The sequence below is a fragment of the Spea bombifrons genome, chromosome 2 (genome assembly GCF_027358695.1).
Source record: "Spea bombifrons isolate aSpeBom1 chromosome 2, aSpeBom1.2.pri, whole genome shotgun sequence".
Taxonomy (NCBI): Eukaryota; Metazoa; Chordata; class Amphibia; order Anura; family Pelobatidae; genus Spea; species Spea bombifrons.
This window is the reverse complement of record NC_071088.1, coordinates 33,728,232-33,800,320: the sequence shown is the minus strand read 5'-3', so window position 1 is coordinate 33,800,320 and position 72,089 is coordinate 33,728,232. Positions and strand designations below refer to the sequence as shown.

Here is a 72,089-nt window from a genome sequence, read left to right as displayed (position 1 = left end):
TTATTTTGTCGATTAATCGATTAATCGGATAAAAAAAATACATTATTTTAAATTGAAGAAAAATTGCAATAAAAAACGTACAATTTACACTTTCATCACTTTATTGCAATGGCCTCTCTCTATTCACCTTCTTATTTTACTGACATAATAATAAATGCTACAAGAACCCAAACACAGTGTTTCTCAAACTAGGTTTTAATACAAAGTTATTAGTAAATATTAATTCATATGTTAACTATTTTTCATATTTAATAAAAACTGAGAAAAAAGCCTTGTTTAAATTTTTTTATTTACCAAACTGCCCCCAGTTATGCACATCTGACCCCCAGCTTGCCACTCTGCCCCCATATATGCCTTATACCTCTTATATGCCAGATTCCACTGTGCCCCCTGATATGCCACTGTGCCCCTGATATGCCTTATACTCCTTATATGCCAGTGATATGCAACTGAGCCCCCTGATATACCTTTTGCCCCAGATGTGTTTTATGCCCCCCTGAAATGCCTAATATCGATATGTCTTATACCCCCTATATGCCACCCTCCCCCCTCCCATACTCCACTCTGCCTCCTGTGAACCTCCGTTTCTGACAAGACACTAGGGAGCCGGGTAGAGAGGCAGAGTGGCGTATGAGAGGGGGAGGAGCCAGAGTGGTGTATTGGAGGGTGGCTCCCATACACCCCTCTGACTCCTCCCCACTCCCATACACCGCTCTGCCTCTCTACCCGGCACCGTTACTGACAGGCACTTTCCCTGCAGCTTCATAGAAGCCACAGTGTAAGTGAAGGGCAGTAACGGAGGATGATTCTCTGTCAGCCGGTGGGGGTCTGCATCGCACAGACAGACTCCGTTACTCATCTTCACTTACACTGAGGCTTCTCTGAAGCTGCAGGGAAAGTGCCTGTCAGTAACAGTGCCGGGTAGAGAGGCAGAGCAGTGTATGGGAGGGGGGAGGAGGCAGATGGGAGGGGGAGAGAGACGGAAGTGAGAGACCGGCCGACAGTGAGGGGAATCCAGGTCTCCTGCAGCGTTACGGGGGATCTGGATTCCGGTGTTATAATCCGATCTCTGTTTGAGATCGGATTATTATAAGGAGAGGAGTTTTTCATAGCATTTGCTCTGAAAAAAACCTTTTTATAATCGATAAAAATCGATCCGATTAATCGATAATTATCGATTTTCATTATCGATTATTATCGATTTTATCGATTAGTTGTTTCAGCCCTAATGTTATATAATCTGTATATTACAAGAATTAGTGAAATTAGAATCCTGAAAAGCAATATGGTACATTGAGACTTGTACGGTATATTTAACTGTTTAGTTGATCCATACTTCTGACTTCTCTTTCAAACATCCAACAGCAAATAGTGGAGCGCATATACATGGGGGAACAAAAAAGAAAATACTAATAGTGTAATACGTAAAATAAACGATATATTAATGAGGTGTAAGATCGACTCACAAATGGGCTGGAATATATGAAGCTCATCAAACGGACTCTGAATACACTTGATGTATAATAAGTCTTGAAAGCTGTAAAACCAAGGAGAACCAAGATGGTGCAATATCTTTAAGCCGCAAAACGAATAAATAAAAATTGCACTTACAAAGATGAAGTAGCACAACTCAAAGAGTAATGTGCACAAGCTAAATCAATTGGATACTCCGGTAGACAGCTATAAACTTCCAACTTTATTAGTCTCGACGCGTTTCGCCGATAGCACGTCGGCTTCTTCAGGAGACAATAAACAAATAATAAAATCAAACTCAATAAAACCAAATAAAATCAAAGTAAAATGTTATTGGAGTCCGTAGTCCATATTATATGGGTGCTTCCGGGTACGTCACAACGTTGTATCCGTAGAGGGCCGAGTCTCGTCGTTATCCCGTCTTTGTACGTCATGACGCCACTACGTCCCTGTACGTCTCCACAGGAACCCTCATTCGCCGTTATGATCTCCGTGGACGGCAAACACAGTCAATGTGCACTTGCAAGTCAAAGGAGGAAGAATACAGCCATAGCTCGCTTAGAGGTCCCTGGACGAAGCATACTTAAAACAGAACGGACATATTTCCCTTTTGCATCCCACAAATAAAAAAGACTTGAATAAGAAACATGCTCTGTGTGTCTTACTAACTGACAAAAGTATAAGTCTATATATATCTAAAATATAAGTTTATATAAATAGATCCATATGTGACATATACCAGTCTATAAAAATGGAGATAAGAGTAAGAGGAAGAATTAAAAAACTATAGACGGTACCACAAATAAGAGGATAATACACAATCTCAGGTAAGTGATATGTGAGAAAGTGCAAAAACTAATGTACTTATCATTATAAAGTGCATTATTTTATATATATAAGGTGCATTATTTATTAAAAGGTGCATTATTTATTGAAAGTGCATTGTTTTTTCTATTATGCAATGGACAATTCCATCATGAAAAGGAGTAGTTCATAACTAATAAATCATTCCAGGTAAGTAAATATAAAAAAGTGCAAATGCAAAGCTTATAAGCCAACATGATAAAGTGCATTACATCTCATTCAAATGTGTCTCAGTGCTTAAAATGTGGATTTTTTTTTTTTTATTCATTAATAAATGCTAGAATGTCCAGGTCAGTATTTAACCCCCCCCCCCTTTTATGTGTCTGAAATTTAAAGATCCACTCTGTCTCTTTCTTCGCCAAAAGCTGTATCAAGTCTCCACCTCTCCAATGGCGTGCGGCAAGATCTATTCCTATCACCCTAAAATCAGCCAAGGAAAAATCCTTACAAGTGTTACAGTGTTTGGGAACACTGTGTTTTAGGCTATTGTTGCGTATACCCCCGAGGTGTTCGAGGCCTCTAACTTTCAGCTCCCTTGTGGTCCGTCCGATGTACTGGATCCCACAACTGCATTCTAAGAGGTAGATGACGTTCTTAGACCCACAGTGAATAAAATGCCTAATGTTATATTCTTTCTTGGTGATAGAGCATTTGAACTTAGTGATTTTTTTTATCTTGTTTTAAACACGTCCTACAAAGCTTGCATCTCCCGCATCTGTAAAACCCTGGATTTTTCTTTTTAAGAAAGGAGTTATCTTCCTTTATGGTTTCCGTCACTAGGGGCAGAGCGCTCGGGGCCAGAATTGATTTCAAACTTTCAACCTTCTTATAAATTATATTCGGTTTTTCTGGGAGGTGATTTTTTAAGACGTTATCTTGGTGCAAAATAGGCCAGCATTTTTTTATTGCCTTTTTAATTTCAAACGCCTTATCATTATATTTTGTTAAGAGCGCAAAATCGAACGTTTTCTTAGATTTATGTTCCCTTTCTCCCAGAAAAAAATCCCTCTTTTTCTTTATTGTACAATCCAGGTGTTTTTGTAAAAGCTCTTCTGGATAATTTCTCTCTAAATTTATCCATTAATAATCCGATTTGAGTTAAAAAAATCATTGTCCTTAGTGCAATTCCTGCGGATATGTGCGAATTGTCCTTTAGGGACATTCTGCAACTAGTGTGGGGGATGGCAGCTGGCGTAGTCAATATACCGTATTTGCTCGATTATAAGACGAGGTTTTTTTCAGAGCAAATGCTCTGAAAAATACCCCTTGTCTTCTAATCGGGGTCGTCTTCTAATCAGACCTCAAATAGAGGTCTGATTAGGAGACTAAGATCCAGATCCCCCGCACCGCTGCAGGGGACCTGGATCCTCCTGTCTCACCCCCCCCCCATCACACACACACTTACCGGTGCTTCCTGCTGTGTTGCCGGGGCAGCGGGTTGACGTCCACGCGATCCGCGCAGACAACGTCCGCTGCAGCCGGAAGGAGGTGTGGCTAGCAGCGGGGGTTGTCTGCGTCCTTCGCGTAGACCTTCCCCGGCTGTCAGAGACCAGAGTTCCCCGCACCGGTGCGGGGAACTCTGATCTCTGACCCCTGACAGCCGGGGAAAGTATACGCGACGGACGCATACAACCCCCCGCTCCCAACTCCACCTCCTTGCGGCTGCAGCGGAAGGCGACGTCAACCCGCTGCCCCGGCTGGAAGCACCGGTAAGAGAGGGCTGAGGGGGGAGAGAGGGGGGTGAGGGGGGTGAGAGGGGGGTGAGAGAGGGGAAGGGGGGGAGCGAGAGAGAGTGTGTGTGTGTGTGTGTGTGTTAAATGGGGGTATGTTAAATGGGGGTATAGGGTGTGTGTGTGTGTGTGTGTGTTAAATGGGGGCATAGGGCATTTCTGGAGTGGCGTTAAGGGGGCATTTAATAGAGCACTCTGCCTCCTGAAATGCCTTATACCTCCCTATATGCCATTCTGCCCCATAATATGCCTTTTAACCCCCTAAATGCCAGAGTGGCATATAGGGGTATAAGGCATTTCTGGAGGCAGAGTGCTCTATACAATGCCTTTTAACTCCCTTAATGCCACTCTGCCTCCTGAAATGCCTTATACCTCCCTATATGCCACTCTGCCCCATAATATGCATTTTAACCCCCTAAATGCCAGAATGGGATATAGGGGTATAAGGAATTTCTGGAGGCAGAGTGGCACATAGGGGGTCAAAAGGCATACCATGGGGCACAGTGGCATATAGAGGGTTAAAAGGCATATCATGGGCCACAGTGCCATATTGGGGTGGCAAGCCTGGGGGCAGATGTGCGTAACTGGGGGACAGGTTGGAAAATACAAGGAAATAAAAACAAAAAAAAATATTTTTCTCAATCATAGCTTTTATTAAAAAAATAGTTTACATGAATTAACATTTACTGGTAAAACTTTTTTCCTTTGGGGTCGTCTTATATTCAGGCTTTTTCTTTTTTTCCTAATTTAATATTCAGATTTTGGGGGGTCGTCTTATAATCAGGGTCGTCTTATAATCGAGCAAATACGGTAACTATTACCATCTGTTGGTTTAAGGAACGTTTTGGATTTTATCATGTCCTCCTCTATATAGAGTGTAAGATCTAGAAAATTAATTTCTTGAGGGTGAATGCATGATGAAAATTTTAAATTGTATTGGTTGTCATTTATAAAGTCTAAAAACTTATTGAGATCCTCTGGTGTCCCTTTCCATATAATCAGTACATCATCAATGTAGCGCTGCCAGAGGACCAGACCAGTCTATATGAACATTTTCTTATACACAAAAAAGTGAATCTGTTTAAATCACCGTAAATATACATGCATATATATATATATATATATATATATATATATATATATATATATATATATAAAATATCCTTAATCTAAAACGATATGTTATATAATCTGTATATTACAAGAATTAGTGAAATTAGAATCCTGAAAAGCAATATGGTACATTGAGACTTGTACAGTATATTTAACTGTTTAGTTCATCTATACTTCTGACTTCTCTTTCAAACATGCCTATGGCTAGAAGAAAATGCACAATGTATTTAATTTTGTGATCACAGGTGCCATTCAAAGTAGCAATCTTTCTCATGGAGGACATAGATGTAATATTTGTACTTAAACTAATTAACGTCAATCTTGCTTGTGATAATCTACAACAGTGATGGCGAACCTATGACACGCCATTTGGGGTGACGCGCAGGATTTCATGCGATTCATCCTCGGCTCCTGCACGGCCGCCGAGGATGAAAGAATCTGTGCTGGAGGAACGGGGGGGGGGGGGCGGGACGTGCAGTAGCGTACCTAGCGGGGGGTGCGGTCCGCACCGGGTGCCGCTCATCAGGGGGGTGCCAACTTGCCGGCACCCGGCACCCCTCCAGAGACGGACAGTAATGTCCGCCGCTGGAGGAGCAGGCTCGCAAGGGAGCGGTATCGGAGGTCTTTAACAGACCACCGGCTCCCTTGAGTGATTTTAAGCCGGTTCAAGGATCTCCCTTGAACCCGGCTTAAAATCACTCATGGGAGCCGGAGGTCTGAGGAATCTTGCGATCCGCACGGCAACAGCTGTTGTGCGCCGGGGTTTGTTGTCAGATCCCGGCGCACAACACTGAAGCCGCGCCCACCGCTGTCCGTGCCCTCTGAACCCTGTGCCCTCGGAAGAAGACAGAAGAACTGAAGAAGAAGAGGAGCGAAGAGCAGGAAAAGGAGCTGTAAGGAGAAAAGAGGAAAGGTAGGAAAGCATACAGTGAGACTGGATTGGTATGTGTGTGTAAATATACATGCATATATATATATATATATATATATATATATATATATATATATATATATATATATATATATAAAATATCCTTAATCTAAAACGATATGTTATATAATCTGTATATTACAAGAATTAGTGAAATTAGAATCCTGAAAAGCAATATGGTACATTGAGACTTGTACAGTATATTTAACTGTTTAGTTCATCTATACTTCTGAATTCTCTTTCAAACATGCCTATGGCTAGAAGAAAATGCACAATGTATTTAATTTTGTGATCACAGGTGCCATTCAAAGTAGCAATCTTTCTCATGGAGGACATAGATGTAATATTTGTACACAACACTGAAGCCGCGCCCACCGCTGTCCGTGCCCTCTGAACCCTGTGCCCTCGGAAGAAGACAGAAGAACTGAAGAAGAAGAGGAGCGAAGAGCAGGAAAAGGAGCTGTAAGGAGAAAAGAGGAAAGGTAGGAAAGCATACAGTGAGACTGGATTGGTATGTGTGTGTGGATTGGTGTATGTGTGTGGATTGGTGTATGTGTGTGGATTGGTATGTGTGTGGATTGGTATGTGTGTGGATTGGTATGTGTGTGGATTGGTATGTATGTGTGGATTGGTATGTATGTGTGGATTGGGGTATGTGTGTGGATTGGGGTATGTGTGTGGATTGGGGTATGTGTGTGGATTGGTGTATGTGTGTGGATTGGTATATGTGTGTGATTGGTATGTGTGTGTGGATTGGTGTATGTGTGTGGATTGGTGTATGTGTGTGGATTGGTGTATGTGTGTGGATTGGGGTATGTGTGTGGATTGGTATGTGTGTGGATTGGTGTATGTGTGTGGATTGGTATATGTGTGGATTGGTGTATGTGTGTGGATTGGTGTATGCGTGTGGATTGGTGTATGCGTGTGGATTGGTATGCGTGTGGATTGGTATGCGTGTGGATTGAGTGATGGGTGTTATGCTGTACCATTTTTGTAGTTTAAACTATAAATTGCGCAAAATTATGTTTTTTTGTCGAAGTGACACACCATGGGAGTTATGCTCGATTTTTTGCCGATTTTTGACACACCACGCTAAAAAGGTTGCCCATCACTGATCTACAATCATCTGCCTCTAACTCATACCGGACCCATTCATAAATCAAAAGCATCTTGCTTAATTATATATTATTACACCTTCACAGTGTAATATGGAAATAATTTCATATAGTGCCTATTTCAGGGAATGTTCTAATACTTATATGACTGTAATTACACACCATTTGTACCAGCGTTACAAAAAAACAGCTCTATAAAAACAGATGGTTTCATCTAGTTTCCGTAATTCTTTTGACATGAATTTATGTAACTATGCTTGTAACTAATGCTTCTAGAGTGTTTATTTATTTATTTATTTTTTTACTTAGACCAAACATATTTTTCCTGTCATACAGTGGCAGTACGACTGGGGTAGTGTTCTCTCCTGTGGACAAGATGCTTAAAAGAATAGAAAGGGTTAAGTCACGGAGAACTCCTCCTACTTACCCATAAAACCCGGCTTCCCCTGAACAGCCCCAGTTTTCTTCTTGTCCCGTACAGGGACGGACTTGATGCTGTGCTGGGGAGTTTTCCCTGAAGATCAGAAGTCTGGTGAGGCACACGGGTTGTTGCCTGGGGGTTTGCAGCCTCCGATTGCTCCCCGGGTGGTGAGCAGAGCGAGGTCCCCTCCGTAGCGATGGACGGAGGGTTGTGTTGGAGTTTCTTTTCTTCGCGGCTGGAAGAGGAGCATGCGCAGTAGGTGGAACACACGCCCGGGTGGCGTTGCGTTCCACCGAAGATCCGATCGCGCTACTGAGCATGCGCGAATCGGATCTTCTGGAGGGCGCCAAATTCAAACCTATAAAGGTTGTTTTTCGTTCCTGTCTGTCTGCATGGGCATTTCTCAGCACAGGATACCGTGTCACCAGCCCCCCCCACACGGTTCTGAGGATTTGGAGGTAAGGTTATCAGACAAAGAGCTGGATAAAATCAAGGGTTTTCCTATACTTCCCAAGTTAAGACAGCTAATGGAAAGAGAATGGAAAGACCCAGGGAAGAGGGTTTTTTCTCTCCAGGCATTTTAAGCATCTATTCCAGCTTCAAAGTGAAGAGCATTGGGATGAACCCCCCAAGGTGGATGTCCACATAGCCCAGCTGTCGAAAAAGACGACCATTCCCATTGGAGGTGTCTCAGGTCTGAAGGACTCAATGGATAGAAGAGTCGAGACTTCTTGCTGCTGAGCGGCAGTGGCCAGTACAGCAGTGTCTAGAGCACAGAGTTGTTGGATACAGGCCCTGGAAGACTGTTTGCCGGATGATCAAGATTCCGAAATCTCCGGACTTCTAAAAAATTTGCGATTTTCCAGCAGTTGTTCTTACAGATTCCTCTCAAGAGTTGGTGAAGATATCCGCTAAGAATATGGGGTTACCGTCTGTGGCTCGTAGAGCCTTATGGTTGAGATCCTGGACGGCGGATTCAGCCTCCAACACATCTCTACGTGACTTACCTTTTGAGGGGAGTATATTGTTCGGAGCGCCATTGGAAGATTTAATCAAACAAATGTCGGAGACCAAGAGGGCTCTTCCTCAGGATAGACGTCCTAGATGGAATAGGAGATATCCGTACAAGACAACCAGGCCTTTCCAGACGTCTTCCAAATCGCAGAATTTTCGGAATTTCTACGGAGAGGGAAAGTTCTGACAAAGTGGGAAGAAGGCTGCAGCAATTCAAGCATATTTGGGAACAGACTATACACAACAGTTGGATTCGGAAAATCGTTTCAGAGGGGTACAGGATCGGTTTCTTCTCCCTTCCCAGAAGTCAGTTCCTGATCTCTTCATATCCTTCCTCGGTGAAAAATGTAGCTCTACATTCGGCGAGCCTATCTCTCCTATCAAAAGGGTTTATAGAGAGAGTTCAGATTTCTCAACGCTTCCAAGGAGTCTATTCCAGACTGTTTCTAGTCCCAAAGCCGGACGGATCCTTTCAACCCGTTTTAGATCTAAAAAGAGTCAACAGCTGCATCCAGTATCGCCACTTTCGTATGGAGAAAATTTCTTCAGTCACCCACCTTCTTCAGAAGGGAGACGTCATGGCTACTTTGGACCTGATGCTTACCTTCACGTCCCAATTGCGGAGATTTCCAGAAAGTTTCTCAAGTTTGGAACCCGTATAAAAGGAAAAATTTATTTCCAGTTCAAGACCCTTCCGTTCGGTCTGTCGTCGGCCCCAAGGATCTTCACAATGATTTTGTGTCCCTCGACGGCTTCTCTAAGAGAAAAAGGGATTTCCATCGTTCCTTACCTGGACGACTGGCTCATCAAGGCCGAATCTTCAAGGGAGCTCCGGGCGGATCTAGTCACCACAATGCGATTGCTGGAAGTGCACGGCTGGATTATCAACCGCAGCAAATCCAACCTCAGACCTTCCACCAGGATCCAATTCCTAGGCCTAGAGGTGGATTCGATTTCCCAACGTATATTTCTTCCTTCCGAAAACAACAGGAAAATCATGAGAGGTCAGATTGCTTCAATTACATCAGACTTGCTCTATCAGGAAGGCCATGAGCGTCTTAGGTCTACTGACAGCCTCCATCCCAGCAGTCAGGTGGGCAAGATCTCAACTACGTCCCCTTCAGTGGGATATTCTTCAGGGTTGGTCCAGGCGAGAGGACCACCTAGACCGGGACATAACTATCTCGAGTCAGGTCTTATCCCAACTTTCCTGGTGGAGGACCTCTTCTCATCTTTCAAAAGGCCTTTTCTTTTCGTCCTCGCAATTGGATAACTCTTACCATGGATGCTTCTGGTATCGGTTGGGGCGCCCATTTAAGTTATCCCTTCAGGCAAGGAATCTGGTCTCTGGAAGATTTGCTTCGTTCGTCCAACTACCGGGAACTAAAAATCGGTTCTTAAAGCACAAGTAGCCTTCAGGCCCCGATTGGAAGGTCGTTCCGTGAAGATTCCGTCAGACAACGCTACAACAGTCGCATATGGAAACATATGTGGGGGTACACGAGTATGGAGCCTGCAAGTCCTTTGTTCGACTATAATGAGTTGGGCCCAGCTTCATCTGGAAGACTTATCAGCACCCACATAAGAGGCTGCGATAATTTCATTGCAGACGATCTAAGCAGGCTAAGATGGTCTCAAGCAGAGTGGTCCTTGACCGAAAGAATCTTTACCTCCCTGGTTTCAAGATTTGGCCTTCCGGATATAGATTTGATGGCCTCCAGGCGAAACAGGAAGGTACCGATTTTTGCCTCAATCAACAGGCAGGATTTGCCCGACTTTCTGGACGGTCTGTCCATCAAGTGGAACTTCCATCTGGGATACGTGTTTCCACCTGTCGCATTAATTCCCCGTGTCCTCCAGAAGATTCATTCGGACAGGGCTCGGGTATTAGCCGTTATCCCTTACTGGCAGAACCGCAGTTGGTTCTCCCTCCTAAGTCAACTGAGTCTAATGTATTGGGAACTGCCTCCCTCGGGTCAATTGGACGGTGGCAATCTTCCTCCAGATCATCTCCAGATGTTCAAGTTGACGGCCTGGCTACTGCAAGGATGATTCTTCGTGGCCAGGGTGTTACGGAGGATCTTTCTGACTTGCTGTTACGATCTGTCAGGGGCTCTACTTCAAAAATTTATTTTCGGGTCTGGAAGAAATTCCTGCTAGGGATGTTTCGGTTTTTCCTCGTTTCATCAGCTCCATTTTGATGTTTTTAAAAGATGTTTTTTCTACGGGCCTTAGTGTCTTGACTCTAAATGGTCAGATATCGGCTCTATCTATCATTTTTTTTTTTTTTTTCTTTTTCTCTTGAAGACCTAGCTTCTCATGTACTGGTTAGACGGTTTTTTAAGGCCATTACAATTTCAACGTCCTCCGAGAAGGACTCACTTCCCGTCCTGGGATCTTACCGTAGTTCTTAACGCCCTTTGCTCTGCTCCGTTTGAAAATATGGAACAAGTGTCGTTGAAACCCCTCTCTTTAAAGACTGTGTTCTTCGTGACGATTACGTCCGCCAAACGTGTAGGTGAAATCCAAGCCCTTTCATCCATCAGGATAAAGTTGTTCTCCACCTACAGCCCTCCTTTCTTCCGAAGGTTTTGTCAAAGTCCCCTATTATTCAGCCCTTGGTGCTTCCATCATTTTTTCCGTCTCCTTCCTCTACGGATGAAGCTAAGTGGCATATGTTGGATGTTAGAGAGCACTAGAGTTATATATTGCTGGGACTTCCTCCATCCGTTCCACCGACCAGCTTTTTGTTTCTTGGTATGGTCGTTCGGCGGGTAAGGCTGCCACTAAGGCTTCCTTGTCAAGATGGATCACGGAAACTATTCACATGGGCTACCATGTCTCTGACCTACCTTTATCGCCGATCACTGCCCACTCAACCAGGGCCGTGTCTGCCTTTTGGGCTGAGAAGGCTTCCGCTTCACCAGAGGATATTTGCAGAGCAGCTACGTGGTCGTCTTTCAATACATTCGTTCCTCGCTACCGACTAGACGCCTTCTCATCCTCAGCAGCGGATTCTGGGCATAGGTGCTCCAAGCTGTTGTTTCCTGAGGAATCTATTGCCCTCCCCTTTTTTACGGGATCTTGTTACATCCCAGTCGTACTGCCACTGTATGACAGGAAAAATGGAAATTTTTTACTCACCGTAAATTCCTTTTTCCTAAATACAGTGGCAGTACGGATTTCCCTCCCTTTATTCCTAATAAATTATTTTTGCAAGCAGTTTTGTGTTCTTGTTACTTACTGGGGCTGTTCAGGGGAAGCCGGGTTTTATGGGTAAGTAGGAGGAGTTCTCCGTGACTTAACCCTTTCTATTCTTTTAAGCATCTTGTCCACAGGAGAGAACACTACCCCAGTCGTACTGCCACTGTATTTAGGAAAAAGGAATTTACGGTGAGTAAAAAATTTCCATTTTAGTCGATTGCCGGTAGGGGATTTCTCATGAATGATCCACAAAATCACATCTCATTATCTGATATTTATGCGTATCTGCTTCCTCTGCTGAAAATATCACATTGCAAGACCTTACGGCAACCATTTCATGATCTGAAGGAGAGTGACTATTAGTTTACAACATCAGTAATGAGACCCTAGAGATTGAGGAACGGTGGTGGAATGGGTCAGAATATAATGCCGAGGGATGTCTTAATCTAGCTTTTTTTCTACAAATATTTCCTTTAGCCACTAGCTCAAATGTTCTGTCCGTTCATGTGTCCAGCTCACGGTAATCTCCCAAACAAAATTACAGGTATGCACAATGCAGTCTATTTTCCTGCTGTGTTATTACTTATTTGTATTATTACTGGAGCCTGATATTGTGCATTATATGCATTGCTATTTTACACCCAACTGGTGCTTTTGCTTCCAGTATGTTATGGTTGATATGCCTGCTTGACTGGAGGTGACTCAATTATGTGTCTCTTTAAATAACGAGAAGTCAAGGTTTCCATGAGGACCGGTATTGGAGAATCTGAGGACAGCTGATTTAGAAAGTTCCCAGGTATGCTCATGTAGTGCACCCTGTGCAACCAGCAGGATAAGGGGCACGGGCTGGCCCGAGTAATGGCTGCTCGCACTGTGTGCTAATGGAAAGTCTTTGGACAAGGTAAGGCTGTGGAGGATGTTTTCACGTGAGTATGTATTTGTAAGTGGGTCCAAAGGACCGAATAGAAGAGGAATTGTGAAGTTTTAGTTATACCCACTGTAAAAAGAGTAATTAACCATTTCACTGGCTGAGTGCTCAATAATTCTGGTAAACAAATGTTACATCTATGTATCAAATTAGAGATACAGCATTTAAATATCCTTAAGGAACCCAAGAAAAAGTGGTAGAATATTTTGTTAAGAATAGCCAAAATGTGTGGTACCTGGACAGCAAAGATGATGGGGAAAAAGCAATGGGGAAAAAGATTGCTCAGAGCAATGTTAATATTAACAGAATGAATGAAAAAAGCAATAGCATACACCCTTGGTCTTTTTATGAGGGTCAATGGCTCTTTAGGAACCAAACCCATTGGTTCACCTTTCTTTCTTAGATGCCCACTTTTCTATGAGCTCAGAATCATTGGTTTCCCTAAGGAAAGTCTCCAGACGAGCATATCTGGGAACTCTCTGGGTTTCATCTGGAGACTTGGGGTGAAGCACTGTTTCCCTGGATCAGGAAACCCCGGGTCACAGGAGCAGCAATGCGGTACGCCCCACATCATGCCCACTTCTCCTGCATGTTGATGGGATCCACCAATGACATCGGTGGGGCAGGTGATGTCAGGAAGGCCTTCCTACCCGCATCCTGCAAGGTGGGCTCTGGGCAGTCGGAGCCAGAGAGTTCCCAGGTGTGCGGATAAGATAAGGCTGCAGATGCATGAGAATATTTTAATGTGAGTGTGTAAGCGCTAGTTTTACTGGGCCTGTCCCAATCCAAATTGTTTGCCTTACAAAATCCTGCCCTCCATAACATCAAAGCTGAACAACATTTATTCGACCCATCTAGTATGCTTTTTTGCCCATAACAGAAAGGTTCAAACCTTAATCAGCACTCGGCCTGGTCTTGATTCAAAATAACTATATGCCTATCCGATCCATGTTTAAATTCCCTCACTGTCTTAGCATACATAGTGCTGAGCCTCTGCTTCTTTATTTAGCATACATTGGAACATTAGGGTCCTGGTACCCAGAGCCCTCTTTGTGGGATGCAGGTTGGCGGTGCTGCTGATGTTGGTGAGCAGTCCTGTTGACTTGGTGGGCAGTCCTGTTGACTTGGTGGGCAGTCCTGTTGACATCACTGGGTGGTCCAGCTGGCAGCATGGGTGGGGCTAGCCACATGCCATTGTTGAAGTGGGCAGGTAGTGGGACATGCTGCAACACCGCTCCCATGACCCCAAGCTTCCCTGTAGTGACCCAGGGTACTGGAGAAGCTGCACTTTTGTGTGTTAGCCCCTTCCACTTCCATTTACCTACCACCCTCTAAGTAGGAAATAATATATTTGAACTAAAAGTAATTAATCCCTTTTATGATTTTGAAATAATTACTCATACACATCAATGTTGGGGACAATCAAAACTTTATTATATAATAAAAAAAAAACATTGTATGGATAGGGGCAAGGGGACAGAGAAGGAGCTACCTCTGGACTCACAAAGAGTCATTCTTCAGCTCGGAGGAGAGGAAAACCCCCATTTTTAGGAGGAAACCTCTGGGGAACCATGGCTGGAAGAACTACCCTTCCCTCTGGGCACTAAGAGGTTAACTCTGACTACATTAAAACAAAAAAACAACAAACAAAAAAAATAATTATAAATTGTGTTCATCGATCATAAGATGTTGTATATATAATTAAAAAAAAAATAATTCACACGCTTCATGTGCTTCGCAGATCTCTTGCTGGAACGCTGACACTCTGCAAATCTCTTTGCCGGGTAGCCGACACTCTGCAGTTCGCTTTGCCAGGAAGACAGCTGTCTTGGGATGGCCCTTCAAAATGGCACTCGGTGGGGAAAACCAGTGTATTACCTGAAGCTTCAATTATGATGTCACAACGATAGCCGACAGAAGAGGTTCCATCCACCACGCAACACATTTAACCCTTCCACTGCCAGAGTACTGTATGCCACTCACAGCTTTATTTATATAAAAAAATGTGAACAACACAAGATGTCATCCTGCTCGTTATTTTTACATTTTCTTTCCCTGAAATGTTATTATTTAAAGGAAAAATTGTGCTGTAATTATTGAAACCATGAGTACTATTTTTCTTTTAATGTGAGGTGCTGTGATGCTTGACATATGAGAGAGGAGAAACTGAACCTGAAAGGACAGCCTCCGTATTGCCTAAAGTCTCTTTCCTTCCGTTTTGCATCCCTTTCTGTGCACCGTTACTAGACACACTGCAGTCTGTTTAACGCCCGATCCTACTCGGTACACTACTGAGCACTCACGACACCGAAGTGAAGCCCTCCGGCCACCAGGTGTCGCCAGATAAGGACACTCACCTCCTCCTGTTCTTCTGCTTCTCCCACCCCCGTTGCTATAGGCCGGCAGTTTGTTTACTTCCGGTCGCAGATCCCTGACGGACGAGCGACCTTCCGCTGCTTTAGGCAAGCGGGCTGTCAATGAGTTTACACCAGTTGTCCGGCTGTCGGCACTGCACATATAAATCACTCTGTGTACCTCAGTAAATTACTGCGATGGCGGCCGGGGAGGAAGAGGATCTGGTACCCGGTGAGTGATGACATGTCCCACGCGTGCTTGCAGTGTGTATTTGTATTAAAAAAAACAGGCTAATCGCTTAAAATGAAGCCGTGGGTTTAAAAGGTTCAGGTATTCCACGGGGTTTACGATTTACTCTCCAATTCATCATTCTTTGGGATCCCTAATCGCTTCTTCCACCTAATATCAGTCCCTTCTCATGGACTTCATATTATGATGCATTGTACATCACACATTACTTCGTCACTCACCTGCACAGTGTACACAGAAGACACTATTTTTCCCATTTATTACACATTCGTGTCCTAAGGATTTGTTAACTTTATTGGCTTAATATTGATAAGGAATGACATTATGTATGATGCACACATCATGCTGTCATTCGTTCTCTGGCATACACACACACACACACACACACACACACAATATATATATATATATATATAATATATATAATATAAGTGTATATATAGATGCACAGAGGATGCTGCCTTGTTTATTAGGTGTGTGTCAGTATAGCTACACATGGTTTGCAGTGATTTGTTCTAGGTACCTTCTTACCATTTTGCCCGTCTTTCCTGTCATAAATCTCAGACTTTAATAAATTGTTGATCTCGTCTTAGATTAAGGATATCTTAATGCCCATCCCATTATCTTAATCATGCGTGGAAATTTTTCTTTTGCCTTGTTGTAGATGCATCACCTAACTTGTCTATATTCGGATATAAATGCAAACTTTTTATTAAATTATTTAGTATTTGTTTAATCTATAGCAAAGGACAGGTTGCTGGTATGCTCGGTAATTTATCTCCAGAACGCCAGTTAAATACTTTTCGCACCGGTGCTTTAACACATAACTCTTGGTTATAGCCCTGGCAATACTGTGTAGCTTCAGTGCATCCACTAAGAGACTCTAGTTCTATTTGTGAACAAAATAAAACTAAGAATCTAAATTAATGAATGGAAGTAATGTTTTTGCATTCTAAATGATGTTATACCTTTTTAACCCAAAAAAAACCCCAAACTTCAAAATGTGTAGTGCTATGGCTCAAAATTTAAAATATATATATTTTTAAATTTCTGTTAATTTTACTTGTAGTTAAGGAAAATAATAATTGAAAAAAAAACGTTCTTATGCCAGATGATGGGGTATAAAATTCCCTGATTTTAATTCAATCTGGGATCTTCAGATTATGTTACAAAGATTAAAGCTCTAAAATCGTCTTGTTTAGTCTCCATCTTCAATTAGTCCAGTCTATATGAACATTCTCTTATACACAAAAAAGTGAATCTGTTTAAATCACTGTAAATATACATACATATATATATATATATATATAAATATATAAAATATCCTTAATCTAAAACGATATGTTATATAGGGCTGCAACTAACGATTATTTTAATAATCGATTAGTTGGCTGATTATTTTGTCGATTAATCGATTAATCGGATAAAAAAATACATTATTTTAAATTGAAGAAAAATTGCAATAAAAAACGTACAATTTACACTTTCATCTCTTTATTGCAATGGCCTCTCTCTATTCACCTTCTTATTTTACTGACATAATAATAAATGCTACAAGAACCCAAACACAGTGTTTCTCAAACTAGGTTTTAATACAAAGTTATTAGTAAATATTAATTCATATGTTAACTATTTTTCATATTTAATAAAAACTGAGAAAAAAGCCTTGTTTAAATTTTTTTCTTTACCAAACTGCCCCCAGTTATGCACATCTGACCCCCAGCTTGCCACTCTGCCCCCATATATGCCTTATACCTCTTATATGCCAGATTCCACTGTGTCCCCTGATATGCCACTGTGCCCCTGATATGCCTTATACTCCTTATATGCCAGTGATATGCAACTGAGCCCCCTGATATACCTTTTGCCCCAGATGTGTTTTATGCCCCCCTGAAATGCCTAATATCGATATGTCTTATACCCCCTATATGCCACTGAGCCCCCTGATATACCTTTTACCCCCAGATATGTTTATGCCCCCCTGATATGCCTAATATCCATATGCCTTATACCCCCTATATGCCCTAAAAATTCATAATACCCCCCATACACCACTATAACTCACCCATACACCACTCTGGCTCCGCCCCCTCCCATACACCACTCTGGCTCCTCCCCCTCCCATACACCACTCTAGCTCCTCCCCCCTCTAATACTCCACTCTGCCTCCTCCCCCCTCCCATACATCACTTTGGCTCCTCCCCTCCCATGCATCACTTTGCCTCCTCCCCCTCCCATATACCACTCTGCCTCCTCCCCTCCCATACTCCACTCTGCCTCCTCCCATACACCACTCTGGCTCCTCCCCCTCCCATACACCACTCTGCCTCCTCCCCCTCCCATACATCACTCTGCCTCCTCCCCCCTCCCATACGCCACTCTGCCTCCTCCCCCCTCCCATACTCCACTCTGCCTCCTGTGAACCTCCGTTTCTGACAAGACACTAGGGAGGCGGGTAGAGAGGCAGAGTGGCGTATGAGAGGGGGAGGAGCCAGAGTGGTGTATTGGAGGGTGGCTCCCATACACCCCTCTGACTCCTCCCCACTCCCATACACCGCTCTGCCTCTCTACCCGGCACCGTTACTGACAGGCACTTTCCCTGCAGCTTCATAGAAGCCACAGTGTAAGTGAAGGGCAGTAACGGAGTCTGTCTGTGCGATGCAGACCCTCACCGGCTGTCAGAGAGGATGATTCTCTGTCAGCCGGTGGGGGTCTGCATCGCACAGACAGACTCCGTTACTCACCTTCACTTACACTGAGGCTTCTCTGAAGCTGCAGGGAAAGTGCCTGTCAGTAACAGTGCCGGGTAGAGAGGCAGAGCAGTGTATGGGAGGGGGGAGGAGGCAGATGGGAGGGGGAGAGAGACGGAAGTGAGAGACCGGCCGACAGTGAGGGGAATCCAGGTCTCCTGCAGCGTTACGGGGGATCTGGATTCCGGTGTTATAATCCGATCTCTGTTTGAGATCGGATTATTATAAGGAGAGGAGTTTTTCATAGCATTTGCTCTGAAAAAAACCTTTTTATAATCGATAAAAATCGATCCGATTAATCGATAATTATCGATTTTCATTATCGATTATTATCGATTTTATCGATTAGTTGTTTCAGCCCTAATGTTATATAATCTGTATATTACAAGAATTAGTGAAATTAGAATCCTGAAAAGCAATATGGTACATTGAGACTTGTACGGTATATTTAACTGTTTAGTTGATCCATACTTCTGACTTCTCTTTCAAACATCCAACAGCAAATAGTGGAGCGCATATACATGGGGGAACAAAAAAGAAAATACTAATAGTGTAATACGTAAAATAAACGATATATTAATGAGGTGTAAGATCGACTCACAAATGGGCTGGATATATGAAGCTCATCAAACGGACTCTGAATACACTTGATGTATAATAAGTCTTGAAAGCTGTAAAACCAAGGAGAACCAAGATGGTGCAATATCTTTAAGCCGCAAAACGAATAAATAAAAATTGCACTTACAAAGATGAAGTAGCACAACTCAAAGAGTAATGTGCACAAGCTAAATCAATTGGATACTCCGGTAGACAGCTATAAACTTCCAACTTTATTAGTCTCGACGCGTTTCGCCGATAGCACGTCGGCTTCTTCAGGAGACAATAAACAAATAATAAAATCAAACTCAATAAAACCAAATAAAATCAAAGTAAAATGTTATTGGAGTCCGTAGTCCATATTATATGGGTGCTTCCGGGTACGTCACAACGTTGTATCCGTAGAGGGCCGAGTCTCGTCGTTATCCCGTCTTTGTACGTCATGACGCCACTACGTCCCTGTACGTCTCCACAGGAACCCTCATTCGCCGTTATGATCTCCGTGGACGGCAAACACAGTCAATGTGCACTTGCAAGTCAAAGGAGGAAGAATACAGCCATAGCTCGCTTAGAGGTCCCGGGACGAAGCATACTTAAAACAGAACGGACATATTTCCCTTTTGCATCCCACAAATAAAAAAGACTTGAATAAGAAACATGCTCTGTGTGTCTTACTAACTGACAAAAGTATAAGTCTATATATATCTAAAATATAAGTTTATATAAATAGATCCATATGTGACATATACCAGTCTATAAAAATGGAGATAAGAGTAAGAGGAAGAATTAAAAAACTATAGACGGTACCACAAATAAGAGGATAATACACAATCTCAGGTAAGTGATATGTGAGAAAGTGCAAAAACTAATGTACTTATCATTATAAAGTGCATTATTTGATATATATAAGGTGCATTATTTATTGAAAGTGCATTGTTTTTTCTATTATGCAATGGACAATTCCATCATGAAAAGGAGTAGTTCATAACTAATAAATCATTCCAGGTAAGTAAATATAAAAAAGTGCAAATGCAAAGCTTATAAGCCAACATGATAAAGTGCATTACATCTCATTCAAATGTGTCTCAGTGCTTAAAATGTGGATTTTTTTTTTTATTCATTAATAAATGCTAGAATGTCCAGGTCAGTATTTAACCCCCCCCCTTTTATGTGTCTGAAATTTAAAGATCCACTCTGTCTCTTTCTTCGCCAAAAGCTGTATCAAGTCTCCACCTCTCCAATGGGGTGCGGCAAGATCTATTCCTATCACCCTAAAATCAGCCAAGGAAAAATCCTTACAAGTGTTACAGTGTTTGGGAACACTGTGTTTTAGGCTATTGTTGCGTATACCCCCGAGGTGTTCGAGGCCTCTAACTTTCAGCTCCCTTGTGGTCCGTCCGATGTACTGGATCCCACAACTGCATTCTAAGAGGTAGATGACGTTCTTAGACCCAGTAGCGTACCTGGCGGGGGGGGCGGTCCGCACCGGGTGCCGCTCATCAGGGGGGTGCCAACTTGCCGGCACCCCTCCAGAGACGGACAGCAATTTCCGCCGCTGGAGGAGAAGGCTCGCAAGGGAGCGGTATCGGAGGTCTTTAACAGACCTCCGGGAGCCGGGGGTCTGTTAAAGACCTCCGATACCGCTCACTCGCGATCTGCGCGGCAACTGCTGCTGTGCGCCGGGGTTTGTTAGATCCCGGCGCACAACACTGAAGCCGCGCCCACCGCCGTCCGTGCCCTCTGAACCAGGAAGAAGACAGAAGAAGAGGAGCGAAGAGAAAGAAAAGGAGCTGACTGCTGTAAGAAGAAAAGAGGAAAGGTAGGAAATCATTCAGTTAGAGTGAGAGTGGATTGGTAAGTGTGGATTGGTAAGTGTGGATTGGTATGTGTGGAATCTGTGGATTGGTATGTGTGGAATCTGTGGATTGGTATGTGTATTGGTAAATGTGGATTGGTAAGTGTGAAATCTGTGGATTGGTAAACGTGGATTGGTATGTGTGGAATCTGTTGATTGGTATGTGTGGATTGGTATGTGTGGAATCTGTGGATTGGTATGTGTGGGTTGGTATGTGTGGAATCTGTGGATTGGTATGTGTGGAATCTGTGGATTGGTATGTGTGGATTGGTAAATGTGGATTGGTAAATGTGGATTGGTATGTGTGAATTGTTAAGTGTGGATTGGTATGTGTGGAATCTGTGGATTGGTAAGTGTGGATTGGTAAGTGTGGATTGGTATGTGTGGAATCTGTGGATGGTAAGTGTGGATTGGTAAATGTGTGAGAGTGATGGGTGTTATGCTGTACCATTTCCAATGTCTTTTTCATTATATAATTATGCTCTAAAGTACATCATAACTCCCATCACTCTCACACATTTACCAATCCACACTTACCAATCCACACTTACCATGTTGTTCCATACAGTGGCAGAGCTGGGAGACAGAGGCCTTGCACCCCCACACCATGACTCCTGAAAGGTAAGTGAACTTCAAAGGGGGGAGAGGGTAGATAGTTAGGGGGGGTTAGGTCTCTGTTAGGTCTCTGTTAAAGACCTCCGATACCGCTCACTCGCGATCTGCGCGGCAACTGCTGCTGTGCGCCGGGGTTTGTTAGATCCCGGCGCACAACACTGAAGCCGCGCCCACCGCCGTCCGTGCCCTCTGAACCAGGAAGAAGACAGAAGAAGAGGAGCGAAGAGAAAGAAAAGGAGCTGACTGCTGTGAGAAGAAAAGAGGAAAGGTAGGAAATCATTCAGTTAGAGTGAGAGTGGATTGGTAAGTGTGGATTGGTAAATGTGGATTGGTATGTGTGGAATCTGTGGATTGGTATGTGTGGAATCTGGATTGGTATGTGTATTGGTAAATGTGGATTGGTAAGTGTGAAATCTGTGGATTGGTAAACGTGGATTGGTATGTGTGGAATCTGTGGATTGGTATGTGTGGAATCTGTGGATTGGTATGTGTGGATTGGTAAGTGTGGATTGGTAAATGTGGATTGGTATGTGTGAATTGTTAAGTGTGGATTGGTATGTGTGGAATCTGTAGATTGGTAAGTGTGGATTGGTATGTGTGGAATCTGTGGATTGGTATGTGTGGAATCTGTGGATTGGTATGTGTGGATTGGTATGTGTGGAATCTGTGGATTGGTGTGTGTGGTATGTGTGGGATCTGTGGATTGGTATGTGTGGAATCTGTGGATTGGTATGTGTGGCATCTGGAATGGTAAGTGTGGATTGGTAAATGTGTGAGAGTGATGGGTGTTATGCTGTACCATTTCCAATGTCTTTTTCATTATATAATTATGCACTCTCACACATTTACCAATCCACACTTACCATGCTGTTCCATACAGTGGCAGAGCTGGGAGACAGAGGCCTTGCACCCCCACACCAGGACTCCTGAAAGGTAAGTGAACTTCAAAGGGGGGAGAGGGTAGATAGTTAGGGGGGGTAGATAGGGAGAAGGGAGTGAGACGGGGGGGATAGGGGGTAGATAGGGAGAAGGAAGTGAGAAGGGCTAGATAGGGCAGAAGGGGTGAGAATGTGTAGATAGGGAGAAAGGAAGGTAGCAAGAATATTGAAATAAAGAGTCAGAATGAGAGCGAATGGATTAATGTGTGGATGAATTGTGTGAATGAGCGAGAGATTTAAGGGATTTGTGAGAATGCATCAATGAATATGTGTAAATAATTTGTGTGAAAGAATAAATTATTGTGTGAATGAAAGTGAATTAGTGAGTGACTGTAAAAGTGTTTGTGTTAATCATAGGTGTATAGTTGATTTGTCAAAAAGGCAAAGATGGTATAAGCAGGGTGTTTATGGGACAAAGATGGCACAGGTAGCGTGTTTATGAGACAAAGATGGCGTACACTCGGCTGTTTGGGAACAATGCTGACTCATACTGGGCTGTTTGGGGGCAAATATGGCACGTCCTATGTGTGTGTAATTTGGGTGCTGGTCAGGTTCTATGTGGGCAATGTGGACGCCGTTTTTTTTGGAGGGTTATTAAAGAAAGCACTATTATATGTTCAGTAAATGTTATTTAAACGTGTTTATTTTACTTATAAATTATTAATTTATTTTTTCAGATTTCTTGTTGTTTACAGTTTACAAATTGGTTCAATAAATATTCTTGCCAACATAATTTTGTAGATGTCTTTACATTTTGGGGGGGGGGTGCCACTTACAGGATCCGCCCCGGGTGCCAAATACTCTAGCTACGCCCCTGCTTAGACCCACAGTGAATAAAATGCCTAATGTTATATTCTTTCTTGGTGATAGAGCATTTGAACTTAGTGGTTTTTTTTATCTTGTTTTAAACACGTCCTACAAAGCTTGCATTTCCCGCATCTGTAAAACCCTGGATTTTTCTTTTTAAGAAAGGAGTTATCTTCCTTTATGGTTTCCGTCACTAGGGGCAGAACGCTCGGGGCCAGAATTGATTTCAAACTTTCAACCTTCTTATAAATTATATTCGGTTTTTCTGGGAGGTGATTTTTTAAGACGTTATCTTGGTGCAAAATAGGCCAGCATTTTTTTATTGCCTTTTTAATTTCAAACGCCTTATCATTATATTTTGTTAAGAGCGCAAAATCGAACGTTTTCTTAGATTTATGTTCCCTTTCTCCCAGAAAAAAATCCCTCTTTTTCTTTATTGTACAATCCAGGTGTTTTTGTAAAAGCTCTTTCTCTCTAATAATTTCTCTCTAAATTTATCCATTAATAATCCGCTTTGAGTTAAAAAATCATTGTCCTTAGTGCAATTCCTGCGGATATGTGCGAATTGTCCTTTAGGGACATTCTGCAACCAGTGTGGGGGATGGCAGCTGGCGTAGTCAATATACCGTATTTGCTCGATTATAAGACGAGGTTTTTTTCAGAGCAAATGCTCTGAAAAATACCCCTTGTCTTCTAATCGGGGTCGTCTTCTAATCAGACCTCAAATAGAGGTCTGATTAGGAGACTAAGATCCAGATCCCCCGCACCGCTGCAGGGGACCTGGATCCTCCTGTCTCACCCCCCCCCATCACACACACACTTACCGGTGCTTCCTGCTGTGTTGCCGGGGCAGCGGGTTGACGTCCACGCGATCCGCGCAGACAACGTCCGCTGCAGCCGGAAGGAGGTGTGGCTAGCAGCGGGGGTTGTCTGCGTCCTTCGCGTAGACCTTCCCCGGCTGTCAGAGACCAGAGTTCCCCGCACCGGTGCGGGGAACTCTGATCTCTGACCCCTGACAGCCGGGGAAAGTATACGCGACGGACGCATACAAACCCCCGCTGCCAACTCCACCTCCTTGCGGCTGCAGCGGAAAGCGACGTCAACCCGCTACCCCGGCTGGAAGCACCGGTAAGAGAGGGCTGAGGGGGGAGAGAGGGGTGAGAGGGGGATGAGAGAGGGGAAGGGGGGGAGCGAGAGAGAGTGTGTGTGTGTGTTAAATGGGGGTATGTTAAATGGGGGTATAGGGTGTGTGTGTGTGTGTTAAATGGGGGCATAGGGCATTTCTGGAGTGGCGTTAAGGGGGCATTTAATAGAGCACTCTGCCTCCTGAAATGCCTTATACCTCCCTATATGCCATTCTGCCCCATAATATGCCTTTTAACCCCCTAAATGCCAGAGTGGCATATAGGGGTATAAGGCATTTCTGGAGGCAGAGTGCTCTATACAATGCCTTTTAACTCCCTTAATGCCACTCTGCCTCCTGAAATGCCTTATACCTCCCTATATGCCACTCTGCCCCATAATATGCGTTTTAACCCCCTAAATGCCAGAATGGGATATAGGGGTATAAGGCATTTCTGGAGGCAGAGTGGCACATAGGGGGTCAAAAGGCATACCATGGGGCACAGTGGCATATAGAGGGTTAAAAGGCATATCATGGGCCACAGTGCCATATTGGGGTGGCAAGCCTGGGGGCAGATGTGCGTAACTGGGGGACAGGTTGGAAAATACAAGGAAATAAAAACAAAAAAAAATATTTTTCTCAATCATAGCTTTTATTAAAAAAATAGTTTACATGAATTAACATTTACTGGTAAAACTTTTTTCCTTTGGGGTCGTCTTATATTCAGGCTTTTTCTTTTTTTTCCTAATTTAATATTCAGATTTTGGGGGGTCGTCTTATAATCAGGGTCGTCTTATAATCGAGCAAATACGGTAACTATTACCATCTGTTGGTTTAAGGAACGTTTTGGATTTTATCATGTCCTCCTCTATATAGAGTGTAAGATCTAGAAAATTAATTTCTTGAGGGTGAATGCATGATGAAAATTTTAAATTGTATTGGTTGTCATTTATAAAGTCTAAAAACTTATTGAGATCCTCTGGTGTCCCTTTCCATATAATCAGTACATCATCAATGTAGCGCCGCCAGAGGACCAGACCAGTCTATATGAACATTTTCTTATACACAAAAAAGTGAATCTGTTTAAATCACTGTAAATATACATACATATATATATATATATATATATATATATATATATATATATATAAAATATCCTTAATCTAAAACGATATGTTATATAATCTGTATATTACAAGAATTAGTGAAATTAGAATCCTGAAAAGCAATATGGTACATTGAGACTTGTACGGTATATTTAAATGTTTAGTTCATCCATACTTCTGACTTCTCTTTCAAACATGCCTATGGCTAGAAGAAAATGCACAATGTATTTAATTTTGTGATCACAGGTGCCGTTCAAAGTAGCAATCTTTCTCATGGAGGACATAGATGTAATATTTGTACTTAAACTAATTAACGTCAATTTTGCTTGTGATAATCTACAACAGTGATGGCGAACCTATGACACGCCATTTGGGGTGACACGCGCAGGATTTCATGCGATTCATCCTCGGCTCCTGCACGGCCGCCGAGGATGAAAGAATCTGTGCTGGAGGAACGGGGGGGGGGGGGGGGCGGGACGTGCAGTAGCGTACCTAGCGGGGGGCGGTCCGCACCGGGTGCCGCTCATCAGGGGGGTGCCAACTTGCCGGCACCCGGCACCCCTCCAGAGACGGACAGTAATGTCCGCCGCTGGAGGAGCAGGCTCGCAAGGGAGCGGTATCGGAGGTCTTTAACAGACCACCGGCTCCCTTGAGTGATTTTAAGCCGGTTCAAGGATCTCCCTTGAACCCGGCTTAAAATCACTCAAGGGAGCCGGAGGTCTGTTAAAGACCTCCGATACCGCTCCCTTGCGATCCGCGCGGCAACAGCTGTTGTGCGCCGGGGTTTGTTGTCAGATCCCGGCGCACAACACTGAAGCCGCGCCCACCGCTGTGCGTGCCCTCTGAACCACGTACCCTCGGAAGAAGACAGAAGAACTGAAGAAGAAGAGGAGCGAAGAGCAGGAAAAGGAGCTGTAAGGAGAAAAGAGGAAAGGTAGGAAAGCATACAGTGAGACTGGATTGGTATGTGTGTGGATTGGTATGTGTGTGGATTGGTATGTATGTGTGGATTGGGGTATATGTGTGGATTGGGGTATGTGTGTGGATTGGTGTATGTGTGTGGATTGGTGTATGTGTGTGTGGATTGGTGTATGTGTGTGTGGATTGGTGTATGTGTGTGTGGATTGGTGTATGTGTGTGTGGATTGGTGTATGTGTGTGTGGATTGGTGTATGTGTGTGTGGATTGGTGTATGTGTGTGTGGATTGGGGTATGTGTGGATTGGGGTATGTGTGTGGATTGGTATGTGTGTGGATTGGTGTATGTGTGTGGATTGGTGTATGTGTGTGGATTGGTGTATGTGTGTGGATTGGTTTATGTGTGTGGATTGGTGTATGCGTGTGGATTGGTATGCGTGTGGATTGGTAAATGCGGTTTGGTAAGTGTGTGAGAGTGATGGGTGTTATGCTGTACCATTTTTGTAGTTTAAACTATAAATTGCGCAAAATTATGTTTTTTTGTCGAAGTGACACACCATGCGAGTTATGCTCGATTTTTTTGCCGATTTTTGACACACCACGCCAAAAAGGTTGCCCATCACTGATCTACAATCATCTGCCTCTAACTCATACCGGACCCATTCATAAATCAAAAGCATCTTGCTTAATTATATATTATTACACCTTCACAGTGTAATATGGAAATAATTTCATATAGTGCCTATTTCAGGGAATGTTCTAATACTTATATGACTGTAATTACACACCATTTGTACCAGCGTTACAAAAAACCAGCTCTATAAAAACAGATGGTTTCATCTAGTTTCCGTAATTGTTTTGACATGAATTTATGTAACTATGCTTGTAACTAATGCTTCTAGAGTGTTTATTTATTTATTTATTTTTTTACTTAGACCAAACATATTTTAGTCGATTGCCGGTAGGGGATTTCTCATGAATGATCCACAAAATCACATCTCATTATCTGATATTTATGCGTATCTGCTTCCTCTGCTGAAAATATCACATTGCAAGACCTTACGGCAACCATTTCATGATCTGAAGGAGAGTGACTATTAGTTTACAACATCAGTAATGAGACCCTAGAGATTGAGGAACGGTGGTGGAATGGGTCAGAATATAATGCCGAGGGATGTCTTAATCTAGCTTTTTTCTACAAATATTTCCTTTAGCCACTAGCTCAAATGTTCTGTCCGTTCATGTGTCCAGCTCACAGTAATCTCCCAAACAAAATTACAGGTATGCACAATGCAGTCTATTTTCCTGCTGTGTTATTACTTATTTGTATTATTACTGGAGCCTGATATTGTGCATTATATGCATTGCTATTTTACACCCAACTGGTGCTTTTGCTTCCAGTATGTTATGGTTGATATGCCTGCTTGACTGGAGGTGACTCAATTATGTGTCTCTTTAAATAATGAGAAGTCAAGGTTTCCATGAGGACCGGTATTGGAGAATCTGAGGACAGCTGATTTAGAAAGTTCCCAGGTATGCTCATGTAGTGCACCCTGTGCAACCTGCAGGATAAGGGGCAAGGGCTGGCCCGAGTAATGGCTGCTCGCACTGTGTGCTAATGGAAAGTCTTTGGACAAGGTAAGGCTGTGGAGGATGTTTTCACGTGAGTATGTATTTGTAAGTGGGTCCAAAGGACCGAATAGAAGAGGAATTGTGAAGTTTTAGTTATACCCACTGTAAAAAGAGTAATTAACCATTTCACTGGCTGAGTGCTCAATAATTCTGGTAAACAAATGTTACATCTATGTATCACATTAGAGATACAGCATTTAAATATCCTTAAGGAACCCAAGAAAAAGTGGTAGAATATTTTGTTAAGAATAGCCAAAATGTGTGGTACCTGGACAGCAAAGATGATGGGGAAAAAGCAATGGGGAAAAAGATTGCTCAGAGCAATGTTAATATTAACAGAATGAATGAAAAAAAGCAATAGCATACACCCTTGGTCTTTTTATGAGGGTCAATGGCTCTTTAGGAACCAAACCCATTGGTTCACCTTTCTTTCTTAGATGCCCACTTTTCTATGAGCTCAGAATCATTGGTTTCCCTAAGGAAAGTCTCCAGACGAGCATATCTGGGAACTCTCTGGGTTTCATCTGGAGACTTGGGGTGAAGCACTGTTTCCCTGGATCAGGAAACCCCGGGTCACAGGAGCAGCAATGAGGTACGCCCCACATCATGCCCACTTCTCCTGCATGTTGATGGGATCCACCAATGACATCGGTGGGGCAGGTGATGTCAGGAAGGCCTTCCTAGCCGCATCCTGCAAGGTGGGCTCTGGGCAGTCGGAGCCAGAGAGTTCCCAGGTGTGCGGATAAGATAAGGCTGCAGATGCATGAGAATATTTTAATGTGAGTGTGTAAGCGCTAGTTTTACTGGGCCTGTCCCAATCCAAATTGTTTGCCTTACAAAATTCTGCCCTCCATAACATCAAAGCTGAACAACATTTATTCGACCCATCTAGTATGCTTTTTTGCCCATAACAGAAAGGTTCAAACCTTAATCAGCACTCGGCCTGGTCTTGATTCAAAATAACTATATGCCTATCCGATCCATGTTTAAATTCCCTCACTGTCTTAGCATACATAGTGCTGAGCCTCTGCTTCTTTATTTAGCATACATTGGAACATTAGGGTCCTGGTACCCAGAGCCCTCTTTGTGGGATGCAGGTTGGCGGTGCTGCTGATGTTGGTGAGCAGTCCTGTTGACTTGGTGGGCAGTCCTGTTGACATCACTGGGTGGTCCAGCTGGCAGCATGGGTGGGGCTAGCCACACGCCATTGTTGAAGTGGGCAGGTAGTGGGACATGCTGCAACACCGCTCCCATGACCCCAAGCTTCCCTGTAGTGACCCAGGGTACTGGAGAAGCTGCACTTTTGTGTATTAGCCCCTTCCACTTCCATTTACCTACCACCCTCTAAGTAGGAAATAATATATTTGAACTAAAAGTAATTAATCCCTTTTATGATTTTGAAATAATTACTCATACACATCAATGTTGGGGACAATCAAAACTTTATTATATAATAAAAAAAAACATTGTATGGATAGGGGCAAGGGGACAGAGAAGGAGCTACCTCTGGACTCACAAAGAGTCATTCTTCAGCTCGGAGGAGAGGAAAACCCCCATTTTTAGGAGGAAACCTCTGGGGAACCATGGCTGGAAGAACTACCCTTCCCTCTGGGCACTAAGAGGTTAACTCTGACTACATTAAAACAAAAAAACAACAAACAAAAAAAATAATTATAAATTGTGTTCATCGATCATAAGATGTTGTATATATAATTAAAAAAAAAATAATTCACACGCTTCATGTGGTTCGCAGATCTCTTGCTGGAACGCTGACACTCTGCAAATCTCTTTGCCGGGTAGCCGACACTCTGCAGTTCGCTTTGCCAGGAAGACAGCTGTCTTGGGATGGCCCTTCAAAATGGCACTCGGTGGGGAAAACCAGTGTAATACCTGAAGCTTCAATTATGATGTCACAACGATAGCCGACAGAAGAGGTTCCATCCACCCACGGGCGTAGGAACCGGGGGGGACGGATCCCCCCCAGGAAATCATGCGGGGGGGACCGATAATATAGAAATCCCCCCCAGGGTGAGCGCACTCGGGTGCAGCTGTGAGGGTGCTCACAGCTGCCCGATCGGCAGCTGCAGCCTGCAGGACTGGTTAGGGAAATCCGTGATCTCCCCAACCAGTCCTGCAGCTGCATTAAGGTCACACTCACCAGCTGTCTGTAACTGAGCGCCGGGGCGACGGGATATGACGTTTATATCCAGCCCCGGCGCTCAGCAGAAACAGCTGTGCGCAGCCGCACTGCACAGACTGCGAGCGGCAAACAGAAGGAAAGTTAGAACAGAAATCAGAAAGGAGGAAGCAGAAAGCAGGAAGCAGGAAGGAGGAAGAAGGAAGAGAAAGCAGAAAGGAGGAAGAAAAGGTAAGATTTGTGGAGAACCAAGGTGGGTGGATGGTTGATTATTGGGGGGTCTGATGTGGAGAACAAAGGTTGTGGGGGGGGGTCTGATGTAGAAAACGAAGGTTGTGGGGGGGTCTGATGTAGAAAACGAAGGTTGTGGGGGGGTCTGATGTGGAAAACAAAGGTGGGTTAGGGGGGTCTGATGTGGAGAATGAAGGTGGGTGGGAGGGGGTCTGATGTGGAGAACAAAGGTTGTGGGGGGGTCTGATGTGGAGAACGAAGGTGGGGGGGTCTGATGGTAGATTTGTGTGTGTATATACATATGATAAGGCATGTGTATGGGCACTTGGGCAGGCATATGTGTATAGGGCAGCTGTGTATATGTGCGTGTATGTGCATACGTCTGTATGGGCAGTGTATATGTGTATGTCTGTATGGGCAGTGTATATGTGTGTATCTGTATGGGCAGTGTATATGTGTGTGTATGGGCAGTGTATATGTGTACGTCTGTATGGGCAGTGTATATGTGTATGTCTGTATGGGCAGTGTATATGTGTATGGGCTGTGTATATGTGTACGTCTGTATGGGCAGTGTATATGTGTATGTCTGTATGGGCAGTGTATATGTGTACGTCTGTATGGGCAGTGTATATGTGTACGTCTGTATGGGCAGTGTATATGTGTACGTCTGTATGGGCAGTGTATATGTGTATGTCTGTATGGGCAGTGTATATGTGTATGGGCTGTGTATATGTGTACGTCTGTATGGGCAGTGTATATGTGTATGTCTGTATGGGCAGTGTATATGTGTACGTCTGTATGGGCAGTGTATATGTGTACGTCTGTATGGGCAGTGTATATGTGTATGTCTGTATGGGCAGTGTATATGTGTATGTCTGTATAGACAGTGTATGTGTGTATGGGCAGTGTATATGTGTATGTCTGTATGGGCAGTGTATATGTGTGTGTATGGGCAGTGTATATGTATATGTATACGTGTGTATAGGCAGTGTATATGTGTACGTCTGTATGGGCAGTGTATATGTGTATGTGTGTATGGGCAGTGTATATGTGTATGTGTGTATGGGCAGTGTATATGTGTGTATCTGTATGGGCAGTGTATATGTGTATGTGTGTATGGGCAGTGTATATGTGTGTATCTGTATGGGCAGTGTATATGTGTACGTGTGTATAGGCAGTGTATATGTGTATGGGCAGTGTACATGTGTATGTGTGTATGGGCAGTGTATATGTGTACGTGTGTATAGGCAGTGTATATGTGTATGTCTGCATAGGCAGTGTATATGTGTACGTCTGTATGGGCAGTGTATATGTGTATGTGTGTATGGGCAGTGTATATGTGTGTATCTGTATGGGCAGTGTATATGTGTATGTGTGTATGGGCAGTGTATATGTGTACGTGTGTATGGGCAGTGTATATGTGTACGTGTGTATGGGCAGTGTATATGTGTACGTGTGTATGGGCAGTGTATACGTGTACGTGTGTATGGGCAGTGTATATGTGTGTATATAAGGAGTGTATTTGTCTTATAGTGTATATGTCTGTGTAAGTATGTGCAAGGGCAGTGTATATTTATGGGGAGGCATGTGTGTGTGAGCAGATTATGTATGTTTGGGCAGGCGTGTATAAGGGTAGTGCATATGTGTGAGTACTGGCAAGTGTGTATGTGCAGGCAATTGCAGCGTATACGTGTGTTTTTGTGGGCAGGCATGCGTAAGAGCAGTGCATATGTGGGTATGAGCAGGCATGTCGTACTTAAAGGGAAGATTATGATTCCCTGTAACACATGTTTAACCCATTGTGTGTGTACGTAAGTGTGTGCATGCGTGTGTATGTTATTCAAGTGTTTAAGTGTGTGGATATGTTCCTGTGTGTATGACGTGTTAGGAGTCTTAGATGGTTCCTTCAATACATCATAGTAGTCTCTGTGGCCGTGTCCAGTGGGGTCCATCTGTGGTTGTAAGATTTGTCTTTTTGTGAGTTTCTGTGGGAATTTTCTCCCATTTATCTAGTAGAACGTTTTATGAGCTGAAGGTGATAAACCAAGACATTTTGCTTCTAACTTTGTGGGAACAGTTTTGGGGATCATGACTGTGCCCCAGTGTGCAAAACAGCTACTTTGCACCATAACCACTACAGTGCGTTGGTTGTAGGGTCTTACTCTGCCTGCAGTTAATAAAATATTTCTATAAGAGTATTTAAGTGTTGTCTGCTCCCAGACCACAAATGCGGAAAGGGTTAATTGCATCATTGCATTTCTGTAGGATCTTTTGTTAAAATTTTGGCAATTGTGCATTACTTAAAGTATTATTACCGGTTGTTCTAAGTGAAATAACTGAAATATAGGCCAAACTTTTGGTTAATTTTCTTTGACCTGTTTGTTTAATAAAGAGCTTGTCTGTGAAAACTGAACATGATACTTTTTTGTGCGGAAATTGTACACACACACCACACATACATTTATATAAAATTTGCCATGAACAATTCCCAGTTTACTGAACAAGAATATACCCTACCAGTAAAAATGCTATCCCCCCCAGATTTTTAGGGGTTCCTACGCCCATGCATCCACCACGCAACACATTTAACCCTTCCACTGCCAGAGTACTGTATGCCACTCACAGCTTTATTTATATAAAAAAATGTGAACAACACAAGATGTCATCCTGCTCGTTATTTTTACATTTTCTTTCCCTGAAATGTTATTATTTAAAGGAAAAATTGTGCTGTAATTATTGAAACCATGAGTACTATTTTTCTTTTAATGTGAGGTGCTGTGATGCTTGACATATGAGAGAGGAGAAACTGAACCTGAAAGGACAGCCTCCGTATTGCCTAAAGTCTCTTTCCTTCCGTTTTGCATCCCTTTCTGTGCACCGTTACTAGACACACTGCAGTCTGTTTAACGCCCGATCCTACTCGGTACACTACTGAGCACTCACGACACCGAAGTGAAGCCCTCCGGCCACCAGGTGTCGCCAGATAAGGACACTCACCTCCTCCTGTTCTTCTGCTTCTCCCACCCCCGTTGCTATAGACCGGCAGTTTGTTTACTTCCGGTCGCAGATCCCTGACAGACGAGCGACCTTCCGCTGCTTTAGGCAAGCGGGCTGTCAATGAGTTTACACCAGTTGTCCGGCTGTCGGCACTGCACATATAAATCACTCTGTGTACCTCAGTAAATTACTGCGATGGCGGCCGGGGAGGAAGAGGATCTGGTACCCGGTGAGTGATGACATGTCCCACGCGTGCTTGCAGTGTGTATTTGTATTAAAAAAAACAGGCTAATCGCTTAAAATGAAGCCGTGGGTTTAAAAGGTTCAGGTATTCCACGGGGTTTACGATTTACTCTCCAATTCATCATTCTTTGGGATCCCTAATCGCTTCTTCCACCTAATATCAGTCCCTTCTCATGGACTTCATATTATGATGCATTGTACATCACACATTACTTCGTCACTCACCTGCACAGTGTACACAGAAGACACTATTTTTCCCATTTATTACACATTCGTGTCCTAAGGATTTGTTAACTTTATTGGCTTAATATTGATAAGGAATGACATTATGTATGATGCACACATCATGCTGTCATTCGTTCTCTGGCATACACACACACAATATATATATATATATATATATATATATATATATATATATATAATATATATAATATAAGTGTATATATAGATGCACAGAGGATGCTGCCTTGTTTATTAGGTGTGTGTCAGTATAGCTACACATGGTTTGCAGTGATTTGTTCTAGGTACCTTCTTACCATTTGCCCGTCTTTCCTGTCATAAATCTCAGACTTTAATAAATTGTTGATCTCGTCTTAGATTAAGGATATCTTAATGCCCATCCCATTATCTTAATCATGCGTGGAAATTTTTCTTTTGCCTTGTTGTAGATGCATCACCTAACTTGTCTATATTCGGATATAAATGCAAACTTTTTATTAAATTATTTAGTATTTGTTTAATCTATAGCAAAGGACAGGTTGCTGGTATGCTCGGTAATTTATCTCCAGAACGCCAGTTAAATACTTTTCGCACCGGTGCTTTAACACATAACTCTTGGTTATAGCCCTGGCAATACTGTGTAGCTTCAGTGCATCCACTAAGAGACTCTAGTTCTATTTGTGAACAAAATAAAACTAAGAATCTAAATTAATGAATGGAAGTAATGTTTTTGCATTCTAAATGATGTTATACCTTTTTAACCCAAAAAAAACCCCAAACTTCAAAATGTATAGTGCTATGGCTCAAAATTTAAAATATATATATTTTTAAATTTCTGTTAATTTTACTTGTAGTTAAGGAAAATAATAATTGAAAAAAAAACGTTCTTATGCCAGATGATGGGGTATAAAATTCCCTGATTTTAATTCAATCTGGGATCTTCAGATTATGTTACAAAGATTAAAGCTCTAAAATCGTCTTGTTTAGTCTCCATCTTCAATTAGTCCAGTCTATATGAACATTCTCTTATACACAAAAAAGTGAATCTGTTTAAATCACTGTAAATATACATACATATATATATATAAATATATAAGATATCCTTAATCTAAAACGATATGTTATATAGGGCTGCAACTAACGATTATTTTAATAATCGATTAGTTGGCTGATTATTTTGTCGATTAATCGGATAAAAAAATACATTATTTTAAATTGAAGAAAAATTGCAATAAAAAACGTACAATTTACACTTTCATCTCTTTATTGCAATGGCCTCTCTCTATTCACCTTCTTATTTTACTGACATAATAATAAATGCTACAAGAACCCAAACACAGTGTTTCTCAAACTAGGTTTTAATACAAAGTTATTAGTAAATATTAATTCATATGTTAACTATTTTTCATATTTAATAAAAACTGAGAAAAAAGCCTTGTTTAAATTTTTTTCTTTACCAAACTGCCCCCAGTTATGCACATCTGACCCCCAGCTTGCCACTCTGCCCCCATATATGCCTTATACCTCTTATATGCCAGATTCCACTGTGTCCCCTGATATGCCACTGTGCCCCTGATATGCCTTATACTCCTTATATGCCAGTGATATGCAACTGAGCCCCCTGATATACCTTTTGCCCCAGATGTGTTTTATGCCCCCCTGAAATGCCTAATATCGATATGTCTTATACCCCCTATATGCCACTGAGCCCCCTGATATACCTTTTACCCCCAGATATGTTTATGCCCCCCTGATATGCCTAATATCCATATGCCTTATACCCCCTATATGCCCTAAAAATTCATAATACCCCCCATACACCACTATAACTCACCCATACACCACTCTGGCTCCGCCCCCTCCCATACACCACTCTGGCTCCTCCCCCTCCCATACACCACTCTAGCTCCTCCCCCCTCTAATACTCCACTCTGCCTCCTCCCCCCTCCCATACATCACTTTGGCTCCTCCCCTCCCATGCATCACTTTGCCTCCTCCCCCTCCCATATACCACTCTGCCTCCTCCCCTCCCATACTCCACTCTGCCTCCTCCCATACACCACTCTGGCTCCTCCCCATCCCATACACCACTCTGCCTCCTCCCCCTCCCATACATCACTTTGCCTCCTCCCCCTCCCATACATCACTTTGCCTCCTCCCCCTTCCCATACTCCACTCTGCCTCCTCCCCCCTCCCATACGCCACTCTGCCTCCTCCCCCCTCCCATACTCCACTCTGCCTCCTGTGAACCTCCGTTTCTGACAAGACACTAGGGAGGCGGGTAGAGAGGCAGAGTGGCGTATGAGAGGGGGAGGAGCCAGAGTGGTGTATTGGAGGGTGGCTCCCATACACCCCTCTGACTCCTCCCCACTCCCATACACCGCTCTGCCTCTCTACCCGGCACCGTTACTGACAGGCACTTTCCCTGCAGCTTCATAGAAGCCACAGTGTAAGTGAAGGGCAGTAACGGAGTCTGTCTGTGCGATGCAGACCCTCACCGGCTGTCAGAGAGGATGATTCTCTGTCAGCCGGTGGGGGTCTGCATCGCACAGACAGACTCCGTTACTCACCTTCACTTACACTGAGGCTTCTCTGAAGCTGCAGGGAAAGTGCCTGTCAGTAACAGTGCCGGGTCGAGAGGCAGAGCAGTGTATGGGAGGGGGGAGGAGGCAGATGGGAGGGGGAGAGAGACGGAAGTGAGAGACCGGCCGACAGTGAGGGGAATCCAGGTCTCCTGCAGCGTTACGGGGGATCTGGATTCCGGTGTTATAATCCGATCTCTGTTTGAGATCGGATTATTATAAGGAGAGGAGTTTTTCATAGCATTTGCTCTGAAAAAAACCTTTTTATAATCGATAAAAATCGATCCGATTAATCGATAATTATCGATTTTCATTATCGATTATTATCGATTTTATCGATTAGTTGTTTCAGCCCTAATGTTATATAATCTGTATATTACAAGAATTAGTGAAATTAGAATCCTGAAAAGCAATATGGTACATTGAGACTTGTACGGTATATTTAACTGTTTAGTTGATCCATACTTCTGACTTCTCTTTCAAACATCCAACAGCAAATAGTGGAGCGCATATACATGGGGGAACAAAAAAGAAAATACTAATAGTGTAATACGTAAAATAAACGATATATTAATGAGGTGTAAGATCGACTCACAAATGGGCTGGATATATGAAGCTCATCAAACGGACTCTGAATACACTTGATGTATAATAAGTCTTGAAAGCTGTAAAACCAAGGAGAACCAAGATGGTGCAATATCTTTAAGCCGCAAAACGAATAAATAAAAATTGCACTTACAAAGATGAAGTAGCACAACTCAAAGAGTAATGTGCACAAGCTAAATCAATTGGATACTCCGGTAGACAGCTATAAACTTCCAACTTTATTAGTCTCGACGCGTTTCGCCGATAGCACGTCGGCTTCTTCAGGAGACAATAAACAAATAATAAAATCAAACTCAATAAAACCAAATAAAATCAAAGTAAAATGTTATTGGAGTCCGTAGTCCATATTATATGGGTGCTTCCGGGTACGTCACAACGTTGTATCCGTAGAGGGCCGAGTCTCGTCGTTATCCCGTCTTTGTACGTCATGACGCCACTACGTCCCTGTACGTCTCCACAGGAACCCTCATTCGCCGTTATGATCTCCGTGGACGGCGAACACAGTCAATGTGCACTTGCAAGTCAAAGGAGGAAGAATACAGCCATAGCTCGCTTAGAGGTCCCGGGACGAAGCATACTTAAAACAGAACGGACATATTTCCCTTTTGCATCCCACAAATAAAAAAGACTTGAATAAGAAACATGCTCTGTGTGTCTTACTAACTGACAAAAGTATAAGTCTATATATATCTAAAATATAAGTTTATATAAATAGATCCATATGTGACATATACCAGTCTATAAAAATGGAGATAAGAGTAAGAGGAAGAATTAAAAAACTATAGACGGTACCACAAATAAGAGGATAATACACAATCTCAGGTAAGTGATATGCAAAAACTAATGTACTTATCATTATAAAGTGCATTATTTTATATATATAAGGTGCATTATTTATTAAAAGGTGCATTATTTATTGAAAGTGCATTGTTTTTTCTATTATGCAATGGACAATTCCATCATGAAAAGGAATAGTTCATAACTAATAAATCATTCCAGGTAAGTAAATATAAAAAAGTGCAAATGCAAAGCTTATAAGCCAACATGATAAAGTGCATTACATCTCATTCAAATGTGTCTCAGTGCTTAAAATGTGGATTTTTTTTTTTATTCATTAATAAATGCTAGAATGTCCAGGTCAGTATTTAACCCCCCCCCTTTTATGTGTCTGAAATTTAAAGATCCACTCTGTCTCTTTCTTCGCCAAAAGCTGTATCAAGTCTCCACCTCTCCAATGGGGTGCGGCAAGATCTATTCCTATCACCCTAAAATCAGCCAAGGAAAAATCCTTACAAGTGTTACAGTGTTTGGGAACACTGTGTTTTAGGCTATTGTTGCGTATACCCCCGAGGTGTTCGAGGCCTCTAACTTTCAGCTCCCTTGTGGTCCGTCCGATGTACTGGATCCCACAACTGCATTCTAAGAGGTAGATGACGTTCTTAGACCCAGTAGCGTACCTAGCGGGGGGCGGGGGGGGTATCGGTCCGCACCGGGTGCCGCTCATCAGGGGGGTGCCAACTTGCCGACACCCCTCCAGAGACGGACAGCAATGTCCGCCGCTGGAGGAGAAGGCTCGCAAGGGAGCGGTATCGGAGGTCTTTAACAGACCTCCGGGAGCCGGGGGTCTGTTAAAGACCTCCGATACCGCTCACTCGCGATCTGCGCGGCAACTGCTGCTGTGCGCCGGGGTTTGTTAGATCCCGGCGCACAACACTGAAGCCGCGCCCACCGCCGTCCGTGCCCTCTGAACCAGGAAGAAGACAGAAGAAGAGGAGCGAAGAGAAAGAAAAGGAGCTGACTGCTGTAAGAAGAAAAGAGGAAAGGTAGGAAATCATTCAGTTAGAGTGAGAGTGGATTGGTAAGTGTGGATTGGTAAATGTGGATTGGTATGTGTGGAATCTGTGGATTGGTATGTGTGGAATCTGTGGATTGGTATGTGTATTGGTAAATGTGGATTGGTAAGTGTGAAATCTGTGGATTGGTAAACGTGGATTGGTATGTGTGGAATCTGTGGATTGGTATGTGTGGAATCTGTGGATTGGTATGTGTGGATTGGTAAGTGTGGATTGGTAAATGTGGATTGGTATGTGTGAATTGTTAAGTGTGGATTGGTATGTGTGGAATCTGTGGATTGGTAAGTGTGGATTGGTAAGTGTGGATTGGTATGTGTGGAATCTGTGGATTGGTATGTGTGGAATCTGTGGATTGGTATGTGTGGAATCTGTGGATTGGTGTGTGTGGTATGTGTGGGATCTGTGGATTGGTATGTGTGGAATCTGTGGATTGGTATGTGTGGCATCTGGAATGGTAAGTGTGGATTGGTAAATGTGTGAGAGTGATGGGTGTTATGCTGTACCATTTCCAATGTCTTTTTCATTATATAATTATGCACTCTCACACATTTACCAATCCACACTTACCAATCCACACTTACCATGCTGTTCCATACAGTGGCAGAGCTGGGAGACAGAGGCCTTGCACCCCCACACCAGGACTTCTGAAAGGTAAGTGAACTTCAAAGGGGGGAGAGGGTAGATAGTTAGGGGGGGTAGATAGGGAGAAGGGAGTGAGATGGGGGGGATAGGGGGTAGATAGGGAGAAGGAAGTGAGAAGGGCTAGATAGGGCAGAAGGGGTGAGAATGTGTAGATAGGGAGAAAGGAAGGTAGCAAGAATATTGAAATAAAGAGTCAGAATGAGAGCGAATGGATTAATGTGTGGATGAATTGTGTGAATGAGTGAGAGATTTAAGGGATTTGTGAGAATGCATCAATGAATATGTGTAAATAATTTGTGTGAAAGAATAAATTATTGTGTGAATGAAAGTGAATTAGTGAGTGACTGTAAAAGTGTTTGTGTTAATCATAGGTGTATAGTTGATTTGTCAAAAAGGCAAAGATGGTATAAGCAGGGTGTTTATGGGACAAAGATGGCACAGGTAGCGTGTTTATGAGACAAAGATGGCGTACACTCGGCTGTTTGGGAACAATGCTGACTCATGCTGGGCTGTTTGGGGGCAAATATGGCACGTCCTATGTGTGTGTAATTTGGGTGCTGGTCAGGTTCTATGTGGGCAATGTGGACGCCGTTTTTTTTGGAGGGTTATTAAAGAAAGCACTATTATATGTTCAGTAAATGTTATTTAAACGTGTTTATTTTACTTATAAATTATTAATTTATTTTTTCAGATTTCTTGTTGTTTACAGTTTACAAATTGGTTCAATAAATATTCTTGCCAACATAATTTTGTAGATGTCTTTACATTTTGGGGGGGGGGTGCCACTTACAGGATCCGCCCCGGGTGCCAAATACTCTAGCTACGCCCCTGCTTAGACCCACAGTGAATAAAATGCCTAATGTTATATTCTTTCTTGGTGATAGAGCATTTGAACTTAGTGATTTTTTTTATCTTGTTTTAAACACGTCCTACAAAGCTTGCATCTCCCGCATCTGTAAAACCCTGGATTTTTCTTTTTAAGAAAGGAGTTATCTTCCTTTATGGTTTCCGTCACTAGGGGCAGAACGCTCGGGGCCAGAATTGATTTCAAACTTTCAACCTTCTTATAAATTATATTCGGTTTTTCTGGGAGGTGATTTTTTAAGACGTTATCTTGGTGCAAAATAGGCCAGCATTTTTTTATTGCCTTTTTAATTTCAAACGCCTTATCATTATATTTTGTTAAGAGCGCAAAATCGAACGTTTTCTTAGATTTATGTTCCCTTTCTCCCAGAAAAAAATCCCTCTTTTTCTTTATTGTACAATCCAGGTGTTTTTGTAAAAGCTCTTTCTCTCTAATAATTTCTCTCTAAATTTATCCATTAATAATCCGCTTTGAGTTAAAAAAATCATTGTCCTTAGTGCAATTCCTGCGGATATGTGCGAATTGTCCTTTAGGGACATTCTGCAACCAGTGTGGGGGATGGCAGCTGGCGTAGTCAATATACCGTATTTGCTCGATTATAAGACGAGGTTTTTTTCAGAGCAAATGCTCTGAAAAATACCCCTTGTCTTCTAATCGGGGTCGTCTTCTAATCAGACCTCCAAATAGAGGTCTGATTAGGAGACTAAGATCCAGATCCCCCGCACCGCTGCAGGGGACCTGGATCCTCCTGTCTCACCCCCCCCATCACACACACACTTACCGGTGCTTCCTGCTGTGTTGCCGGGGCAGCGGGTTGACGTCCACGCGATCCGCGCAGACAACGTCCGCTGCAGCCGGAAGGAGGTGTGGCTAGCAGCGGGGGTTGTCTGCGTCCTTCGCGTAGACCTTCCCCGGCTGTCAGAGACCAGAGTTCCCCGCACCGGTGCGGGGAACTCTGATCTCTGACCCCTGACAGCCGGGGAAAGTATACGCGACGGACGCATACAAACCCCCGCTGCCAACTCCACCTCCTTGCGGCTGCAGCGGAAGGCGACGTCAACCCGCTACCCCGGCTGGAAGCACCGGTAAGAGAGGGCTGAGAGGGGAAAGAGGGGGGAGAGAGGGGGATGAGAGAGGGGAAGGGGGGGAGCGAGAGAGAGTGTGTGTGTGTGTGTGTGTGTTAAATGGGGGTATGTTAAATGGGGGTATAGGGTGTGTGTGTGTGTGTTAAATGGGGGCATAGGGCATTTCTGGAGTGGCGTTAAGGGGGCATTTAATAGAGCACTCTGCCTCCTGAAATGCCTTATACCTCCCTATATGCCATTCTGCCCCATAATATGCCTTTTAACCCCCTAAATGCCAGAGTGGCATATAGGGGTATAAGGCATTTCTGGAGGCAGAGTGCGCTATACAATGCCTTTTAACTCCCTTAATGCCACTCTGCCTCCTGAAATGCCTTATACCTCCCTATATGCCACTCTGCCCCATAATATGCATTTTAACCCCCTAAATGCCAGAATGGGATATAGGGGTATAAGGCATTTCTGGAGGCAGAGTGGCACATAGGGGGTCAAAAGGCATACCATGGGGCACAGTGGCATATAGAGGGTTAAAAGGCATATCATGGGCCACAGTGCCATATTGGGGTGGCAAGCCTGGGGGCAGATGTGCGTAACTGGGGGACAGGTTGGAAAATACAAGGAAATAAAAACAAAAAAAAATATTTTTCTCAATCATAGCTTTTATTAAAAAAATAGTTTACATGAATTAACATTTACTGGTAAAACTTTTTTCCTTTGGGGTCGTCTTATATTCAGGCTTTTTCTTTTTTTCCTAATTTAATATTCAGATTTTGGGGGGTCGTCTTATAATCAGGGTCGTCTTATAATCGAGCAAATACGGTAACTATTACCATCTGTTGGTTTAAGGAACGTTTTGGATTTTATCATGTCCTCCTCTATATAGAGTGTAAGATCTAGAAAATTAATTTCTTGAGGGTGAATGCATGATGAAAATTTTAAATTGTATTGGTTGTCATTTATAAAGTCTAAAAACTTATTGAGATCCTCTGGTGTCCCTTTCCATATAATCAGTACATCATCAATGTAGCGCCGCCAGAGGACCAGACCAGTCTATATGAACATTTTCTTATACACAAAAAAGTGAATTTGTTTAAATCACCGTAAATATACATACATATATATATATATATATAAAATATCCTTAATCTAAAACGATATGTTATATAATCTGTATATTACAAGAATTAGTGAAATTAGAATCCTGAAAAGCAATATGGTACATTGAGACTTGTACGGTATATTTAACTGTTTAGTTCATCCATACTTCTGACTTCTCTTTCAAACATGCCTATGGCTAGAAGAAAATGCACAATGTATTTAATTTTGTGATCACAGGTGCCATTCAAAGTAGCAATCTTTCTCATGGAGGACATAGATGTAATATTTGTACTTAAACTAATTAACGTCAATCTTGCTTGTGATAATCTACAACAGTGATGGCGAACCTATGACACGCCATTTGGGGTGACACGCGCAGGATTTCATGCGATTCATCCTCGGCTCCTGCACGGCCGCCGAGGATGAAAGAATCTGTGCTGGAGGAACGGGGGGGGGGGGGCGGGACGTGCAGTAGCGTACCTGGGGGGGGGGGCGGTCCGCACCGGGTGCCGCTCATCAGGGGGCACCCCTCCAGAGACGGACAGTAATGTCCGCCGCTGGAGGAGCAGGCTCGCAAGGGAGCGGTATCGGAGGTCTTTAACAGACCACCGGCTCCCTTGAGTGATTTTAAGCCGGTTCAAGGATCTCCCTTGAACCCGGCTTAAAATCACTCATGGGAGCCGGAGGTCTGTTAAAGACCTCCGATACCGCTCCCTTGCGATCCGCGCGGCAACAGCTGTTGTGCGCCGGGGTTTGTTGTCAGATCCCGGCGCACAACACTGAAGCCGCGCCCACCGCTGTCCGTGCCCTCTGAACCCCGTGCCCTCGGAAGAAGACAGAAGAACTGAAGAAGAAGAGGAGCGAAGAGCAGGAAAAGGAGCTGTAAGGAGAAAAGAGGAAAGGTAGGAAAGCATGCTCGATTTTTTGCCGATTTTTGACACACAACGCTAAAAAGGTTGCCCATCACTGATCTACAATCATCTGCCTCTAACTCATACCGGACCCATTCATAAATCAAAAGCATCTTGCTTAATTATATATTATTACACCTTCACAGTGTAATATGGAAATAATTTCATATAGTGCCTATTTCAGGGAATGTTCTAATACTTATATGACTGTAATTACACACCATTTGTACCAGCGTTACAAAAAACCAGCTCTATAAAAACAGATGGTTTCATCTAGTTTCCGTAATTGTTTTGACATGAATTTATGTAACTATGCTTGTAACTAATGCTTCTAGAGTGTTTATTTATTTATTTATTTTTTTACTTAGACCAAACATATTTTAGTCGATTGCCGGTAGGGGATTTCTCATGAATGATCCACAAAATCACATCTCATTATCTGATATTTATGCGTATCTGCTTCCTCTGCTGAAAATATCACATTGCAAGACCTTACGGCAACCATTTCATGATCTGAAGGAGAGTGACTATTAGTTTACAACATCAGTAATGAGACCCTAGAGATTGAGGAACGGTGGTGGAATGGGTCAGAATATAATGCCGAGGGATGTCTTAATCTAGTTTTTTTTCTACAAATATTTCCTTTAGCCACTAGCTCAAATGTTCTGTCCGTTCATGTGTCCAGCTCACAGTAATCTCCCAAACAAAATTACAGGTATGCACAATGCAGTCTATTTTCCTGCTGTGTTATTACTTATTTGTATTATTACTGGAGCCTGATATTGTGCATTATATGCATTGCTATTTTACACCCAACTGGTGCTTTTGCTTCCAGTATGTTATGGTTGATATGCCTGCTTGACTGGAGGTGACTCAATTATGTGTCTCTTTAAATAATGAGAAGTCAAGGTTTCCATGAGGACCGGTATTGGAGAATCTGAGGACAGCTGATTTAGAAAGTTCCCAGGTATGCTCATGTAGTGCACCCTGTGCAACCAGCAGGATAAGGGGCAGGGGCTGGCCCGAGTAATGGCTGCTCGCACTGTGTGCTAATGGAAAGTCTTTGGACAAGGTAAGGCTGTGGAGGATGTTTTCACGTGAGTATGTATTTGTAAGTGGGTCCAAAGGACCGAATAGAAGAGGAATTGTGAAGTTTTAGTTATACCCACTGTAAAAAGAGTAATTAACCATTTCACTGGCTGAGTGCTCAATAATTCTGGTAAACAAATGTTACATCTATGTATCACATTAGAGATACAGCATTTAAATATCCTTAAGGAACCCAAGAAAAAGTGGTAGAATATTTTGTTAAGAATAGCCAAAATGTGTGGTACCTGGACAGCAAAGATGATGGGGGAAAAGATTGCTCAGAGCAATGTTAATATTAACAGAATGAATGAAAAAAAAGCAATAGCATACACCCTTGGTCTTTTTATGAGGGTCAATGGCTCTTTAGGAACCAAACCCATTGGTTCACCTTTCTTTCTTAGATGCCCACTTTTCTATGAGCTCAGAATCATTGGTTTCCCTAAGGAAAGTCTCCAGACGAGCATATCTGGGAACTCTCTGGGTTTCATCTGGAGACTTGGGGTGAAGCACTGTTTCCCTGGATCAGGAAACCCCGGGTCACAGGAGCAGCAATGCGGTACGCCCCACATCATGCCCACTTCTCCTGCATGTTGATGGGATCCACCAATGACATCGGTGGGGCAGGTGATGTCAGGAAGGCCTTCCTACCCGCATCCTGCAAGGTGGGCTCTGGGCAGTCGGAGCCAGAGAGTTCCCAGGTGTGCGGATAAGATAAGGCTGCAGATGCATGAGAATATTTTAATGTGAGTGTGTAAGCGCTAGTTTTACTGGGCCTGTCCCAATCCAAATTGTTTGCCTTACAAAATCCTGCCCTCCATAACATCAAAGCTGAACAACATTTATTCGACCCATCTAGTATGCTTTTTTGCCCATAACAGAAAGGTTCAAACCTTAATCAGCACTCGGCCTGGTCTTGATTCAAAATAACTATATGCCTATCCAATCCATGTTTAAATTCCCTCACTGTCTTAGCATACATAGTGCTGAGCCTCTGCTTCTTTATTTAGCATACATTGGAACATTAGGGTCCTGGTACCCAGAGCCCTCTTTGTGGGATGCAGGTTGGCGGTGCTGCTGATGTTGGTGAGCAGTCCTGTTGACTTGGTGGGCAGTCCTGTTGACTTGGTGGGCAGTCCTGTTGACATCACTGGGTGGTCCAGCTGGCAGCATGGGTGGGGCTAGCCACACGCCATTGTTGAAGTGGGCAGGTAGTGGGACATGCTGCAACACCGCTCCCATGACCCCAAGCTTCCCTGTAGTGACCCAGGGTACTGGAGAAGCTGCACTTTTGTGTGTTAGCCCCTTCCACTTCCATTTACCTACCACCCTCTAAGTAGGAAATAATATATTTGAACTAAAAGTAATTAATCCCTTTTATGATTTTGAAATAATTACTCATACACATCAATGTTGGGGACAATCAAAACTTTATTATATAATAAAAAAAAACATTGTATGGATAGGGGCAAGGGGACAGAGAAGGAGCTACCTCTGGACTCACAAAGAGTCATTCTTCAGCTCGGAGGAGAGGAAAACCCCCATTTTTAGGAGGAAACCTCTGGGGAACCATGGCTGGAAGAACTACCCTTCCCTCTGGGCACTAAGAGGTTAACTCTGACTACATTAAAACAAAAAAACAACAAACAAAAAAAATAATTATAAATTGTGTTCATCGATCATAAGATGTTGTATATATAATTAAAAAAAAAATAATTCACACGCTTCATGTGCTTCGCAGATCTCTTGCTGGAACGCTGACACTCTGCAAATCTCTTTGCCGGGTAGCCGACACTCTGCAGTTCGCTTTGCCAGGAAGACAGCTGTCTTGGGATGGCCCTTCAAAATTGCACTCGGTGGGGAAAATCAGTGTAATACCTGAAGCTTCAATTATGATGTCACAACGATAGCCGACAGAAGAGGTTCCATCCACCACGCAACACATTTAACCCTTCCACTGCCAGAGTACTGTATGCCACTCACAGCTTTATTTATATAAAAAAATGTGAACAACACAAGATGTCATCCTGCTCGTTATTTTTACATTTTCTTTACCCTGAAATGTTATTATTTAAAGGAAAAATTGTGCTGTAATTATTGAAACCATGAGTACTATTTTTCTTTTAATGTGAGGTGCTGTGATGCTTGACATATGAGAGAGGAGAAACTGAACCTGAAAGGACAGCCTCCGTATTGCCTAAAGTCTCTTTCCTTCCGTTTTGCATCCCTTTCTGTGCACCGTTACTAGACACACTGCAGTCTGTTTAACGCCCGATCCTACTCGGTACACTACTGAGCACTCACGACACCGAAGTGAAGCCCTCCGGCCACCAGGAGTCGCCAGATAAGGACACTCACCTCCTCCTGTTCTTCTGCTTCTCCCACCCCCGTTGCTATAGACCGGCAGTTTGTTTACTTCCGGTCGCAGATCCCTGACGGACGAGCGACCTTCCGCTGCTTTAGGCAAGCGGGCTGTCAATGAGTTTACACCAGTTGTCCGGCTGTCGGCACTGCACATATAAATCACTCTGTGTACCTCAGTAAATTACTGCGATGGCGGCCGGGGAGGAAGAGGATCTGGTACCCGGTGAGTGATGACATGTCCCACGCGTGCTTGCAGTGTGTATTTGTATTAAAAAAAACAGGCTAATCGCTTAAAATGAAGCCGTGGGTTTAAAAGGTTCAGGTATTCCACGGGGTTTACGATTTACTCTCCAATTCATCATTCTTTGGGATCCCTAATCGCTTCTTCCACCTAATATCAGTCCCTTCTCATGGACTTCATATTATGATGCATTGTACATCACACATTACTTCGTCACTCACCTGCACAGTGTACACAGAAGACACTATTTTTCCCATTTATTACACATTCGTGTCCTAAGGATTTGTTAACTTTATTGGCTTAATATTGATAAGGAATGACATTATGTATGATGCACACATCATGCTGTCATTCGTTCTCTGGCATACACACACACACACACACAATATATATATATATATATATATATATATAATATATATAATATAATATATATACCGTAATATAAGTGTATATATAGATGCACAGAGGATGCTGCCTAGTTTATTAGGTGTGTGTCAGTATAGCTACACATGGTTTGCAGTGATTTGTTCTAGGTACCTTCTTACCATTTGCCCGTCTTTCCTGGCATAAAACTCAGACTTTAATAAATTGTTGATCTCGTCTTAGATTAAGGATATCTTAATGCCCATCCCATTATCTTAATCATGCGTGGAAATTTTTCTTTTGCCTTGTTGTAGATGCATCACCTAACTTGTCTATATTCGGATATAAATGCAAACTTTTTATTAAATTATTTAGTATTTGTTTCATCTATAGCAAAGGACAGGTTGCTGGTATGCTCGGTAATTTATCCCCAGAACGCCAGTTAAATACTTTTCGCACCGGTGCTGTAACACATAACTCTTGGTTATAGCCCTGGCAATACTGTGTAGCTTCAGTGCATCCACTAAGAGACTCTAGTTCTATTTGTGAACAAAATAAAACTAAGAATCTAAATTAATGAATGGAAGTAATGTTTTTGCATTCTAAATGATGTTATACCTTTTTAACCAAAAAAAACCCAAACTTCAAAATGTGTAGTGCTATGGCTCAAAATTTAAAATATATATATTTTTAAATTTCTGTTAATTTTACTTGTAGTTAAGGAAAATAATAATTGAAAAAAAAACGTTCTTATGCCAGATGATGGGGTATAAAATTCCCTGATTTTAATTCAATCTGGGATCTTCAGATTATGTTACAAAGATTAAAGCTCTAAAATCGTTGTGTTTAATACCGTAATATAAGTGTATATATAGATGCACAGAGGATGCTGCCTAGTTTATTAGGTGTGTGTCAGTATAGCTACACATGGTTTGCAGTGATTTGTTCTAGGTACCTTCTTACCATTTGCCCGTCTTTCCTGGCATAAAACTCAGACTTTAATAAATTGTTGATCTCGTCTTAGATTAAGGATATCTTAATGCCCATCCCATTATCTTAATCATGCGTGGAAATTTTTCTTTTGCCTTGTTGTAGATGCATCACCTAACTTGTCTATATTCGGATATAAATGCAAACTTTTTATTAAATTATTTAGTATTTGTTTCATCTATAGCAAAGGACAGGTTGCTGGTATGCTCGGTAATTTATCCCCAGAACGCCAGTTAAATACTTTTCGCACCGGTGCTGTAACACATAACTCTTGGTTATAGCCCTGGCAATACTGTGTAGCTTCAGTGCATCCACTAAGAGACTCTAGTTCTATTTGTGAACAAAATAAAACTAAGAATCTAAATTAATGAATGGAAGTAATGTTTTTGCATTCTAAATGATGTTATACCTTTTTAACCAAAAAAAACCCAAACTTCAAAATGTGTAGTGCTATGGCTCAAAATTTAAAATATATATATTTTTAAATTTCTGTTAATTTTACTTGTAGTTAAGGAAAATAATAATTGAAAAAAAAACGTTCTTATGCCAGATGATGGGGTATAAAATTCCCTGATTTTAATTCAATCTGGGATCTTCAGATTATGTTACAAAGATTAAAGCTCTAAAATCGTCGTGTTTAGTCTCCATCTTCAATTAGTCCAGTCTATATGAACATTCTCTTATACACAAAAAAGTGAATCTGTTTAAATCACTGTAAATATACATACATATATATATATAAATATATAAGATATCCTTAATCTAAAACGATATGTTATATAGGGCTGCAACTAACGATTATTTTAATAATCGATTAGTTGGCTGATTATTTTGTCGATTAATCGATTAATCGGATAAAAAAAATACATTATTTTAAATTGAAGAAAAATTGCAATAAAAAACGTACAATTTACACTTTCATCTCTTTATTGCAATGGCCTCTCTCTATTCACCTTCTTATTTTACTGACATAATAATAAATGCTACAAGAACCCAAACACAGTGTTTCTCAAACTAGGTTTTAATACAAAGTTATTAGTAAATATTAATTCATATGTTAACTATTTTTCATATTTAATAAAAACTGAGAAAAAAGCCTTGTTTAAATTTTTTTTATTTACCAAACTGCCCCCAGTTATGCACATCTGACCCCCAGCTTGCCACTCTGCCCCCATATATGCCTTATACCTCTTATATGCCAGATTCCACTGTGCCCCCTGATATGCCACTGTGCCCCTGATATGCCTTATACTCCTTATATGCCAGTGATATGCAACTGAGCCCCCTGATATACCTTTTGCCCCAGATGTGTTTTATGCCCCCCTGATATGCCTAATATCGATATGTCTTATACCCCCTATATGCCACTGAGCCCCCTGATATACCTTTTACCCCCAGATATGTTTATGCCCCCCTGATATGCCTAATATCCATATGCCTTATACCCCCTATATGCCCTAAAAATTCATAATACCCCCCATACACCACTATAACTCACCCATACACCACTCTGGCTCTGCCCCCTCCCATACACCACTCTGGCTCCTCCCCCCTCTAATACTCCACTCTGCCTCCTCCCCCCTCCCATACATCACTTTGGCTCCTCCCCCTCCCATATTCCACTCTGGCTCCTCCCCCTCCCATACACCACTCTGCCTCCTCCCCCTCCCATACATCACTTTGCCTCCTCCCCCTCCCATACATCACTTTGCCTCCTCCCCCTCCCATACATCACTTTGCCTCCTCCCCCTTCCCATACTCCACTCTGCCTCCTCCCCCTCCCATACTCCACTCTGCCTCCTCCCCCTCCCCCCTCCCATACTCCACTCTGCCTCCTGTGAACCTCCGTTTCTGACAAGACACTAGGGAGCCGGGTAGAGAGGCAGAGTGGCGTATGAGAGGGGGAGGAGCCAGAGTGGTGTATTGGAGGGTGGCTCCCATACACCCCTCTGACTCCTCCCCACTCCCATACACCGCTCTGCCTCTCTACCCGGCACCGTTACTGACAGGCACTTTCCCTGCAGCTTCATAGAAGCCACAGTGTAAGTGAAGGGCAGTAACGGAAGATGATTCTCTGTCAGCCGGTGGGGGTCTGCATCGCACAGACAGACTCCGTTACTCATCTTCACTTACACTGAGGCTTCTATGAAGCTGCAGGGAAAGTGCCTGTCAGTAACAGTGCCGGGTAGCGAGGCAGAGCAGTGTATGGGAGGGGGGAGGAGGCAGATGGGAGGGGGAGAGAGACGGAAGTGAGAGACCGGCCGACAGTGAGGGGAATCCAGGTCTCCTGCAGCGTTACGGGGGATCTGGATTCCGGTGTTATAATCCGATCTCTGTTTGAGATCGGATTATTATAAGGAGAGGAGTTTTTCATAGCATTTGCTCTGAAAAAAACCTTTTTATAATCGATAAAAATCGATCCGATTAATCGATAATTATCGATTAGTTGTTTCAGCCCTAATGTTATATAATCTGTATATTACAAGAATTAGTGAAATTAGAATCCTGAAAAGCAATATGGTACATTGAGACTTGTACGGTATATTTAACTGTTTAGTTGATCCATACTTCTGACTTCTCTTTCAAACATCCAACAGCAAATAGTGGAGCGCATATACATGGGGGAACAAAAAAGAAAATACTAATAGTGTAATACGTAAAATAAACGATATATTAATGAGGTGTAAGATCGACTCACAAATGGGCTGGATATATGAAGCTCATCAAACGGACTCTGAATACACTTGATGTATAATAAGTCTTGAAAGCTGTAAAACCAAGGAGAACCAAGATGGTGCAATATCTTTAAGCCGCAAAACGAATAAATAAAAATTGCACTTACAAAGATGAAGTAGCACAACTCAAAGAGTAATGTGCACAAGCTAAATCAATTGGATACTCCGGTAGACAGCTATAAACTTCCAACTTTATTAGTCTCGACGCGTTTCGCCGATAGCACGTCGGCTTCTTCAGGAGACAATAAACAAATAATAAAATCAAACTCAATAAAACCAAATAAAATCAAAGTAAAATGTTATCGGAGTCCGTAGTCCATATTATATGGGTGCTTCCGGGTACGTCACAACGTTGTATCCGTAGAGGGCCGAGTCTCGTCGTTATCCCGTCTTTGTACGTCATGACGCCACTACGTCCCTGTACGTCTCCACAGGAACCCTCATTCGCCGTTATGATCTCCGTGGACGGCGAACACAGTCAATGTGCACTTGCAAGTCAAAGGAGGAAGAATACAGCCATAGCTCGCTTAGAGGTCCCGGGACGAAGCATACTTAAAACAGAACGGACATATTTCCCTTTTGCATCCCACAAATAAAAAAGACTTGAATAAGAAACATGCTCTGTGTGTCTTACTAACTGACAAAAGTATAAGTCTATATATATCTAAAATATAAGTTTATATAAATAGATCCATATGTGACATATACCAGTCTATAAAAATGGAGATAAGAGTAAGAGGAAGACTTAAAAAACTATAGACGGTACCACAAATAAGAGGATAATACACAATCTCAGGTAAGTGATATGTGAGAAAGTGCAAAAACTAATGTACTTATCATTATAAAGTGCATTATTTTATATATATAAGGTGCATTATTTATTAAAAGGTGCATTATTTATTGAAAGTGCATTGTTTTTTCTATTATGCAATGGACAATTCCATCATGAAAAGGAGTAGTTCATAACTAATAAATCATTCCAGGTAAGTAAATATAAAAAAGTGCAAATGCAAAGCTTATAAGCCAACATGATAAAGTGCATTACATCTCATTCAAATGTGTCTCAGTGCTTAAAATGTGGATTTTTTTTTTTATTCATTAATAAATGCTAGAATGTCCAGGTCAGTATTTAACCCCCCCCTTTTATGTGTCTGAAATTTAAAGATCCACTCTGTCTCTTTCTTCGCCAAAAGCTGTATCAAGTCTCCACCTCTCCAATGGGGTGCGGCAAGATCTATTCCTATCACCCTAAAATCAGCCAAGGAAAAATCCTTACAAGTGTTACAGTGTTTGGGAACACTGTGTTTTAGGCTATTGTTGCGTATACCCCCGAGGTGTTCGAGGCCTCTAACTTTCAGCTCCCTTGTGGTCCGTCCGATGTACTGGATCCCACAACTGCATTCTAAGAGGTAGATGACGTTCTTAGACCCAGTAGCGTACCTAGCGGGGGGGGGGCGGTCCGCATCGGGTGCCGCTCATCAGGGGGGTGCCAACTTGCCGGCACCCCTCCAGAGACGGACAGCAATGTCCGCCGCTGGAGGAGAAGGCTCGCAAGGGAGCGGTATCGGAGGTCTTTAACAGACCTCCGGGAGCCGGGGGTCTGTTAAAGACCTCCGATACTGCTCACTCGCGATCTGCGCGGCAACTGCTGCTGTGCGCCGGGGTTTGTTAGATCCCGGCGCACAACACTGAAGCCGCGCCCACCGCCGTCCGTGCCCTCTGAACCAGGAAGAAGACAGAAGAAGAGGAGCGAAGAGAAAGAAAAGGAGCTGACTGCTGTAAGAAGAAAAGAGGAAAGGTAGGAAATCATTCAGTTAGAGTGAGAGTGGATTGGTAAGTGTGGATTGGTAAGTGTGGATTGGTATGTGTGGAATCTGTGGATTGGTATGTGTATTGGTAAATGTGGATTGGTAAGTGTGAAATCTGTGGATTGGTAAACGTGGATTGGTATGTGTGGAATCTGTGGATTGGTATGTGTGGATTGGTATGTGTGGAATCTGTGGATTGGTAAGTGTGGGTTGGTATGTGTGGAATCTGTGGATTGGTATGTGTGGAATCTGTGGATTGGTATGTGTGGATTGGTAAGTGTGGATTGGTAAATGTGGATTGGTATGTGTGAATTGTTAAGTGTGGATTGGTATGTGTGGAATCTGTGGATTGGTAAGTGTGGATTGGTATGTGTGGAATCTGTGGATGGTAAGTGTGGATTGGTAAATGTGTGAGAGTGATGGGTGTTATGCTGTACCATTTCCAATGTCTTTTTCATTATATAATTATGCTCTAAAGTACATCGTAACTCCCATCACTCTCACACATTTACCAATCCACACTTACCAATCCACACTTACCATGCTGTTCCATACAGTGGCAGAGCTGGGAGACAGAGGCCTTGCACCCCCACACCATGACTCCTGAAAGGTAAGTGAACTTCAAAGGGGGGAGAGGGTAGATAGGGGGGGGTTAGGTCTCTGTTAGGTCTCTGTTAAAGACCTCCGATACCGCTCACTCGCGATCTGCGCGGCAACTGCTGCTGTGCGCCGGGGTTTGTTAGATCCCGGCGCACAACACTGAAGCCGCGCCCACCGCCGTCCGTGCCCTCTGAACCAGGAAGAAGACAGAAGAAGAGGAGCGAAGAGAAAGAAAAGGAGCTGACTGCTGTAAGAAGAAAAGAGGAAAGGTAGGAAATCATTCAGTTAGAGTGAGAGTGGATTGGTAAGTGTGGATTGGTAAATGTGGATTGGTATGTGTGGAATCTGTGGATTGGTATGTGTATTGGTAAATGTGGATTGGTAAGTGTGAAATCTGGATTGGTAAACGTGGATTGGTATGTGTGGAATCTGTGGATTGGTATGTGTGGAATCTGTGGATTGGTATGTGTGGATTGGTAAATGTGGATTGGTATGTGTGAATTGTTAAGTGTGGATTGGTAAGTGTGGATTGGTATGTGTGGTAAGTGTGGATTGGTATGTGTGGAATCTGTGGATTGGTATGTGTGGAATCTGTGGATTGGTATGTGTGGATTGGTATGTGTGGAATCTGTGGATTGGTGTGTGTGGTATGTGTGGGATCTGTGGATTGGTATGTGTGGAATCTGTGGATTGGTATGTGTGGCATCTGGAATGGTAAGTGTGGATTGGTAAATGTGTGAGAGTGATGGGTGTTATGCTGTACCATTTCCAATGTCTTTTTCATTATATAATTATGCACTCTCACACATTTACCAATCCACACTTACCAATCCACACTTACCATGCTGTTCCATACAGTGGCAGAGCTGGGAGACAGAGGCCTTGCACCCCCACACCAGGACTCCTGAAAGGTAAGTGAACTTCAAAGGGGGGAGAGGGTAGATAGTTAGGGGGGGTAGATAGGGAGAAGGGAGTGAGACGGGGGGATAGGGGGTAGATAGGGAGAAGGAAGTGAGAAGGGCTAGATAGGGCAGAAGGGGTGAGAATGTGTAGATAGGGAGAAAGGAAGGTAGCAAGAATATTGAAATAAAGAGTCAGAATGAGAGCGAATGGATTAATGTGTGGATGAATTGTGTGAATGAGCGAGAGATTTAAGGGATTTGTGAGAATGCATCAATGAATATGTGTAAATAATTTGTGTGAAAGAATAAATTATTGTGTGAATGAAAGTGAATTAGTGAGTGACTGTAAAAGTGTTTGTGTTAATCATAGGTGTATAGTTGATTTGTCAAAAAGGCAAAGATGGTATAAGCAGGGTGTTTATGGGACAAAGATGGCACAGGTAGCGTGTTTATGAGACAAAGATGGCGTACACTCGGCTGTTTGGGAACAATGCTGACTCATGCTGGGCTGTTTGGGGGCAAATATGGCACGTCCTATGTGTGTGTAATTTGGGTGCTGGTCAGGTTCTATGTGGGCAATGTGGACGCCGTTTTTTTTGGAGGGTTATTAAAGAAAGCACTATTATATGTTCAGTAAATGTTATTTAAACGTGTTTATTTTACTTATAAATTATTAATTTATTTTTTCAGATTTCTTGTTGTTTACAGTTTACAAATTGGTTCAATAAATATTCTTGCCAACATAATTTTGTAGATGTCTTTACATTTTGGGGGGGGGTGCCACTTACAGGATCCGCCCCGGGTGCCAAATACTCTAGCTACGCCCCTGCTTAGACCCACAGTGAATAAAATGCCTAATGTTATATTCTTTCTTGGTGATAGAGCATTTGAACTTAGTGATTTTTTTTATCTTGTTTTAAACACGTCCTACAAAGCTTGCATCTCCCGCATCTGTAAAACCCTGGATTTTTCTTTTTAAGAAAGGAGTTATCTTCCTTTATGGTTTCCGTCACTAGGGGCAGAACGCTCGGGGCCAGAATTGATTTCAAACTTTCAACCTTCTTATAAATTATATTCGGTTTTTCTGGGAGGTGATTTTTTAAGACGTTATCTTGGTGCAAAATAGGCCAGCATTTTTTTATTGCCTTTTTAATTTCAAACGCCTTATCATTATATTTTGTTAAGAGCGCAAAATCGAACGTTTTCTTAGATTTATGTTCCCTTTCTCCCAGAAAAAAATCCCTCTTTTTCTTTATTGTACAATCCAGGTGTTTTTGTAAAAGCTCTTTCTCTCTAATAATTTCTCTCTAAATTTATCCATTAATAATCCGCTTTGAGTTAAAAAAATCATTGTCCTTAGTGCAATTCCTGCGGATATGTGCGAATTGTCCTTTAGGGACATTCTGCAACCAGTGTGGGGGATGGCAGCTGGCGTAGTCAATATACCGTATTTGCTCGATTATAAGACGAGGTTTTTTTCAGAGCAAATGCTCTGAAAAATACCCCTTGTCTTCTAATCGGGGTCGTCTTCTAATCAGACCTCCAAATAGAGGTCTGATTAGGAGACTAAGATCCAGATCCCCCGCACCGCTGCAGGGGACCTGGATCCTCCTGTCTCACCCCCCCCATCACACACACACTTACCGGTGCTTCCTGCTGTGTTGCCGGGGCAGCGGGTTGACGTCCACGCGATCCGCGCAGACAACGTCCGCTGCAGCCGGAAGGAGGTGTGGCTAGCAGCGGGGGTTGTCTGCGTCCTTCGCGTAGACCTTCCCCGGCTGTCAGAGACCAGAGTTCCCCGCACCGGTGCGGGGAACTCTGATCTCTGACCCCTGACAGCCGGGGAAAGTATACGCGACGGACGCATACAAACCCCCGCTGCCAACTCCACCTCCTTGCGGCTGCAGCGGAAGGCGACGTCAACCCGCTACCCCGGCTGGAAGCACCGGTAAGAGAGGGCTGAGAGGGGAAAGAGGGGGGAGAGAGGGGGATGAGAGAGGGGAAGGGGGGGAGCGAGAGAGAGTGTGTGTGTGTGTGTGTGTGTTAAATGGGGGTATGTTAAATGGGGGTATAGGGTGTGTGTGTGTGTGTTAAATGGGGGCATAGGGCATTTCTGGAGTGGCGTTAAGGGGGCATTTAATAGAGCACTCTGCCTCCTGAAATGCCTTATACCTCCCTATATGCCATTCTGCCCCATAATATGCCTTTTAACCCCCTAAATGCCAGAGTGGCATATAGGGGTATAAGGCATTTCTGGAGGCAGAGTGCGCTATACAATGCCTTTTAACTCCCTTAATGCCACTCTGCCTCCTGAAATGCCTTATACCTCCCTATATGCCACTCTGCCCCATAATATGCATTTTAACCCCCTAAATGCCAGAATGGGATATAGGGGTATAAGGCATTTCTGGAGGCAGAGTGGCACATAGGGGGTCAAAAGGCATACCATGGGGCACAGTGGCATATAGAGGGTTAAAAGGCATATCATGGGCCACAGTGCCATATTGGGGTGGCAAGCCTGGGGGCAGATGTGCGTAACTGGGGGACAGGTTGGAAAATACAAGGAAATAAAAACAAAAAAAAATATTTTTCTCAATCATAGCTTTTATTAAAAAAATAGTTTACATGAATTAACATTTACTGGTAAAACTTTTTTCCTTTGGGGTCGTCTTATATTCAGGCTTTTTCTTTTTTTCCTAATTTAATATTCAGATTTTGGGGGGTCGTCTTATAATCAGGGTCGTCTTATAATCGAGCAAATACGGTAACTATTACCATCTGTTGGTTTAAGGAACGTTTTGGATTTTATCATGTCCTCCTCTATATAGAGTGTAAGATCTAGAAAATTAATTTCTTGAGGGTGAATGCATGATGAAAATTTTAAATTGTATTGGTTGTCATTTATAAAGTCTAAAAACTTATTGAGATCCTCTGGTGTCCCTTTCCATATAATCAGTACATCATCAATGTAGCGCCGCCAGAGGACCAGACCAGTCTATATGAACATTTTCTTATACACAAAAAAGTGAATTTGTTTAAATCACCGTAAATATACATACATATATATATATATATATAAAATATCCTTAATCTAAAACGATATGTTATATAATCTGTATATTACAAGAATTAGTGAAATTAGAATCCTGAAAAGCAATATGGTACATTGAGACTTGTACGGTATATTTAACTGTTTAGTTCATCCATACTTCTGACTTCTCTTTCAAACATGCCTATGGCTAGAAGAAAATGCACAATGTATTTAATTTTGTGATCACAGGTGCCATTCAAAGTAGCAATCTTTCTCATGGAGGACATAGATGTAATATTTGTACTTAAACTAATTAACGTCAATCTTGCTTGTGATAATCTACAACAGTGATGGCGAACCTATGACACGCCATTTGGGGTGACACGCGCAGGATTTCATGCGATTCATCCTCGGCTCCTGCACGGCCGCCGAGGATGAAAGAATCTGTGCTGGAGGAACGGGGGGGGGGGGCGGGACGTGCAGTAGCGTACCTGGGGGGGGGGCGGTCCGCACCGGGTGCCGCTCATCAGGGGGCACCCCTCCAGAGACGGACAGTAATGTCCGCCGCTGGAGGAGCAGGCTCGCAAGGGAGCGGTATCGGAGGTCTTTAACAGACCACCGGCTCCCTTGAGTGATTTTAAGCCGGTTCAAGGATCTCCCTTGAACCCGGCTTAAAATCACTCATGGGAGCCGGAGGTCTGTTAAAGACCTCCGATACCGCTCCCTTGCGATCCGCGCGGCAACAGCTGTTGTGCGCCGGGGTTTGTTGTCAGATCCCGGCGCACAACACTGAAGCCGCGCCCACCGCTGTCCGTGCCCTCTGAACCCCGTGCCCTCGGAAGAAGACAGAAGAACTGAAGAAGAAGAGGAGCGAAGAGCAGGAAAAGGAGCTGTAAGGAGAAAAGAGGAAAGGTAGGAAAGCATGCTCGATTTTTTGCCGATTTTTGACACACAACGCTAAAAAGGTTGCCCATCACTGATCTACAATCATCTGCCTCTAACTCATACCGGACCCATTCATAAATCAAAAGCATCTTGCTTAATTATATATTATTACACCTTCACAGTGTAATATGGAAATAATTTCATATAGTGCCTATTTCAGGGAATGTTCTAATACTTATATGACTGTAATTACACACCATTTGTACCAGCGTTACAAAAAACCAGCTCTATAAAAACAGATGGTTTCATCTAGTTTCCGTAATTGTTTTGACATGAATTTATGTAACTATGCTTGTAACTAATGCTTCTAGAGTGTTTATTTATTTATTTATTTTTTTACTTAGACCAAACATATTTTAGTCGATTGCCGGTAGGGGATTTCTCATGAATGATCCACAAAATCACATCTCATTATCTGATATTTATGCGTATCTGCTTCCTCTGCTGAAAATATCACATTGCAAGACCTTACGGCAACCATTTCATGATCTGAAGGAGAGTGACTATTAGTTTACAACATCAGTAATGAGACCCTAGAGATTGAGGAACGGTGGTGGAATGGGTCAGAATATAATGCCGAGGGATGTCTTAATCTAGCTTTTTTTCTACAAATATTTCCTTTAGCCACTAGCTCAAATGTTCTGTCCGTTCATGTGTCCAGCTCACAGTAATCTCCCAAACAAAATTACAGGTATGCACAATGCAGTCTATTTTCCTGCTGTGTTATTACTTATTTGTATTATTACTGGAGCCTGATATTGTGCATTATATGCATTGCTATTTTACACCCAACTGGTGCTTTTGCTTCCAGTATGTTATGGTTGATATGCCTGCTTGACTGGAGGTGACTCAATTATGTGTCTCTTTAAATAATGAGAAGTCAAGGTTTCCATGAGGACCGGTATTGGAGAATCTGAGGACAGCTGATTTAGAAAGTTCCCAGGTATGCTCATGTAGTGCACCCTGTGCAACCAGCAGGATAAGGGGCAGGGGCTGGCCCGAGTAATGGCTGCTCGCACTGTGTGCTAATGGAAAGTCTTTGGACAAGGTAAGGCTGTGGAGGATGTTTTCACGTGAGTATGTATTTGTAAGTGGGTCCAAAGGACCGAATAGAAGAGGAATTGTGAAGTTTTAGTTATACCCACTGTAAAAAGAGTAATTAACCATTTCACTGGCTGAGTGCTCAATAATTCTGGTAAACAAATGTTACATCTATGTATCACATTAGAGATACAGCATTTAAATATCCTTAAGGAACCCAAGAAAAAGTGGTAGAATATTTTGTTAAGAATAGCCAAAATGTGTGGTACCTGGACAGCAAAGATGATGGGGGAAAAGATTGCTCAGAGCAATGTTAATATTAACAGAATGAATGAAAAAAAAGCAATAGCATACACCCTTGGTCTTTTTATGAGGGTCAATGGCTCTTTAGGAACCAAACCCATTGGTTCACCTTTCTTTCTTAGATGCCCACTTTTCTATGAGCTCAGAATCATTGGTTTCCCTAAGGAAAGTCTCCAGACGAGCATATCTGGGAACTCTCTGGGTTTCATCTGGAGACTTGGGGTGAAGCACTGTTTCCCTGGATCAGGAAACCCCGGGTCACAGGAGCAGCAATGCGGTACGCCCCACATCATGCCCACTTCTCCTGCATGTTGATGGGATCCACCAATGACATCGGTGGGGCAGGTGATGTCAGGAAGGCCTTCCTACCCGCATCCTGCAAGGTGGGCTCTGGGCAGTCGGAGCCAGAGAGTTCCCAGGTGTGCGGATAAGATAAGGCTGCAGATGCATGAGAATATTTTAATGTGAGTGTGTAAGCGCTAGTTTTACTGGGCCTGTCCCAATCCAAATTGTTTGCCTTACAAAATCCTGCCCTCCATAACATCAAAGCTGAACAACATTTATTCGACCCATCTAGTATGCTTTTTTGCCCATAACAGAAAGGTTCAAACCTTAATCAGCACTCGGCCTGGTCTTGATTCAAAATAACTATATGCCTATCCAATCCATGTTTAAATTCCCTCACTGTCTTAGCATACATAGTGCTGAGCCTCTGCTTCTTTATTTAGCATACATTGGAACATTAGGGTCCTGGTACCCAGAGCCCTCTTTGTGGGATGCAGGTTGGCGGTGCTGCTGATGTTGGTGAGCAGTCCTGTTGACTTGGTGGGCAGTCCTGTTGACTTGGTGGGCAGTCCTGTTGACATCACTGGGTGGTCCAGCTGGCAGCATGGGTGGGGCTAGCCACACGCCATTGTTGAAGTGGGCAGGTAGTGGGACATGCTGCAACACCGCTCCCATGACCCCAAGCTTCCCTGTAGTGACCCAGGGTACTGGAGAAGCTGCACTTTTGTGTGTTAGCCCCTTCCACTTCCATTTACCTACCACCCTCTAAGTAGGAAATAATATATTTGAACTAAAAGTAATTAATCCCTTTTATGATTTTGAAATAATTACTCATACACATCAATGTTGGGGACAATCAAAACTTTATTATATAATAAAAAAAAACATTGTATGGATAGGGGCAAGGGGACAGAGAAGGAGCTACCTCTGGACTCACAAAGAGTCATTCTTCAGCTCGGAGGAGAGGAAAACCCCCATTTTTAGGAGGAAACCTCTGGGGAACCATGGCTGGAAGAACTACCCTTCCCTCTGGGCACTAAGAGGTTAACTCTGACTACATTAAAACAAAAAAACAACAAACAAAAAAAATAATTATCATCGATCATAAGATGTTGTATATATAATTAAAAAAAAAATAATTCACACGCTTCATGTGCTTCGCAGATCTCTTGCTGGAACGCTGACACTCTGCAAATCTCTTTGCCGGGTAGCCGACACTCTGCAGTTCGCTTTGCCAGGAAGACAGCTGTCTTGGGATGGACCTTCAAAATGGCACTCGGTGGGGAAAACCAGTGTATTACCTGAAGCTTCAATTATGATGTCACAACGATAGCCGACAGAAGAGGTTCCATCCACCACGCAACACGTTTAACCCTTCCACTGCCAGAGTACTGTATGCCACTCACAGCTTTATTTATATAAAAAAAATGTGAACAACACAAGATGTCATCCTGCTCGTTATTTTTACATTTTCTTTCCCTGAAATGTTATTATTTAAAGGAAAAATTGTGCTGTAATTATTGAAACCATGAGTACTATTTTTCTTTTAATGTGAGGTGCTGTGATGCTTGACATATGAGAGAGGAGAAACTGAACCTGAAAGGACAGCCTCCGTATTGCCTAAAGTCTCTTTCCTTCCGTTTTGCATCCCTTTCTGTGCACCGTTACTAGACACACTGCAGTCTGTTTAACGCCCGATCCTACTCGGTACACTACTGAGCACTCACGACACCGAAGTGAAGCCCTCCGGCCACCAGGTGTCGCCAGATAAGGACACTCACCTCCTCCTGTTCTTCTGCTTCTCCCACCCCCGTTGCTATAGACCGGCAGTTTGTTTACTTCCGGTCGCAGATCCCTGACGGACGAGCGACCTTCCGCTGCTTTAGGCAAGCGGGCTGTCAATGAGTTTACACCAGTTGTCCGGCTGTCGGCACTGCACATATAAATCACTCTGTGTACCTCAGTAAATTACTGCGATGGCGGCCGGGGAGGAAGAGGATCTGGTACCCGGTGAGTGATGACATGTCCCACGCGTGCTTGCAGTGTGTATTTGTATTAAAAAAACAGGCTAATCGCTTAAAATGAAGCCGTGGGTTTAAAAGGTTCAGGTATTCCACGGGGTTTACGATTTACTCTCCAATTCATCATTCTTTGGGATCCCTAATCGCTTCTTCCACCTAATATCAGTCCCTTCTCATGGACTTCATATTATGATGCATTGTACATCACACATTACTTCGTCACTCACCTGCACAGTGTACACAGAAGACACTATTTTTCCCATTTATTACACATTCGTGTCCTAAGGATTTGTTAACTTTATTGGCTTAATATTGATAAGGAATGACATTATGTATGATGCACACATCATGCTGTCATTCGTTCTCTGGCATACACACACACACACACACACACAATATATATATATATATATATATATATATATATAATATATATAATATATATAATATAAGTGTATATATAGATGCACAGAGGATGCTGCCTAGTTTATTAGGTGTGTGTCAGTATAGCTACACATGGTTTGCAGTGATTTGTTCTAGGTACCTTCTTACCATTTGCCCGTCTTTCCTGGCATAAAACTCAGACTTTAATAAATTGTTGATCTCGTCTTAGATTAAGGATATCTTAATGCCCATCCCATTATCTTAATCATGCGTGGAAATTTTTCTTTTGCCTTGTTGTAGACGCATCACCTAACTTGTCTATATTCGGATATAAATGCAAACTTTTTATTAAATTATTTAGTATTTGTTTCATCTATAGCAAAGGACAGGTTGCTGGTATGCTCGGTAATTTATCCCCAGAACGCCAGTTAAATACTTTTCGCACCGGTGCTTTAACACATAACTCTTGGTTATAGCCCTGGCAATACTGTGTAGCTTCAGTGCATCCACTAAGAGACTCTAGTTCTATTTGTGAACAAAATAAAACTAAGAATCTAAATTAATGAATGGAAGTAATGTTTTTGCATTCTAAATGATGTTATACCTTTTTAACCAAAAAAAACCCAAACTTCAAAATGTGTAGTGCTATGGCTCAAAATTTAAAATATACCGTATTGGCTCGGATATAGGCCGCCCCCGTATATAGGCCGCACCCTAAAAGTTTGGTGCTTTTTTAAAGAAAAAGTTTTTTTTCTTTAAAAAAGCACCAAAAAAACATGCTGCCACTCTGTCCCCCCCCCGAGATACGCTGCCACTGTCCTCCCTCCCCGAGATACGCTGCCGCTGTCCTCCCTCCCCGCGATACGCTGCCGCTGCCGCTGTCCTCCCTCCCCGCGATACGCTGCCGCTGTCCTCCCTCCCCGAGATCCGCTGCCGCTGTCCTCCCTCCCCGCGATACGCTGCCGCTGTCCTCCCTCCCCGCGATACGCTGCCGCTGTCCTCCCTCCCCGCGATACGCTGCCGCTGTCCTCCCTCCCCGCGATACGCTGCCGCTGTCCTCCCTCCCCGCGATACGCTGCCGCTGTCCTCCCTCCCCGCGATACGCTGCCGCTGTCCTCCTCTGCCCCCCCTCCCCCTCGACTTACCGGAGCAGACTCCCGGGTGTCTTGCGGGGCCGGCGAGGGACATCTACGCAATACGCGTATGCAACTTCCGGTACCGGAAGTTGCATGCGCGTATTGCGTAAATGTCTCCCGCCGGCCCCGCAAGACACCCGGGAGTCTGCTCCGGTAAGTCGGGGGTGGGCAGAGGTAAAACGCTTAGATAACCTCCCGTGCCGGCACCCCCCCCCCGTGGGAAGTGCTGGCAGGGGAGGCTGTCTGAGCGTATCGGGGAGAAGGATGCAGGTCCCCTGCACCGCTGCGGGGGATCTGTATCCTAACCCCGCTGCCTGCCCGGCGCCCGGGACTGCATGTCCCGGGCGTCGGGCGCTAGAGCCCGAATATAGGCCGCACCCCCACTTTAAAAACTTAAAGTGGGGGAAAAAAGTGCGGCCTATATTCGAGCCAATACGGTATATATTTTTAAATTTCTGTTAATTTTACTTGTAGTTAAGGAAAATAATAATTGAAAAAAAAACGTTCTTATGCCAGATGATGGGGTATAAAATTCCCTGATTTTAATTCAATCTGGGATCTTCAGATTATGTTACAAAGATTAAAGCTCTAAAATCGTCGTGTTTAGTCTCCATCTTCAATTAGTCCAGTCTATATGAACATTCTCTTATACACAAAAAAGTGAATCTGTTTAAATCACTGTAAATATACATACATATATATATATAAATATATAAGATATCCTTAATCTAAAACGATATGTTATATAGGGCTGCAACTAACGATTATTTTAATAATCGATTAGTTGGCTGATTATTTTGTCGATTAATCGATTAATCGGATAAAAAAAATACATTATTTTAAATTGAAGAAAAATTGCAATAAAAAACGTACAATTTACACTTTCATCTCTTTATTGCAATAGCCTCTCTCTATTCACCTTCTTATTTTACTGACATAATAATAAATGCTACAAGAACCCAAACATAGTGTTTCTCAAACTAGGTTTTAATACAAAGTTATTAGTAAATATTAATTCATATGTTAACTATTTTTCATATTTAATAAAAACTGAGAAAAAAGCCTTGTTTAAATTTTTTATTTACCAAACTGCCCCCAGTTATGCACATCTGACCCCCAGCTTGCCACTCTGCCCCCATATATGCCTTATACCTCTTATATGCCAGATTCCACTGTGCCCCCTGATATGCCACTGTGCCCCTGATATGCCTTATACTCCTTATATGCCAGTGATATGCAACTGAGCCCCCTGATATACCTTTTGCCCCAGATGTGTTTTATGCCCCCCTGATATGCCTAATATCGATATGTCTTATACCCCCTATATGCCACTGAGCCCCCTGATATACCTTTTACCCCAGATATGTTTATGCCCCCCTGATATGCCTAATATCCATATGCCTTATACCCCCTATATGCCCTAAAAATTCATAATACCCCCCATACACCACTATAACTCACCCATACACCACTCTGGCTCTGCCCCCTCCCATACACCACTCTGGCTCCTCCCCCCTCTAATACTCCACTCTGCCTCCTCCCCCCTCCCATACATCACTTTGGCTCCTCCCCTCCCATGCATCACTTTGCCTCCTCCCCCTCCCATATTCCACTCTGGCTCCTCCCCCTCCCATACACCACTCTGCCTCCTCCCCCTCCCATACATCACTTTGCCTCCTCCCCCTCCCATACATCACTTTGCCTCCTCCCCCTCCCATACATCACTTTGCCTCCTCCCCCTTCCCATACTCCACTCTGCCTCCTCCCCCTCCCATACTCCACTCTGCCTCCTCCCCCCTCCCATACTCCACTCTGCCTCCTGTGAACCTCCGTTTCTGACAAGACACTAGGGAGCCGGGTAGAGAGGCAGAGTGGCGTATGAGAGGGGGAGGAGCCAGAGTGGTGTATTGGAGGGTGGCTCCCATACACCCCTCTGACTCCTCCCCACTCCCATACACCGCTCTGCCTCTCTACCCGGCACCGTTACTGACAGGCACTTTCCCTGCAGCTTCATAGAAGCCACAGTGTAATTGAAGGGCAGTAACGGAGTCTGTCTGTGCGATGCAGACCCTCACCGGCTGTCAGAGAGGATGATTCTCTGTCAGCCGGTGGGGGTCTGCATCGCACAGACAGACTCCGTTACTCACCTTCACTTACACTGAGGCTTCTATGAAGCTGCAGGGAAAGTGCCTGTCAGTAACAGTGCCGGGTAGAGAGGCAGAGCAGTGTATGGGAGGGGGGAGGAGGCAGATGGGAGGGGGAGAGAGACGGAAGTGAGAGACCGGCCGACAGTGAGGGGAATCCAGGTCTCCTGCAGCGTTACGGGGGATCTGGATTCCGGTGTTATAATCCGATCTCTGTTTGAGATCGGATTATTATAAGGAGAGGAGTTTTTCATAGCATTTGCTCTGAAAAAAACCTTTTTATAATCGATAAAAATCGATCCGATTAATCGATAATTATCGATTAGTTGTTTCAGCCCTAATGTTATATAATCTGTATATTACAAGAATTAGTGAAATTAGAATCCTGAAAAGCAATATGGTACATTGAGACTTGTACGGTATATTTAACTGTTTAGTTGATCCATACTTCTGACTTCTCTTTCAAACATCCAACAGCAAATAGTGGAGCGCATATACATGGGGGAACAAAAAAGAAAATACTAATAGTGTAATACGTAAAATAAACGATATATTAATGAGGTGTAAGATCGACTCACAAATGGGCTGGATATATGAAGCTCATCAAACGGACTCTGAATACACTTGATGTATAATAAGTCTTGAAAGCTGTAAAACCAAGGAGAACCAAGATGGTGCAATATCTTTAAGCCGCAAAACGAATAAATAAAAATTGCACTTACAAAGATGAAGTAGCACAACTCAAAGAGTAATGTGCACAAGCTAAATCAATTGGATACTCCGGTAGACAGCTATAAACTTCCAACTTTATTAGTCTCGACGCGTTTCGCCGATAGCACGTCGGCTTCTTCAGGAGACAATAAACAAATAATAAAATCAAACTCAATAAAACCAAATAAAATCAAAGTAAAATGTTATTGGAGTCCGTAGTCCATATTATATGGGTGCTTCCGGGTACGTCACAACGTTGTATCCGTAGAGGGCCGAGTCTCGTCGTTATCCCGTCTTTGTACGTCATGACGCCACTACGTCCCTGTACGTCTCCACAGGAACCCTCATTCGCCGTTATGATCTCCGTGGACGGCGAACACAGTCAATGTGCACTTGCAAGTCAAAGGAGGAAGAATACAGCCATAGCTCGCTTAGAGGTCCCGGGACGAAGCATACTTAAAACAGAACAGACATATTTCCCTTTTGCATCCCACAAATAAAAAAGACTTGAATAAGAAACATGCTCTGTGTGTCTTACTAACTGACAAAAGTATAAGTCTATATATATCTAAAATATAAGTTTATATAAATAGATCCATATGTGACATATACCAGTCTATAAAAATGGAGATAAGAGTAAGAGGAAGAATTAAAAAACTATAGACGGTACCACAAATAAGAGGATAATACACAATCTCAGGTAAGTGATATGTGAGAAAGTGCAAAAACTAATGTACTTATCATTATAAAGTGCATTATTTTATATATATAAGGTGCATTATTTATTAAAAGGTGCATTATTTATTGAAAGTGCATTGTTTTTTCTATTATGCAATGGACAATTCCATCATGAAAAGGAGTAGTTCATAACTAATAAATCATTCCAGGTAAGTAAATATAAAAAAGTGCAAATGCAAAGCTTATAAGCCAACATGATAAAGTGCATTACATCTCATTCAAATGTGTCTCAGTGCTTAAAATGTGGATTTTTTTTTTTATTCATTAATAAATGCTAGAATGTCCAGGTCAGTATTTAACCCCCCCCCTTTTATGTGTCTGAAATTTAAAGATCCACTCTGTCTCTTTCTTCATCAAAAGCTGTATCAAGTCTCCACCTCTCCAATGGGGTGCGGCAAGATCTATTCCTATCACCCTAAAATCAGCCAAGGAAAAATCCTTACAAGTGTTACAGTGTTTGGGAACACTGTGTTTTAGGCTATTGTTGCGTATACCCCCGAGGTGTTCGAGGCCTCTAACTTTCAGCTCCCTTGTGGTCCGTCCGATGTACTGGATCCCACAACTGCATTCTAAGAGGTAGATGACGTTCTTAGACCCAGTAGCGTACCTAGCGGGGGGGGGGCGGTCCGCATCGGGTGCCGCTCATCAGGGGGGTGCCAACTTGCCGGCACCCCTCCAGAGACGGACAGCAATGTCCGCCGCTGGAGGAGAAGGCTCGCAAGGGAGCGGTATCGGAGGTCTTTAACAGACCTCCGGGAGCCGGGGGTCTGTTAAAGACCTCCGATACTGCTCACTCGCGATCTGCGCGGCAACTGCTGCTGTGCGCCGGGGTTTGTTAGATCCCGGCGCACAACACTGAAGCCGCGCCCACCGCCGTCCGTGCCCTCTGAACCAGGAAGAAGACAGAAGAAGAGGAGCGAAGAGAAAGAAAAGGAGCTGACTGCTGTAAGAAGAAAAGAGGAAAGGTAGGAAATCATTCAGTTAGAGTGAGAGTGGATTGGTAAGTGTGGATTGGTAAGTGTGGATTGGTAAGTGTGGAATCTGTGGATTGGTATGTGTATTGGTAAATGTGGATTGGTAAACGTGGATTGGTATGTGTGGAATCTGTGGATTGGTATGTGTGGATTGGTATGTGTGGAATCTGTGGATTGGTAAGTGTGGGTTGGTATGTGTGGAATCTGTGGATTGGTATGTGTGGAATCTGTGGATTGGTATGTGTGGATTGGTAAGTGTGGATTGGTAAATGTGGATTGGTATGTGTGAATTGTTAAGTGTGGATTGGTATGTGTGGAATCTGTGGATTGGTAAGTGTGGATTGGTATGTGTGGAATCTGTGGATGGTAAGTGTGGATTGGTAAATGTGTGAGAGTGATGGGTGTTATGCTGTACCATTTCCAATGTCTTTTTCATTATATAATTATGCTCTAAAGTACATCGTAACTCCCATCACTCTCACACATTTACCAATCCACACTTACCAATCCACACTTACCATGCTGTTCCATACAGTGGCAGAGCTGGGAGACAGAGGCCTTGCACCCCCACACCATGACTCCTGAAAGGTAAGTGAACTTCAAAGGGGGGAGAGGGTAGATAGTTAGGGGGGGGTTAGGTCTCTGTTACGTCTCTGTTAAAGACCTCCGATACCGCTCACTCGCGATCTGCGCGGCAACTGCTGCTGTGCGCCGGGGTTTGTTAGATCCCGGCGCACAACACTGAAGCCGCGCCCACCGCCGTCCGTGCCCTCTGAACCAGGAAGAAGACAGAAGAAGAGGAGCGAAGAGAAAGAAAAGGAGCTGACTGCTGTAAGAAGAAAAGAGGAAAGGTAGGAAATCATTCAGTTAGAGTGAGAGTGGATTGGTAAGTGTGGATTGGTAAATGTGGATTGGTATGTGTGGAATCTGTGGATTGGTATGTGTATTGGTAAATGTGGATTGGTAAGTGTGAAATCTGGATTGGTAAACGTGGATTGGTATGTGTGGAATCTGTGGATTGGTATGTGTGGAATCTGTGGATTGGTATGTGTGGATTGGTAAATGTGGATTGGTAAATGTGGATTGGTATGTGTGAATTGTTAAGTGTGGATTGGTATGTGTGGAATCTGGATTGGTAAGTGTGGATTGGTAAGTGTGGATTGGTATGTGTGGTAAGTGTGGATTGGTATGTGTGGATTGGTAAGTGTGGATTGGTAAATGTGGATTGGTATGTGTGAATTGTTAAGTGTGGATTGGTATGTGTGGAATCTGGATTGGTAAGTGTGGATTGGTAAGTGTGGATTGGTATGTGTGGTAAGTGTGGATTGGTATGTGTGGAATCTGTGGATTGGTATGTGTGGAATCTGTGGATTGGTGTGTGTGGTATGTGTGGGATCTGTGGATTGGTATGTGTGGAATCTGTGGATTGGTATGTGTGGCATCTGGAATGGTAAGTGTGGATTGGTAAATGTGTGAGAGTGATGGGTGTTATGCTGTACCATTTCCAATGTCTTTTTCATTATATAATTATGCACTCTCACACATTTACCAATCCACACTTACCATGCTGTTCCATACAGTGGCAGAGCTGGGAGACAGAGGCCTTGCACCCCCACACCAGGACTCCTGAAAGGTAAGTGAACTTCAAAGGGGGGAGAGGGTAGATAGTTAGGGGGGGTAGATAGGGAGAAGGGAGTGAGACGGGGGGGGATAGGGGGTAGATAGGGAGAAGGAAGTGAGAAGGGCTAGATAGGGCAGAAGGGGTGAGAATGTGTAGATAGGGAGAAAGGAAGGTAGCAAGAATATTGAAATAAAGAGTCAGAATGAGAGCGAATGGATTAATGTGTGGATGAATTGTGTGAATGAGCGAGAGATTTAAGGGATTTGTGAGAATGCATCAATGAATATGTGTAAATAATTTGTGTGAAAGAATAAATTATTGTGTGAATGAAAGTGAATTAGTGAGTGACTGTAAAAGTGTTTGTGTTAATCATAGGTGTATAGTTGATTTGTCAAAAAGGCAAAGATGGTATAAGCAGGGTGTTTATGGGACAAAGATGGCACAGGTAGCGTGTTTATGAGACAAAGATGGCGTACACTCGGCTGTTTGGGAACAATGCTGACTCATGCTGGGCTGTTTGGGGGCAAATATGGCACGTCCTATGTGTGTGTAATTTGGGTGCTGGTCAGGTTCTATGTGGGCAATGTGGACGCCGTTTTTTTTGGAGGGTTATTAAAGAAAGCACTATTATATGTTCAGTAAATGTTATTTAAACGTGTTTATTTTACTTATAAATTATTAATTTATTTTTTCAGATTTCTTGTTGTTTACAGTTTACAAATTGGTTCAATAAATATTCTTGCCAACATAATTTTGTAGATGTCTTTACATTTTGGGGGGGGGTGCCACTTACAGGATCCGCCCCGGGTGCCAAATACTCTAGCTACGCCCCTGCTTAGACCCACAGTGAATAAAATGCCTAATGTTATATTCTTTCTTGGTGATAGAGCATTTGAACTTAGTGATTTTTTTATCTTGTTTTAAACACGTCCTACAAAGCTTGCATCTCCCGCATCTGTAAAACCCTGGATTTTTCTTTTTAAGAAAGGAGTTATCTTCCTTTATGGTTTCCGTCACTAGGGGCAGAACGCTCGGGGCCAGAATTGATTTCAAACTTTCAACCTTCTTATAAATTATATTCGTTTTTTCTGGGAGGTGATTTTTTAAGACGTTATCTTGGTGCAAAATAGGCCAGCATTTTTTTATTGCCTTTTTAATTTCAAACGCCTTATCATTATATTTTGTTAAGAGCGCAAAATCGAACGTTTTCTTAGATTTATGTTCCCTTTCTCCCAGAAAAAAATCCCTCTTTTTCTTTATTGTACAATCCAGGTGTTTTTGTAAAAGCTCTTTCTCTCTAATAATTTCTCTCTAAATTTATCCATTAATAATCCGCTTTGAGTTAAAAAAATCATTGTCCTTAGTGCAATTCCTGCGGATATGTGCGAATTGTCCTTTAGGGACATTCTGCAACCAGTGTGGGGGATGGCAGGTGGCGTAGTCAATATACCGTATTTGCTCGATTATAAGACGAGGTTTTTTTCAGAGCAAATGCTCTGAAAAATACCCCTTGTCTTCTAATCGGGGTCGTCTTCTAATCAGACCTCAAATAGAGGTCTGATTAGGAGACTAAGATCCAGATCCCCCGCACCGCTGCAGGGGACCTGGATCCTCCTGTCTCACCCCCCCCCCATCACACACACTTACCGGTGCTTCCTGCTGTGTTGCCGGGGCAGCGGGTTGACGTCCACGCGATCCGCGCAGACAACGTCCGCTGCAGCCGGAAGGAGGTGTGGCTAGCAGTGGGGGTTGTCTGCGTCCTTCGCGTAGACCTTCCCCGGCTGTCAGAGACCAGAGTTCCCCGCACCGGTGCGGGGAACTCTGATCTCTGACCCCTGACAGCCGGGGAAAGTATACGCGACGGACGCATACAAACCCCCGCTGCCAACTCCACCTCCTTGCGGCTGCAGCGGAAGGCGACGTCAACCCGCTACCCCGGCTGGAAGCACCGGTAAGAGATGGGGGAGAGAGGGGTGAGAGAGGGGAAGGGGGGGAGCGAGAGAGAGTGTGTGTGTGTGTGTGTGTGTGTTAAATGGGGGTATGTTAAATGGGGGTATAGGGTGTGTGTGTGTGTGTTAAATGGGGGCATAGGGCATTTCTGGAGTGGCGTTAAGGGGGCATTTAATAGAGCACTCTGCCTCCTGAAATGCCTTATACCTCCCTATATGCCATTCTGCCCCATAATATGCCTTTTAACCCCCTAAATGCCAGAGTGGCATATAGGGGTATAAGGCATTTCTGGAGGCAGAGTGCTCTATACAATGCCTTTTAACTCCCTTAATGCCACTCTGCCTCCTGAAATGCCTTATACCTCCCTATATGCCACTCTGCCCCATAATATGCATTTTAACCCCCTAAATGCCAGAATGGGATATAGGGGTATAAGGCATTTCTGGAGGCAGAGTGGCACATAGGGGGTCAAAAGGCATACCATGGGGCACAGTGGCATATAGAGGGT

At 43.1% G+C, this 72,089-nt stretch overlaps 2 long non-coding RNA genes across 2 annotated transcripts; both read left to right on the top strand.

Annotated features, from left to right (window-relative positions):
* The first annotated feature begins 33,186 nt into the window (after positions 1-33,186).
* LOC128474985 (uncharacterized) lies at positions 33,187-37,395 on the top strand. Its single transcript, XR_008346415.1, has 2 exons — positions 33,187-33,330; positions 37,215-37,395. It is a non-coding gene; the product is annotated as an uncharacterized LOC128474985 (long non-coding RNA).
* A 9,386-nt stretch (positions 37,396-46,781) lies between these two features.
* On the top strand, positions 46,782-51,602 carry LOC128474992 (uncharacterized). The gene is made up of 2 exons (XR_008346422.1): positions 46,782-46,878; positions 51,422-51,602. It is a non-coding gene; the product is annotated as an uncharacterized LOC128474992 (long non-coding RNA).
* Positions 51,603-72,089: the final 20,487 nt, after the last annotated feature.